This window comes from Schistocerca cancellata, chromosome 3 (assembly GCF_023864275.1).
Source record: "Schistocerca cancellata isolate TAMUIC-IGC-003103 chromosome 3, iqSchCanc2.1, whole genome shotgun sequence".
NCBI classification, from domain to species: domain Eukaryota; kingdom Metazoa; phylum Arthropoda; class Insecta; order Orthoptera; family Acrididae; genus Schistocerca; species Schistocerca cancellata.
The window spans coordinates 945,137,208-945,209,296 of record NC_064628.1 but is presented as its reverse complement, the minus strand read 5'-3'; positions in this window follow the sequence as shown (position 1 = coordinate 945,209,296).

Genomic DNA, 72,089 nt, shown 5'->3' with positions numbered 1-72,089 from the left:
CTGCTTGCATTTTTAGATACATAGTTTCAGGTTGGTCGGTCAGCAGTGTGGCGACGGATGATTGTCAGGTACATAGTGTGGACATGGTGCATGGTCAAGAAGCAGCAATTAAGGGACCCCTGCCATGTGTACCCCCGGGCAAGTCACAAGTTGGATGACAGAGGGTCAGCGATGTTACATGTTAACATAGTTACCATTATAAATAAGTGATGTGTGAAATTCAGTTGTTTATTGTTAAGTTTATCCTGTAGGTTTATTTCTAATTATGTTTTTGCCTAAAGTTAGTTTTTGTTTTATATTACGTTTGGTTTTTCGTAATAATTGTTGTTGTCTACGATTTATGTTAGGATCAAAAGCTCAACAGCATAATTGATCACTCGTGTGATGTGGTCCACCAATTACTGATGGTGTTCAAACACAGGCAGTTGGCTGAACAGCGCCCAGTTAAAACTACAACCTTAGATCTCAGTGGTGTCTCTTCAAGCAATCCTCCATCCAGTAAGTGAATCCAGAGTGGGAAGCAGTCACTGTAATGAGGGTCATCAGTTGCTTCTCACTGAGCTATAATGGTGGGAGAACAGAAAGACATGTCAATGCCTGGGGACAACCTAGTAGCAGCCGGCCGCTGAGGCCGAGCGGTTCTAGGCTCTTCAGTCCGGAATCACGCTGCTGCTACGGTCGCAGGTTCGAATCCTGCCTTGTGCATGGATGTGTGTGATGTCCTTAGGTTAGTTAGGTTTAAGTAATTCTAAGTCTAGAGGACTGATGACCTCAAATGTCAAGTCCCATAGTGCTTAGAGCCATTTGAACCTAGTAGCAGCCGAAAAATGAGTGGGGCTGATTGTGCTTACATGAGCTACTGAGACATCATTAGGTTCTCCAAGACTTATCCCTGGAACAATAATAATATAAGCCCTGTAATACATTATGGGCAATGAAATCATCCAGTGAGAAAAATGCTTAGGGGAATTGTTCAATAAGGCCTGCAAGAGCCTTGAATTCTGTTGTATCCTGCTAAGTATGTGGAGCAGATAGTGATGTTCTGACCCACATGCACTTTAGTTACTTGCTCCTTGTAGGTCATTAACCAAGAATAGAGCATAGGAGTGGTGTGTGTTATTGACAAATCCAGCAACACCTCCCTTGGCGCTTTCCCCAGTGAGGAGTCCCTTTCATTGCTGAGTACACCCCTAGCACATGGGATTCAATCGCTTTGAAATGTGTTTCCTGTAAACTCAAGCACAGGGTTGGGCCTGTCCCTGGAGTTTCAGTTTTTCAAAACTCAACCCATTTGAGTTTCACTGTAGCATGGGATCGATTTTTCACGAGGGCTGTACTTTCACCCTGTCCTTCCACTGAGGTAGAAAGTCAACAACTGTTTCAGGGTCAGTCTTGGGGCAAAATGGTTGCCCTGGGCTTACTTCGAATTTCATTGATCCTGAAGCAGAAGCAGCAGAACCGTCGTGTCAAATGACATAGACAAGGTCTGACGATCTAGCACCTGTTTTCACCTGTGGTGGTTGCTGTACATTTGGGTTTTTGGTCTGGAAGGACTATGTCTGAACTATCGCAACAGCACAGACAGTGCTGCCTCTGGAAGTAACGGGAGCCCCGGAGTGGTGGTAACTGTGACTTTATCTGATGTGCAGGGGGAGACCACGGGTTCTGAACCAACTGCAGCTCGACAAGCGCACTGACAAGCGCCGGTACTAATGCCGGCACTAGGAACTTCCGTCTGTGTAGAAGTATTGGCTGTCGAAATAGGCTTTCTAAGGGAGAAGCAATCTTTTTGCCCCCACCATCCAGAGTGCATTTCATTATCTTAATCTCCTGAGTCTTCTCTTCTTCAAGGAAGACACTGCAGTCCCTACTCTAGACAGGGTTAGCCCCAGAGCAGTTTACACACGTTGGAGGAGAGGAGCAATCAACGCCATCATGGATGATATTTTCACATTTGCCACAAGTCGTTTCACTCTAACATCCTAAGCTGGTGTGCCAGAAACACTAGCATTCAAAACACCACCTTTGGTTGAAGTCATAGGGCGAAAATTTTGAGAAATGTTCCTTGATATGCTCCTTTCGTGCTATTGAAGGTAAATATGAACTCAGATTTTACTAGCTCCCCATACACGCTTTTCAATATATTTTGCACATCGACGAACCCTTCTTGAGACCACTCATGTTTCATTTCCTCCTTGCGAAAATCTAGGATATCTGTACATGACACAATACCTTTACTGTGTTCAAGGTGTTGTTGTGATCCATTTCTATGGCTTGTTCTCGAAGGCATTCATCTTTCTAGAGGTTGGAGTAGTGTGTGGCTCGCTCTCATGCCATCTCTTATTTAACATCGTGCTTTTTTTTCGTGTTGCCACCTCGTTATCTTAGTTTCAATTTCTGTTGCCATTGAGTTGCTGCTTTGTCTGCCTGTCAGCGGCAGCAGCAGCGCCTATCGATGTAGCCCGCGCGTGTTGTCTTTGCTGCACAGCTATTACTGCCTGGTTGTCGTCTGTTGCGGAGTCAGTTGGAACGTGCCAGGAGGGCAGTTCGGGCCTGCCGGTCGTGGAGTTGGAACGCGGCACTAGTTCAGTTGGGTTGGAGCAGCAGTGAGGCCTGGATGTCCATGGCTCGCCCGACCATTGCTGCCACGCATCACTTGAGCTGGCGACGGTCTTTGTGCATTATCGGTCGATCGTCCTATTGGATGCCGTGAATTGGATCGCCGATCGTTTATGGATTGGCTGTGTGTGTGTACTGACTCCCGATTTCTCTTCGTGATTGCACAGCCACTGCTGAGTGTCGTTCATGTCTTCGTGTAAGTGTTTGTCAGACTGTGTGTGTAGTTGGTGTCATTTCCACTGACAACTCGTTTTAAATGTTGTCGGCGTACTAGCAGTGAGTTGGTCAGTTGGAGCGGTTCAGCGAGCAAATCTCCAAGTGGAGCAGTCGGCCGGGCCCGCTGGCGGTCTCTGTGCAGTGTCAGAGTGTGTGAGGGCTGTTCCAGGTGCTGCGAGGTTCGTGGCTCACCAAGCCATGACATGAAACTTAGTGGTGATTTAATTACCGAAGCCACGTCTGTTCACGTTTTGGTTGGTAGTTCGCTGTTGGTGGTACTCCTGGGCGCAACAGCGAGTTTTCGAGTTGGTGAAGATTTAGCCGCCATGTGATGGCATTAACTATGTTTGTCGATTTGAATTTCAAGCGCACCAGCGAAGTTTTCTGCCTTGTGGCCGTTAAAGTTCCAGTTACCTGCCCTGGTCGCTGACGTAAATTCAGGGAGTGTCCTTTCCTCACCTGTTGTCGCTGTCCAACACGGTGTGTAGTTTTTGACAGCTTAATGTATATTTAGCTGTGGAACATTTTTGCCTTTGGAATCCTCGTGGTGGTTAGCAAGTCGTCTTGTCGGTGAGTCCCTGACTGTCTCGTGGTTGTGTCGCCTGTGGATCGAGTATAGTTGGGCCGGCTTCTTGTCTCACCTAAGTGAACGTTAAGATTTGATGGGCAGACTGTGTCCCCTGGAACCTTTTGAGCGCCGTTGCCTATATTGCCTTTCTTATTGGCGTTTAATTGTGTGTTTTTAATGGCTCAGAGACGATTGTTTTGATTTGTATGCTTGTAACTGTGTTTTTAAAATCATATACTTTCTGCCTGTTGAAAATTAATCTTATTGTTTTCTTAAAAATCATCGGCCTTCAGCCTCTTTAAGGATCTTACTTATCAAGTATTACCTTTCGGAAGATAAAGCTGTGCGCTTTCTGCCTGTTGAAAATTTACTGTAGTATATTGTTTTTAAAAACTTTGGCCTTCAGTTTCTTTAAGTTTTAAGGATCTTACTTATCAAGTATTACATTCTTTCAAGATAAGCTGTGGGCCTTCTGCCTGTTGAAAGTTTGTTGTGTTGTTCTTAAAATGATGGGCCTTCACCCACTTAAAAATTTTGGATTCTTACCTATCAAGTCTTACATCAATATTTAAGGTTAAAAGCTTTGGGCCTTCTGACTTTTAAAATTAGTTGCAGTTTTTGTAAAACAAAGGTCTTCAGCCGTTTTGAAGTAAAGTTTCGTGTTGGTCATAAAGCTTGGGCCTTCTGCCCTGTTGAAAAGTTATTGTAGTTCTGTTGTTTTAAACTTATGGCCCTTCAGCTACTTTTAAAAATTTAATCTACCTGTCTAGTCAAGTCTCACAATGCTTGGAATGAAATCTGCATAAGGTTAAGGCCTAGAGACTTCCGTCTAAAAAAAAAAAAAAAAAAAAAAAAAAAAATACAGTAGTTGTAATTAATTCATAGGCATTCAGCCATTTTAGAATTAAAGACGTTTGCGCTGTAATGTTTGGACAACTAAATAAAGTGTTATGTTTGGAGTGTAACTGACAGCCGTTCATTCTGACCCCCTTCCACAATTCCCACTACTTGTCCTGTCCTGCAGTTTTAGCAGGACGTCTCACTGATTGCAGAGCGTGGCTACGCTTTTGTTTGCCGTTATAGTTGCTGTCAGTTTCACTTTTTTTCTGCTTATATTTGGTGGTACTGTATTGCTCTCAGTGTGACTTGTTTCAGGTGCGTGTTATAATGGCAGTCAGACAGTGTCCGGGGATCGGCCTGCTCAGGAAAGACCACCTTGGGTAGCAGTTGGCAATAAGGCGCCAACCAATCGACAGAAGTGTTCCACTGAGACAGAAGCGGCGATTAAATTTCTGTTTGAGGCTATTAAAAGGCCTTGAGGACACTATTTGTCTTCTAGAGGGAACCAAACCTACTGACACTCAATTAAATAGGCTGCAGGCACAGTTAGTCAGTTATCGGTAGGTGGTCAACCTTTTATGTCCTTCAAAATTCTCCTAACTCCTTTGGGTGATTCAGCTTCGAATTTTCTTTAGATTGGTCATCTTTAGAGGCTTATCTCGGTGCCTTCTTCAGTGTAGGGAAGTCGGGTTGCCTGGGGACATGTTTCCTCTGCATTTTTTAAGTCCGAGCGGGTATTTCGCCATTTTCGTTGCTGACTTAGCAATGGTTGTGAGTTGGTCGTCTTGGGGGACTTAGCTCAGGCTCTACCCGGGGCAGGAATGTCAATAGCCAGTGTGCGTGTTCCTTGTGTAGGGGTGCGTCCGAGCGTGTGTTCCGCTTGCCACTTTTCTCGGCCATTGGCTTTGCCATCAGAAGGAGCTGCTGGTTAATTTAATTTCTGTATGTGACACCCATGTTCATGTCTGAGGGGAGAGGGGGGGAGGTTGAGCTGTGCGTGGCTCGTGTTCGTGCCATCTCTTATTTTATTCCTGTTTTTTTTCGTGTTGCCACCTCGTTATATTATTTTCAATTTCTGTTGTGACTGAGTTGCTGCTTTGTCTGCCCATCATGTGTTATCTTTGCTGCACTGATGTTACTTCCCAGTTGTCATCTGTCGTGGAGTCAGTAGGAACGTGCCAGGAGGGCAGTTTGGGCCTGCCGGTCGTGGAGTTGGAACATGGAAATAGTTCAGTAGAGCTGGTTGCAGCAGCGAGGCCTGGATGTCCATGGCTCGCCCGACCATTGCTGCCCCACATCACTTGAGCTGGGGACGGTCTTCGTGGATCGTAGGTCAGTCGTCCTACTGGATGACATGAATTGGCTCACTGATCGTTTATGGGTTAGTTGGGTGTGCGTACCGACTCCCGATTTGTCTTCGTGATTCCACAGCCACTGCTCAGTGTCGTTCAAGCCTTTGTGCAAGTGTTTGTCAAACTGTGGGTGTGGTTGGTGTCATTTCCACTGAACGCGTGTTTTAAATGTTTTCGGCGTACTGGCGGTGAGTTGGTCAGTTGCAGTGGATCAGCAAGCAAGTCCCCAGTTGCGCAGTCGGCCAGGCCTGCTGGCGGTCTCTGCACAGTGCCGGAGAGTGTGAGGGCTGTTCTGGGTGCTGTGAGGTTCGTGGCTCACCAAGCCATGATTCTTACTTATCAAGCCTGACATCAACATTTAATGTTAAAAGCTTTGGGCCTTCTGCCTTGGAGAATTGGTTGCTGGTTTTTTTTTTTTTTTTAACCAAAGGCCTTTAGTCGTGTTGAAGTAAGGTTTCTTATTGATCATAAAGCTTGGGACTTCTACCAGTTGAAAAGTTATTGTAGTTATGTTGTTTGAAGTTTATGGCTTTCCAGCCGCTTTTAAAAACGTGATCTATCTGATTAGTCAAGTCTTACATCGCTTGGCCTTAAAAAACGAAAAAAAAGGTACTTGTATTAAATTTAAGGGCCTTCAGCCGATCTAGAAGCAGAGACGTTTTCTATCGATAGTCAAATTTAGAAGTTGCGCTGTAATGTTTGGACAAATAAATAAAGTGTTATGTTTGGAGTGTAACTGACAGTCGCTCATTCTGACCCCCTTCCACAATTCCTACTACTTGTCTTGTCCTGCGGGTTTAGCAGGACATCTCAAGGTTTGTCGCCTATTGGGAACTAACAGCGTTAACCAACAGTTTTTCGTTTCGCAATCGCTTGACAGATTTCAGAGTACACTCGACGTCCTCTAATCCTTTTCGTATAGGCGAAACTTTCTCAAAGTTATCCTCTTTTCGTTTCACAATCGAAAAAACATTCTGACCAACGTTCTGTTACTGAGGATGTCTGTTTAACCCCTGACTAAGGAAGACTGGCTACACGAGCCCACTTGTTAGACTGGGTGTTGGTACCTTTCAGTGTTTCACCCTTTCTGTTGGGAGGAGAAAAGGGAAATTTCAAAGGATACATCGTGGTCCCACGACCATTTAGGCTAATGACAGTCCACCTAGACAGAGCCCTGCATGCCTAGGTAAGCCTTGTACGACTGAGGAGTGGCAGGCTTTCCAGAGATTGGTCGTTAATATCTGTTCCACCTCAACAGCCGCACATGTCTTCAGTGCACAGCACACCTTGAGACCGAGGGGCGTTTTATAGAGGTTTTTACCGTTCTGGCGATCCAGGCGGTCAAGCCGAGATTCTCTTTCCCTGTGACACACAACGCTCTACCGTCGTCCCGCATGGTGGTCGCTGAAGTATGCCCAGAGCTTACACTGACGGAGGACTACTGGTGGCGCTCACCATTCCCCAGCTCATGCACTCTGGGGTCGGGAAGCCGGTACTCAGCAAATGAATGTTGTGACCCTGTGGGCAAATATGTGTAATGAGACATCAGGAGATGCAGTGCAGGCACCTATGAAATACAAAAGTTGGAGGAAAGACTAGACGTATATATGCAAAAGAGTGAGGAGGTATCGTAACAATGATGATATGATTTTCTACATAAGTTCTAGATAATATTACTCTTTTATACATATACAGAATAGCTGAGTATTTAAAACAGAGGAAACGAACTGGGACTATGGAAGTCCCTTTCAGCTGAAAGAAAAACACATATTAACATGTTGAAAACAAAACACAAAACATAGTAACCATGTAAACAGAGCACGTCTACAAGAAGACTGCACGAATTGCCTCCAGACACGTTCTGAAACCTGAGGCATACTGCTCGAAAAATTTATGGAATCCGGTGGTCAGCTGTCGATATTTGTTTTGCTATTTCAAAGTTCTCTTATCATTACCAAACAATAAAAAAGAATAGACCTGAAACAAAATTTTCCCTTGTTTCTTCATCTAGTGACAGTTAGAATAACTGCGAATACTTATTTTAATACAAAGTTCTATGGTGTTTCGACAAACCGATTCAAAGAGCAACCAAAGAGATTACTGGTTGTTTATTTTCCCCTGTGGACAATATGACCAGACCACAAGTTGTGATACCTGAGCCGACTGCTAACGCAATAATAAACTTGAGTAATCTCTCATTTCACCTGTCTGGCAAGCAGCACTGGTTGATAACACCTTTGGTATCGAACAGCTTTGAGAGAAAGTATTTCTTTTTCATTCAAAGTCCATTTGCTGTATGTTGCTGTGCTCTAGTGCTAAAAGATATACAGCGTAAATTAATTTTTAAATGCGTTTTATCTTCGGGTTGAAAATACACGTATACGGTAAGCACAAAAGCAATTCATTCCACTTAATGGCCCGTCAGTAACAGGAATTCTGCCCAAAAATATCTTTGGGACAGGGTTTTTAACAGGATGTTGACACACAGCCGCCGTATGTGTTTGGGTAGCATCGCAGCAAACAGATCCCGCGTAAAACACATCTTATCGCTTTCGCTTTGGCAGTATTTTCTCTATCAATATCAACATCTAAAATTTCTGCCTATACATGTTTTAACTTAGCATCGCTGACAACAGTAACCTCTACATTGCCTGTTTTTACTGTGGTGTATTTTCCTCTTGCCATTGTATCGTTTAAAATCACTTTGTTGTTTACGTAGACCCTACAGTTGAAGATCGGCTAACGTAAGAAGTGAAATAAAACACTAATGCGAGGAGAACGCGTGTAACTGCACGTAGCTGAACGTCCCGTCCCATTCAAATGACAGCGATGGAGAAATGGTTATCGTAATTAACGTCATCCGTTACTGACGATCCTCCAGTTTATAGTTGCTCTCTCCTTAACACCTGAACTGCGCACTGACTGTTGGTCACATCAGTTTACATGTCTGCTCTCATAACAGCTTTGACGTCAATGAACGTTATTATTCAATACTGTGATTTGCTATGTACAAAAAGGACAGACGTTTTGGACATGCGCTCGCTAAATACAATATCAATTAATGTACTGCCCGTTTAAACAACTTTGCTTTGTATCCTAGCCGTCTGTTAAGATATCAATCAATGTAACTAATCCAATCGTACATGTACTACGTGAGAATGAAACGAAAGTTTCTCGAGTTTGTCTAACTCGACCAAATCAGATAACTTACACGTTGTTTTAGTGACAAATATATGCATCGGGCATTACTCTGACACATAGTTAAAACATATCAAAAACAGAAGATGAAGTTATAAGAGATGAAAGTTGTATCCAGAGAAAAAAATAACAAAGAAGGTTGCTTATTTCCATCCTCGTGTCGATAGATGACAGTGCTTGTTCTTACACAAACACGCACAGAAACCACATTAGAGATTTACCCTTCAGATTGTTTCAAGAGAATAGAATGTTTGAAGCATGTGCACTGGATGCTCGGAAGGTCTCTGCATCAGCTCAAAATTGTTGCGGACAACGTGAAATTTTCTACAACGATGTTGAAACTGTTTATATGTTGTATGTGCAACAGTCACCTACTGAGGATTCAAGACTAAAGCAATGATAAAATTGATTTACGCAAGGAAAAGTTGTTCTATGGTATTACTCATTAACAAAATGAAACAAACGGAAGATATGGGGGAGGTTGCAAAAACTGAACATCAGATGATTTCCGATGCAAAGTAATTGACAGAATATTTATCTCATGTTTGACTCCTTTCGCAGGCAGTTTCTGCCTACACAGTAGAGATTGATAGTCTTTATACGAGATGGACGAAGTAAATGCTCGGATCCCGGATTTCCATGTGCCTCAAAATGTCCTCAAGTATTACACCAAGCAATCCGTAGTGATAGACAAGAAAAGCAGTATATTTCTTCCAGTGGTCTTTCATGAAGCAATGAAATAGTTACAAAATTTATCGTTTAGATCTTGAAATGCCTTGTTAGGTAAAGAGTTAGTAGTAACAGAACTTTGTTAACTGTCGATGGGAGTTTGTAGTTTGTGAAGAATCTTGTTTGTCTTTCCTTAAGGGGAGTTCTGTAGTGTTGGCCTCCTTTATTATAAGCTTTGCTTTGAAGACTCGAAGTTCCGCGACAATTTGCATTATCTTTCGCAAGTTACAAGACATCTTCATTAAAACGGGTGATGAAATGCATTACAGATTTGCAAGCAAAGAGCTGCTATTTCCTCTTGAAATATAAATTACCTTGCTCGAGGAGTTGGAGACAATAAATACCTTTATCCCGCGTAAGTCGTACGCATATTAGCGAACTCGTGTTCATAATCTTCATCTACAGCCACATATACAGGGTTATTACAAATGATTGAAGCGATTTCACAGCTCTACAATAACTTTATTATTTGAGATATTTTCGCAATGCTTTGCACACACATACAAAAACTCAAAAAGTTTTTTTAGGCATTCACAAATGTTCGATATGTGCCCCTTTAGTGATTCGGCAGACATCAAGCCGATAATCAAGTTCCTCCCACACTCGGCGCAGCATGTCCCCATCAATGAGTTCGAAAGCATCGTTGATGCGAGCTCGCAGTTCTGGCACGTTTCTTGGTAGAGGAGGTTTAAACACTGAAACTTTCACATAACCCCACAGAAAGAAATAGCATTGGGTTAAGTCGGGAGAGCGTGGAGGCCATGACATGAATTGCTGATCATGATCTCCACCACGACCGATCCATCGGATTTCCAATCTCCTGTTTAAGAAATGCCGAACATCATGATGGAAGTGCGGTGGAGCACCATCCTGTTGAAAGATGAAGTCGGCGCTGTCGATCTCCAGTTGTGGCATGAGCCAATTTTCCAGCATGTCCAGATACACGTGTCCTGTAACGTTTTTTTTTCGCAGAAGAAAAAGGGGCCGTAAACTTTAAATGCCAGCCGCGGTGGTCTAGCGGTTCTGGCGCTGCAGTCCGGAACCGCGGGACTGCTACGGTCGCAGGTTCGAATCCTGCCTCGGGCATGGGTGTGTGTGATGTCCTTAGGTTAGTTAGGTTTAAGTAGTTCTACGTTCTAGGGGACTTATGACCTAAGATGTTGAGTCCCATAGTGCTCAGAGCCATTTGAGCCAAACTTTAAACCGTGAGATTGCACAAAGCACGTTAACTTTTGGTGAATTGCGAATTCGCTGCACGAATGCGTGAGGATTCTCTACCGCCCAGATTCGCACATTGTGTCTGTTCACTTCACCATTAAGAAAAAATGTAGCTTCATCACTGAAAACAAGTTTCGCACTGGACGCATTCTCTTCCATGAGCTGTTGCAACCGCGCCGAAAATTCAAAGCGTTTGACTTTGTCATCGGGTGTCAGAGCTTGTGGCAATTGTAAACGGTAAGGCTGTGGTACGTTTAGCTCCCTCCTTGCTTTATTCGTCGACTTCCGCGGGCTACGCGTGAAACTTGCCCACACGCCTTCAAACGTTTCTTCGCTCACTGCAGGCCGACCCGTTGATTTCCCCTTACAGAGGCATCCAGAAGCTTTAAACTGCGCATACCATCGCCGAATGGAGTTAGCAGTTGGTGGATCTTTGTTGAACTTCGTCCTGAAGTGTCATTGCACTGTTATGACTGACTGATGTGAGTGCATTTCAAGCACGACATACGCTTTCTCGGCTCCTGTCGCCATTTTGTCTCACTGCGCTCTCGAGCGCCCTGGCGGCAGAAACCTGAAGTGAGGCTTCAGCCGAACAAAACTTTATGAGTTTTTCTACGTATTTGTAGTGTGTCGTGACCATATGTCAACGAATGGAGCTACAGTGAATTTATGAAATCGCTTCAATCATTTGTAATAGCCCTGTACATGGCTACTTTGCAAATCACACGTAAGTGCCTAGCAGATGGTTCAGAGAATCACCTTCACAATAATTCTTTATTATTCCTATCTGAGACACCGCGCGGGAGAAACAAAGACCTATTTCTTTCCGTGAGAGCTCTAATTTCCCGTATTTAATTATGACGATCATTTCTACCTATGTAGGTTGGCGTCAACAAAATATTTTCACATTCGGAGGAGACATACCCTGATCGAAATTTCATAATAAGATTCCCCCCAAAGAAAAACGCCTTTGTTTCAATTATGTCCACCCCAAATCCTGTATCATGTCAGTGACACTCTCTACCCTACTTCGCGATAGTACAAAACGTGCTGGCCGCTCTTGAACTTTCTCGATGTACTCCGTTAATCCTATTTGTTAATGGCCCCCACACCGTGCAGCAGTACTCCAAGAGAGGACGAGGCAGTTACTTTAGTAGATATGTTGCATCTTTTAAGCGTTCTTCCAATAGAATTCAGTCTTTGGTACGCCTTCCCCAGGAACTTTCTATGTGTTCTTTCCAATTTAAGTACTTCGTAAATGTAATTCCTAGGTATATAACGAGGATACACTGAGGTGACAAAAATCATGGGATAGCGAGATGTACATATGCAAATGACGGTAACAACGCGTAGACAGGCTACAATAGGACAGCAAAATGGCGGACCTGTCATTTGTACTCAAGTGGTTCATGTAAAAAGGTTACCGACGTGGTTATGGCCGTACGACGGCAATTAACATATTTTGAACTAGACGCATTGGGCATTCCATTTCGGAAATCGTTAGGACATTCATTATTCCGAGATCTGCAGCGTCAAGAGTGTGCCGAGAACACCAGATTACACGCCTCACTTCTCACCACGGACAACGCTGTGGAGGAGGCCTTCACTTAACGTCCGAGAGCAGCGGCATTGGCTAGAGTTGTCAGTGATAACAGACAAGCAACACAGTGTGAAATGAAAGCATAAATCAATGTGCGATGTACGGGGAACATATCGACTATGGCAGCGCCGCGAAACGTGGCTTTAATGGGCTGTGGCAGGAGATGACCGACGTAAGTGCCTTTGCTAACTGCACGCCATTGGCTGTAGCATTTCTCCTTAATTATATCCGCAGCCTGATCAGATGAGTCCCAATTTCATTTGGTGAGAGCTGACGGTAGGGTTAGAGAGTGTCGTAGAACCCACGAAGCCATGGACACAAATCGTCAGCAAGGCACTGTGCAAGATGGTGTCGGCTCCATAATTGAGTTAGTTGTGTTTGCATAGAATAGAGTGGGTCCTCGAGTCCTACTGAACCGATCATTGACTGCAAATGGTTATGTTCGGCTACCTAAACACCATTAGAAGTCATTCGTGGACTACATGTTCCTAAACAACGATCGAATTTTTGTGGATGACAATGCGCCATGTCCCAAGACCACAGTTCTTCGCAATTGGTTTCAAGAACATTCTGGACAGTTCGAGCCAATGATTTGGCCACCCAGATCGCTCGGCATGAATCCCATCGATTGTATATTTGACGTAATGGAGAGCTCACTTCGTACACAACGTCCTGAACCGGCAAGACTTACGCAGTTGCGTACGGCTATAAAGGCAGGATGGCTCAATATTCCTGTAGGGGTCTTCCAGCGACTTCTTGAGTCCGAGCACGTTGGTCGTTGCTGCACCATGCCGGGCAAAAGCAGTTGGGAGACACGATATTAGGAGGTATCCCATAACTCTGACATCTCATTTTCTGAAGGACATCATATTCGCCGCTAAAAAAGTGTAAAACACTGTCAGCCTCGACCATGAGAAGTTAACCTTATGTATCAATTTCAGATATGGGTGAACCTCTCGTAGACATTACACCTTTAGAGATTAGTTTTTTTTAAACTAGTGTCTAAAGGTATCACGAGGGCTCTAACACGCTGATTTTATTATATATTACTGATGGAGTAACAATGTAACTGGAATAAAGGAAACAGAATGAATAGACGGGGGGAACTGTGTCAAGGTCAATATTTGTATATGATATTACATTACGATCTTACGTCTCACAAACAAGTTCAGAAGATAAATTGAACAGTGGTTTATAATCAATGGTAATTTCCACAGCACAGTTACATGAAGCAACTAATTCTAAGTTCCTTCTTACCAAACGTACAAAAATGTTGGACACTATACAACTAGCTCTGCAGCTCTACACAGTACGATGTTGCTTACGTTACTTGGTAAATATCTCCAGCTTTCGCGACCGTAAGTATGAAGATCGACTTACATTTTAAATATGTCAGCTTATTATCACGTCTATGTGTAGAGGTCCATGGTGCTCATTTACGTTTTGAGCTTGTTTCTTTCTCATCTGTCCCAAGAGTAAACCTCCAAAAAAGATCTTCAATAGCCGGTGTGAAATCAGTGTCGCTTATTTCGGACAAACAGGTAGCCACCTCCAACTTAACCCATTGACAGTTATCTTTGCCCTGCCCATATTTCACACACGCTGCCCACTACCAGCTCAGGTGTCGCCTTTTACACGTCGCTCATGGCTGCACTATTCGAATGTCAAGCGAGCTGTTCGTTACAATAATAACCTAATTCTTAACTCAATTTTAGTTCATAGGTTAATTTCGTGAGAGGCCGTAACAAAGCAGACAGAAGAATGATGACTCAAGAGTAGTTGTCCATGTAGGCTGAAGGCCAGTTTACTGTATTCCGTCGGAGAATTTCAGTTCTATGTGCATGACAAATTGTGTTTTAAGGTACTAATAGAAAGAGCGTGACATGAACTTCATAGCCCAAGAGACATAGAAAAACAATATTTTTCATAAAATTACTCAAAATTAAATTGAATGGAATATTATCGCTATCCATATTAAAAAAAAGTTATCTGGACAAAAAGGATCAAGGAACTATATTTATGCCTAGGGAATGTACACGAAAAGTAATAAATATTTACATGTCTATGTCTTGACTTGTCCATTGGTCTTAGCTGCAAAGTAGGTGTCTGAAGAGGTATTTAATCTCCTACTTGGAATGTAATAGTTGGTTTTCTTCAATTAATATCCAGTAAAATGTATCTCCGTTCTCATACAACAGGTTTGGTAGAATATGCTCATGAATCTGTTTTCCAGAAGAACCAGTTAACGAATTGTAGTTATACCTGTCAATAAGTGCTACGAACGTTAGCATAATTTCTTTGAATGAAATCAAAAGAAAAGTTGTGATCATGTGATGACATTAGTAAAATGAATAGGAAGTAAAAATTGAAAATTTCTATCAGTTTTGTGTTGTAGCTGAAAGTAATTATTATCTTCTAACATAACCAACTTTTACTATATGAAAATCTAACCTAGAGAAATATTGAGCAAGAAGCAATGATTCACATATTTGATTAACCCAGATAGTGTTGAATTTTTTTTTTTCAAAATTGATTTATATCTTATCTACATTCATTCACAAGGTTGTAAGGAAGAAAGTAAAAACAATTTTGAGTATTTATTTTTATTTAGTATTTCCAGAAATGGGCGTCCTTCCAGAAAGACGTCAGGACAATAAGGGAACATGTTTTTAAAGTATATGACATTGCGCAATTAACTAGTTTCGGTTTTTATACTTTCAAATAAACATAAATAAATTTGAATTATAGGCTAAAACAGCTAACAAATACAAAAAACAAAGAAAATAACCTACACACATATTTTATGCACTAGTGTGATAAGGCAAAAAGCAACAAACATGAAGTGGTTCGTCACATTTTATGCACATAGTAGTAGTTTTTCTGTGGCAACTTCGACATCTCAGCTGCTTCTTCTCTTTTGTTACCTCATCCGTTGGTAATTCAGCAACATAATGTTCTCTTCCATCAAATCTAGAATGTAGTTTTGCCCTCTTACTAGGACGTCCTCTGCTGGTAGTGACTCTTTTGTGACTTTCAAGAATTGCAGTGACAATTCGACGACGAAATGTCAGATGATCTATGGGTTCTTCGTTGTGCTTGTAAAGATCCTAGGCATTTTGCTATGCAATGTCTATAAAATGTGCAATGATCGGGGAATACCACTTTTTCCCTCTTATAGAGCATCTATATAGGGATACATTTTGGTCAGCTCGATCTATGCCTCCCATATGAGTATTGTAGGAGTGTAATAAGTTAGGTTGAGGCACGCTAATCCTTTTCTTTTGTTCCCTGGAAAATCTTGCTACAGAGCGTAGTGGTTGCACTCTGTCAAAGTTGGTGGCTACAGTAACAACATTGTTATCATTCCAACGTACAATGGAAATCCCGGATACTGAGTCAGAAGAAACTTCATGTGATCCTCTATTTTCTTTTATCATTTTTTCTACAGGTGATAGAGTACAATTCTTAACTCTGTTTCCTCTTATTGTTCTTGTTGCTTCCACGCCCCTCTCTTTTAGGTCATGTAGTAGTTCAACGCTGGTAAAGAGGTTATCAAAGTATTTTCGATATGAAACATGTGGAAGTAACTGGTCAACATAAGTCATTACCACACCGTACCCTATACCTTTCATTTCATAATCCTTACTAGACGTGCCAGCTCCTTGGTAGGGTTCGAGCCAAATAATATATCCACCACTTGTGCCTCCACACCAAAATTTGAATCCGTATCGGATTGGTTTCCTTTTTATGAATTGTTTGCACCAGTGACTTCCGAAGTATGGGACCATCGATTCATCGACAGAATGATGCCGCAAGTGAGGCGCAAATTGTTTGAATCTATCATTCAGCATACACAGTAATGGGCGGATTTTCCCAAAACGGTGTGATTTATCTAAATTGTCATTGTTGCATACATGCAAATTGGAAAAGATGAAGTCAAATCGATCTCTGGACATGGCATTTGTTACGAGGTCGTTGTGACTGTCTTTATCTGATTGCCAGTACATCTTTCTGCATGACACTGTTACATATCCACTTAGCAGAAGTATTGCAATAAACACCAATATCTCATCTTCTTAACAATCACCTAATCTATTTCTCTTGGCTGCGTACTGATATGTGTATGTGACCATCATTAGAAGCACTTCGTTATCAAAAAACTGTTGTAAATATTCAAGCGGTGTTCGCCCTTTCTTCATTCCAACTGTGATCATTAGAGGCCATACAGGTGTTGGATTAACAATTTCACCACTTTTCCAGTTATATTTCTTGAGGTTTAGAACTTTATTCTTCGATAGCCTTGCTGGTTTGTTTGTGGTTGTTGTTGTTATTGTTGCTGTTTTTGTACTGCTGGAGGGTACTGGAACAACATCAGAGGTGAAGGATTGTTTCCTTGTTGCATTCACAGCATTACCATTGGTAAAAATGGCCAAATCACAAAGCGCAGTAGCTTTGAGCTGACTTGCTGGTAATTTATCTACACTTGGATTTTCTTCAGCACCCGAATCTTCATCTGTTACGTCATGAGTTGAATTTAGAGGAGGGTGTAATGCTACATTCAAGCCAGTAATAGGTATTTCCTCATCTTTTGATTCTAACATGTCCAAAAGTTCCATCAGTGTACATCGTTTTCTGTGAATACAAAATGACAACATATTACCCTGACGTCCTTCTGGAAGGACGGTTGAAAACATTATTGAATTACAACTGACGAAAACTTTCAATCGTAATATAAACCCATAAATAATATAGGTTAATTCTTTAAGATATTATATCACAAGTTTCAGAATTATTGACGCAATATGAAAGAAAATATACATACCCATCGATGACAAGGTCAGTCAGTTCATCCATGGTAAAATCGGCCCTATCTTCAAGACACAGTTTCTCACTCACTATGAACGACACCGTCAAACTGACTGTCGCAGCGCGCAACTGACTCTGCCTACTTCATATAACAATGCGTCGCAGTCCGTTGCAACAATGCGTTATTCGCAAAAATAAATAATTTCAACAGTGAGTGACGTCGTCCTTCCAGAAGGACGTCAGAAGGGTTAACTTCTCATGGTTGGGATCCACAGTCATATAATATTTCTTAAAAGACATCATAGTCGCCGGGGCTATAAGAAATATTTATTATTACGTTTACAATTTTGGCCTTAGGGTCATTTTCAAGTAACACTGCAAAAGTTACCTAAACACAAAAAATACAAAAATGAAGCACAGGGTGTATATACATAATTAAACAAATATTTCATTAAGATAGCTTACAAAAATTGATGAGAAATGTACATCACTTACATTCTGTCAGAATATAAGACTATCTCATATGAGTACATGTCGATGTCAAAATGTAGTCTATTGAATGCAAGAGCCCCACAAGATCCGATGAGTACGACACTTGATACATCGTAAAATGTTGTTAAATATGTGCTGAATTGTAAATGTTACCATCGTTCTAATAATCTATCGCAAGCAAAGCTCAGGTGCAGTGACAACATGTGGAGTAGCAAAAATAGTGAACAACATGGATACAACTTATAAGATTTATATAGTAAAATCTTTTCATCTGTCGACATCATACAGCTTTCTAAATAGTGCTATGATTGTCAGGGACAATAGGACAGGATGGTAATATTTATTTACAACATAACATATGATAATACATGTGCTATCTGTTAATAAGCTCTCACATTGACTTAAGCGCTCGTAAATGAGATGAAGAGAGAGCTCTGATATATAATACTTTGTGTGCGTATACAATTTACGAATATGAATAGTGTAAGACGCTCGCCAGCAATCCATTTCACTGTGCAGCACCAAAATTCGGGGTAAAACATCACAATGCCTCCGCACAAATACAGGATGCTCCCTTAAACCAAGCTCTATTATCGCAAACAAGGCTTCGTAAATACGAATACTATTCCATCGAAATTGTTCAAAAAGGTTTTCGATAAGTGTCCAAAATAACTGTACAGGTCTATGAAATGCTGTTGAGGTAGATTGATACTGTATGGCACATTCATCGGAAACGATAAATCGTCGAGGCTACATTTCATTTACAAAATACACAAAAATAAAATACATTGGAGTATGCTTTTCTTCCCTCGTTATAGTCCATACACATTTCTTTACAGTAAAATACACCGGAATTACTGATAACATTTGTTGCTTATGGTTTAAGACAAAACTGGTCAGATACATAACATAAAAATTGGCGATCCTAAAATACATAAAATAAGAGAATAGATTTATTGCAAGTGGTAGCCGATGTGACACTTCACAGTTATTAATACAATTTTGAAGTATCTAAGTATTTTATTATAAAACCTCTTTTACAAGGTTGTCTATACAAAATGTCAGGGTGGAAAACTCCCAAAAGATGTCAAAGGTATTGCGCCCGTAAGACATTTTACAATCTACTTTACGTAAAACGGACTAGAAATTATCTAAAAATCTTTTATTTTTTAAATCAGTTTGATCATTAAGTAGGTCACTAGGACGATTTTTAATACAGTTGTATATCTCTATTTCTTCTAGAATATTCATGATTCTACTTTTAGGCACAGTATGCAGTATTTCAACGGATGAATCTATGATGTTGAACACATGTTTTTTCCTAATCTGGTGTTTGCTAAAGGTAGAAGTATTGCTCTCTGTCAGCTCTTTAAACCTGTTGTTAAATTCCCGCTCAGTTTGTCCAATATAGCATTTTGTGCATGTGTCACATTCTATTCTGTAAACAGCCGATCTTGCAAACTGGTTTGCTCTACCTGTTCCATATTTGATTTTTTTACTTGAAGTATTGTCTGTGTGAAAGCTGATCCCTACGTTTGTTTTCTTAAACACCTGTGCAATTTTATCTAATACTACTCCTAAATATGGTAATTTGGTAAATTAGTTTTTTATAGTTAACATCTCTTTAAAGTGCGATTTTATAGGTTATACCTGCCCTGCCTCTTCTAGCATTCCGTTCAAATAGTTGTGTGACCATTTCCGCTCAAAAACCATTATTAATCTTTACTTCCTGGAACATATCTAGCTTATTGTTTATTTCGTAATCGTCTAGCGGAAGGCTACTTAACCTATGTATCAAATAGTTAAAGTAGGCTCGGTTATGGCACACTGGGTGGGAAGAATCATTACTTATTATGCAATATGTGGTTGTTGGCTTACGGAAAATCCCAAATTTATGTTGGCTGTTAATATTTGAAATTTGTAGGTCCAGGAAATTTATACTTTTGTTAAATTCTATTTCTTTCTTTAATAGCTTGCATCCAAATATAAATTTACGAAAATAATAAATATTTCATACAGTCAACGGCGACTATGATGTCTTTTAAGATTAACTATTATTCGAATCCTCCCCCTATGAACCACGGACATTGCCGTCGGTGTGGAGGCTTGCGTGCCTCAGCGATACAGACGGCAGTACCGTAGGTGCAACCACAACGGAGGGGTATCTGTTGAGAGGCCAGACAAACGTGTGGTTCCTGAGGAGGGGCAGCAGCCTTTTCAGTAGTTGCAGGGGCAACAGTCTGGATGACTGACTGATCTGGCCTTGTAACAATAACCAAAACGGCCTTGCTGTGCTGGTACTGCGAACAGCTGAAAGCTAGGGGAAGCTACAGCCATAATTTTTCCCAAGGGCATGCAGCTTTACTGTATGGTTAAATGATGATGGCGTCCTCTTGGGTAAAATATTCTGGAGGTAAGATAGTTCCAGATTCGTATCTCCGGGCGGGGACTACTCAGGAGGACGTCGTTATCAGGAGAAAGAAAACTGGCGTTCTACGGATCGGAGCGTGGAAGCTCAGATCCCTTAATCGGGCAGGTAGGTTAGAAAATTTAAAAAGGGAAATGGATAGGTTCAAGTTAGATATAGTGGGAATTAGTGAAGTCCGGTGGCAGGAGGAACAAGACTTTTGGTCAGGTGAATACAGGGTTATAAATACAAAATCAAATAGGGGTAATGTAGGAGTAGGTTTAATAATGAATAAAAAAAATAGGAGTGCGGGTAAGCTACTACAAACAGCATAGTGAACGCATTATTGTGGCCAAGATAGACACGAAGCCCACGCCTACTACAGTAGTACAAGCTTATATGCCAACTAGCTCTGCAGATGATGAAGAAATTGATGAAATGTATGATGAGATCAAAGAAATTATTCAGGTAGTGAAGGGAGACGAAAATGTAATAGTCATGAGTGACTGGAATTCAAGAGTAAGATAAGGGAGAGAAGGAAACATTGTCGGTGAATATGGATTGGGGCTAAGAAATGAAAGAGGAAGCCGCCTGGTAGAGTTTTGCAGTGGGCATAACTTAATCATAGCCAACACTGGTTCAAAAATCATGAAAGAAAGTTGTATACATGGAAGAACCCTGGAGATATTAAAAGGTATCAGATAGATTATATAATGGTAAGATTTAGGAACCAGGTTTTAAATTGTAAGACATTTCCAGGGGAAGTTGTGTACTCTGACTTCAATCTATTGGTTATGAACTGTAGATTAAAACTGAAGAAATTGCAAAAAGGTGGGAATTCAAGAGATGGGACCTGGATAAACTGACTATTCTGAAAGTTGTACAGAATTTCAGGGAGAGCATAAAGGAACAATTGAAAGGAATGGGGGAAAGAAATACAGTAGAAGAAGAATGGGTAGCTCTGAGGGATGAAGTAGTGAAGGCAGCAGAGGATCAAATAGTAAAAAGACGAGGGCTAGTAGAAATCCTTGGGTAACAGAAGAAATATTGAATTTAACTGATGAAAGGAGAAAATATAAAAATGCAGTAAATGAAGCAGGCAAAAATGAATACAAACGTCTCAAAAATGATATCGACAGGAAGTGCAAAATGGTTAAGCAGGGATGGCTAGAGGATAAACGTAAGGATGTAGGGGCTTATCTCACTAGGGGTAAGATAGATACTGCCTACAGGAAAATTAAAGAGACCTTTGTAAAAAGGAGAACCATTTGTATGAATATCAAGAGCTCAGATGGAAACCCAGTTCTAAGCAAAGAAGGGAAAGCAGAAAGGTGGAAGGAGTATATAGAGGGTCGGTACAAGGGCGATGTACTTGACAATATCATGGAAATGGAAGCGGATGTAGATGAAGATGAAATGGGAGATACGATACTGCGTGAAGAGTTTGACAGAGCACTGAAAGACCTCAGTCGAAACAAGGCCCCGGGAGTAGACAACATTCCATTAGAACTACTGACGGCCTTGGGAGAGCCAGTCCTGACAAAACTACCATTTGGTGAGCAAGATGTACGAGACAGGCGAAATACCCTCAGACTTCAAGAAGAATATAATAATTCAATTCCCAAAGAAACTATCAGTTTAATAAGTCACAGCTGCAAAATACTAACGCGAATTCTTTACAGACGAATGGAAAAACTGGTAGATGCCGATCTCGGGGAAGATCAGTTTGGATTCCGTAGAAATACTGTAACACGTGAGGCAACACTGACTTTACGACTTATCTTAAAAGAAAGATTAAGGAAAGGCAAACCTACGTTTATAGCATTTGTAAACTTAGAGAATGCTTTTGACAATGTTGACTGGAATGCTCTCTTTCAAATTCTAAAGGTGGCAGGGGTAAAATATAGGGAGCGAAAGGCTATTTACAATATGTACAGAAACCAGATGGCAGTTATAAGAGTCGAGGGGCATGAAAGGGAAGCAGTGGTTGGGAAGGGAGTGAGACAGGGTTGTAGCCTCTCCCCGATGTTATTCAATCTGTATATTGAGCAAGCAGTAAAGGAAACAAAAGAAAATTCGGAGTAGGTATTAAAATCCATGGAGAAGAAATAAAAACTTTGAGGTTCGCTGATGACAGTGTAATTCTCTCAGAGCAAAGGACTTGGAAGAGCAGTTGAACGGAATGGATGGTGTCTTGAAGGGAGGATATAAGATGAACATCAACAAAAGCAAAACGAGGATAATGGAATGTAGTCGAATTAAGTCGGGTGATGCTGAGGGAATTAGATTAGGAAATGAGACACTTAAAGTAGTGAAGGAGTTTTGCTATTTGGGGAGCAAAATAACTGATGATGATCGAAGTAGAGAGGATATAAAATCTAGACTGGGAATGGGAAGGAAAACGTTTCTGAAGAAGAGATATTTGTTAACATCGAGCATAGATTTAAGTGTCAGGACGTCGTTTCTGAAAGTATTTGTATGGGGTGTAGCCATGTATGGAAGTGAAACATGGGCGATAAATAGTTTAGATAAGAAGAGAACAGAAGCTTTCTAAATGTGGTGGTACAGAAGAATGCTGAACATTAGTAGCGTAGATCACATAACTAATGAGGAGGTATTGAATAGAATTGGCGAGATGAGGAGTTTGTGGCACAACTTGACTAGAAGAAGGGATCGGTTGGTAGGACATGTTCTGAGGCATCAAGAGATTACTAATTTAGTATTGGAGGGCAGCGTGGAGGGTAAAAATCGTAGAGGGAGACCAAGAGATGAATACACCAAGCAGATTCAGAAGGATGTAGGTTGCAGTAGGTACTGGGAGATGAAGAAACTTGCACAGGATAGGGTAGCATGGAGAGCTGCATCAAAGCAGTCTCAGGACTGAAGACCCCAACAACAACAACATTCGAGTACTGAGTGTTGAGTGTTGTATATTAGTAAGAACTATATCACACCAGCAATCTTAGATTCTAACATGATGGAGTACTAATAGACTTAAACTTTCATAGATAATAATTATGTAGCTATGTGGAGATTCATTGATTGAACACCAATTCTGTTGCATTCCATTCAAACATAGCAGTTACCGTGTGGTGTGTCTAAGGTACTGGTGTCAGGTGACAAAAAGATGTGAGCAATACAATTAGTACTTTCGTAGTCCGGTGGCGTAATACTTGACACCCAACTATTAACTCGAGGGCAGTGGGTTCGTGCCTCGCTGCAGGTTTTGAGGCGGTGAACAGAGGGAGTGATTCCTTTTAGTCACAAGAGCCGTAGTGAAAGGTCTGGGGGCAGAATTCAGAGCTCTTGTCCGGAATTCTGGGGTCACATTTTTGGACAACATGGTAGTGGGGATGAAGCAGCGATTAGTATGATTAATCAATTATTCAAAAACAGTCTTAATCACATTTATTATTATTATACCGCCTACCGGTTTCAATCCGACGCAGGGATCATCTTCTGGGCGTTTACAACCTTGGTCGACTGCTGGTGGTGTCACTCCTGTCTACATAACGGCAGGAAGCTATGCGTAGTCCCAGAAGAGGACCCCTACGTCGGATTGAAACCGGTAGCCGGTATAATAATAATAAATGCGATTAAGACTGTTTTTGAATAATTGATTCCGGGGTCAGTTTAGCAGGCATTAGTTACGTATACACCTATAGCACATAATATTTACTGAATAGGAAATCACACAGCACTGTAGAGGCATCCCTTTTCACCATCTATTCTCCCAGACGAATGCGTTGACTTGCATTTTTTCCAGCCACCATACTAGATAATGCGAGATTCATTATTTATAGCACGTAACATAAAGAAGTAGTCAGTACATATTTAGCACTCCTGAACATCTCGCGACTTCTGTTGATGTCCATAGCTGTATGACAGTATCCCATAACTATTGTAGCTGGTTACAGAATAGCCTGATGTCTGCACGTGCTCCACACTTCACCGACGTCCACACGCTAGAGCTCTCTACCGACTGTAACTCAGAGTGACTGTCCAAGATCATTCTACCGATGGTTAAAAACCCCAGTGATGGTAAACCATACTAAGAGCATTCTCCCTATTTTAATTTGGATCAGTCACTTTTATGCTACTTGGATGACATAGAATCTCCTTCCTTTAAGTGTGATGTCAACTTTGTAATTACTTGCTAAAATCTATCCATCTTGAAAGCAGTTCTATAATATCTATGGCTAGCGGCTACTTGGCTGTTTCCTCATCACATGCGCGTTACATGTTAGCACTGGGCTTCTTTTCAAAAGATGTTCGACCTACGCATCCACTGCAAACGAAAGTGACGTAATAAGCACCTCATCTTGCACATGGCAAAGCCTGCTCTCCCCTCCAGTTCTCAAACAGCGAATTATTTGTGCCAACAAAGAGTATAAATGCCATTGCTGGTCGTTTCATACTCGAAAATCACATATTCGGATGTATACAGCCGAATATTTGTGACAAGAACACCATGAACTTTATAGCTGGTCGTTGCACTCGCAGCGACTCAGCAGACGGGAGCTGCTGCTACGACAGGCAACAAACCACTAATCGTGGGCTCCAGCGTGCTTACAACGGCCTTCGGTAATACTCTTAATCTGTATCGCAGTGTAATGTCAAGGTGGTAGCTGTTTCTGATAACCACGAAAGAGAATATCAAAACTAACTCATTATTTGTTATGTTTATCCTTAGTTGAGAAAATAGTACCTTAGCAAAATGTTAAAAACAATTTATATTTGTTGCTGATCCTCCAGCCGGTGGTTTGAGTCCTCCCTCGGGCATAGATGTATTGTTCTTACTTAGTTTAAGTAGCTTGAAAGTCTAGGGACAGGTGACCTCCGCAGTTTGGTCCTTTAGGAATTGACACACATTTGAATATATATATACATATTTTTTTGTTATTAAAAAATTTTGTAACTTGAGATTCGCGCTATCAATATATTTGCCTATAACACAATATAATTACTTTAACATCGGACAAACACGTTTCAAGATAAACTGATCAGTCAGAACATTATGACCACCAGCCTGATATCGACATAAACGCGTCCTGGCGATAACAGCGTCACCTGGCGAGAAATGACTGGTAGTTGACACAATCACGGTGCATGTACTGTCAGTGAGTCCCTGTTTAGAATGGGAAAGGCGCGATCCAAAAAAATGGTTCAAATGGCTCTGAGCACTATGGGACTTAACAGCTATGGTCATCAGTCCCCTAGAACTTAGAACTACTTAAACCTAACTAACCTAAGGACAGCACACAACACCCAGCCATCACAAGGCAGAGAAAATCCCTGACCCCGCCGGGAATCGAACCCGGGAACCCGGGCGTGGGAAGCGAGAACGCTACCGCACGACCACGAGATGCGGGCGCGCGCGATCCATCTGATGATGAAGTTGCTTTGTGGACCTCTCAACATCGTGGTCATCAGCGCCCTGACAAGTACCAAATCTTTCCATTTCCGGTCTCGGCACTTCTCGAATGATGAGACAATGTGGAAAACACCAACACCAAGTCCCTGGGCGGAGAAAATAACCGACACGGCCGGGAATCGAACCACGGACCCCGTGACGCAGAGGCAGCAACGCTAGGCATTAGACCACTTTCTGCTGTAACACTCTCACCTTCACGCTGGTTCTCGACACATTAATTTCTTCGCCATTACAATGTATTATTCATTCGACGGACGCCTCAATATGACGTCACCGGCACCGTTATGTTATTACCTCTCCATGACACGTCTGCTGGCCTACTACAAGAGTCTCTCGACGACATTGTTGGAATATTTAGGAAAGTGCCGTTCTATGCTAACGTTTCTATTAATTAGGAAGGGTCTCCCCATGGATCCTCTTCTGGGTGTCCGGTAGCTTGTAACCGAGGTGCAGCAGGCCTATTACTGTATCTCACGTACCCTCAGACTGAAGCTGGGATTCAGAACTTGATTCGCTACTGATGTAGTCCTTCAGGAATGACCTCTCGATTACATAGATGCTGGAGCTACTGTAAGTCTCTGTCACACTGCTGGAGTCATTGTGAATGTGTATTTCTATTAAACTGCTGCTGGGTGTCTAGTATTAGTTCAGCGACAAAAAGCTAACGGTTTTCTGTAACATTCTGCCCATCGCGTTGTTTCTGGGACATAATATTACCTCTCCATTGCAATAAAATAGGCATTCTGCAGATGTACTTATGAAACGCATGCTGGGGCTCAGTTATGCCTCTCCATAACACGGCTACTGGCCTACTGTGCGAGTGTATCGTCGAAATTGTAGGAATATTCCTGTGTGTGCCTTTTTATGAGAATGCTGCTGTAACTTAGCGCTGCTCTCACCATGGCACGTCTTCTGGGTGGCCAATAATATGTCTCCGATTCACAGTTGCTAGTTTGCTATAGCTTACGTTTCATTTTATTGTTGCTTGGAGACTAAAATTGCTAAGCCTTTGCACTACTACAGGCGTTCAGCAGACGACCGACGATGAAACTATGGCGCTATAGCTGCCCCACAGGAGTTGAATCTCCATCTCATGTGTGCTTACCTGCAGCAGGTGTATTCTGCAAGTGCGTTTCTCCGAGACTCCTACAGGCATACTGCTAGGGTCTCTCCATGGAACACCTTCTGGGTGTACAGCAGTCTTACTGCGAGACTAAACCGAAGATTTGATGTAACTCTCCCCCCATCAGATTGGTTCTGGGACACAGTAGCTGCTTCGCCATTGCAATAGAATGTTCATTCTGTAGACACTTTCATATGACACTTCCGATACCGTTATATCGTCAGAAGGCTGCTGACCTACTACAAGAGTCTGCACGACACAGCTGGAGTAGATCTGAAAGTACTCTTCTACACTAATGCTGCTGGCAATTACGAGGGGCATCACTACGGAACTTGTTCTGCGTCGCCAGTAATCTGTCTCTGAGGCAAAGCATGTAGCTTACTGTAACACCCTCTCCAACACATTGCACAGGGACACAGAAATTGCTTCGCAATTGCACTACTACAGACATTCCGCAGACGCATCATCATGAGCCGCCTCACCATCTCATGTGTGCTGGCCTACAGCACTACAGCAAGCGTCTCCATGACACTAGTGAAGTCATTCTGCTAGTGTATATCTATGACACTGCCGCTGGAATTCGGCTACGGTCTCACCGTGGGACTTCATCTGGGTGTCCAGTATATAGCAACCAAGGCACAGCTGGCTGCGCTCGCAGCATCAGATTGCCTCGGGACACAGATATTCCTTCGCCATCGCACTGGAATTGTCTCTCCATCACACGGGTGCTTCGTTACAGGAAGATTCTCAATCACAATAATGGCGCCATTCTGCACATGTATTTCTATTATATTACCGACACCATTATTCTAGAGACACAAAATGGAATCTCTTCTGATTATCGAGTACTCCTTTTGCGAAACAAAGCCGATGGCTTTCTGTAATTCCCTTCCAAATCCCTTTCTCCTGGGACAAAGTTATCACTTCGCGAATGCAATACAACAGTCATTCTGCAGACGTCTTAATACGACACAGGTGCTGGCGCACAGTCGTGCCTCTCCATAACACGGCTGCTGGACTACTGCAAGTGTCTCGTCCGCACTGTTGGAGTATTTCTGTGAGTGCCTTTCTTTGAGAATGCTGCTGGAATTTATCACGGATTTTACCACGGAAAATCTTCTGGGTCTCCAATAATCTGTCTTCCACGAAAAGATGCTAGGTTAATGTAAGTACAATGCCATCTTATTATTTACAATAAAATAGCATCACGTTTGCACTACTGTAGGCATTCTGCAGAAGTATACGATTGCAGTCTTTCGCGGCGTATTCCACTGATGAATTCTTCTCGGGTTATCAGCCGAGTGGTGGCGTCGTCTTGTCGCAATGTTTCAATGAGTTTCGTAGCCGTCATCTTCCGGCGAAGTGTCGGTATGCTGCTGCTGCTGCTCTCATCTAATACTTTCCCCTCTTTGGGGAAGTCTGAGGGGGAGTCTCTAGCCTTTCGGTTTTTATTCGCCTGTGTACGTGTGTGTGTGGCTATTTCTGTCGTTTTTTGGTATCTGTGAAATGTGATGATTGTTCTGTTTGTGTCTGGTACTTGCCTGAGGCAGGCGAGATGTATTGGTGTTATATAGGAAGGAACAGGATTAAGGGATTCGGTACAGGGATTTTCTCGTCATGAGGCGCTTGTGCTTGTTGCGGGACATGTCATACAGACCTAGGGAGTGGATGAGGGCCTCCATAGAAGGCCCTTGCCAGATCTTGGAAACGCTCTCTCAGGAGTGGCGAGATGTATTGGTGTTATATAGGAAGGAACAGGATTAAGGGATTCGGTACAGGGATTTTCTCGTCATGAGGCGCTTGTGCTTGTCGCGGGACATGTCATACAGACCTAGGGAGTGGATGAGGGCCTCCATAGAAGGCCCTTGCCAGATCTTGGAAACGCTCTCTCAGGAGTGGGATTTCAGCTGCGGCATGCAGACCATCTATGGGGAATCCAAGGGGTAAATGCAGTGCCCTCCTGAGGGCGCGGTTCTGCATCCTCTGGAGTTTGTCCAGGTGCTGCTTTGCCGCGTATCCCCAGACAGGACACGCATATTCCATGACTGGCCGGATCAGGGCCTGGTACACGTTTACTGCTACTAGGCAGGGAAGGGAGCTGGTTGAGTTCAGGATTGGGTATAGGATGGACATTGTGGCGCAGACCTTCTTGTGGACCTCGTCTATGTGGGATTTCCACGTAAGACGAGAGTCCAAGGTTACGCCAAGGTACTTGGCGGTTCTGCGTCAGGAGAGTTGGGTTCCGTTTAGGTGAAGATGGCGGGGGGGGGGGGGGGGAGGGGGACGTTGAGGAGGTTCGCGCCTTCCGAAACTGCGGGTAATCAGCATAGCCTGTGTCTTGTCAGAGTTGATGGTGATACGCCAGCGACGGGCACAAGTTTCTGTGTCATCTAAAACCCTTTGTAGCCCACGGATGACCAGGTCCTTGTTCGCATTTCTCGTGTAGAAGGCTGTGTCGTCTGCGTACTGTGCAGTGTGCACCAGGGGGGCCGTTGGAGTGTCCTCAGTATACGGACTGTACAAAACAGGCCCCAGGACCGATCCCTGTGGTACCCCAGCACGAATACGCCTTTTGGTGGAGGTGGCAGTTTCTACTTTGACGGAGAAAGTTTTATTCGCGAGATAGCTTTTGACCAGCTGAACTATGCTCCCAGGGAACCCTTGCGTGTACAACTTGTAGAGTAGCCCTCTATGCCATACTGAATCAAAGGCTTTGGCTACATCTAGTAGCGCTATCCCGCAGTAGCCTCTGTGGTTGAAGCCCTCTGTGGCTGCTTCAACCACTCTCATGACCTGTTGTGGGGCAGAGTGGTTCTGCCGGAACCCAAATTGGAAATCCTCCAGAAGATGCTCTCTGGTAATATGTTCCTGTATGGGTCTTAGCAGGAGGCGCTCATAAATCTTGCTGAGAGTTGGAAAGAGGCTAATCGACCTGTAGTGCTGCGGGTATAGAGGGTCTTTCCCTGGTTTGTGTATCGCGACCACTTCCGCAAGTTTCCAGCAAGCTGGGAACTCGCGGGATCGAGTAATCTCCTTGAGGACGTTCGCGAGGTGTGTGATCGCTGCGGGTGGGAGATTTTTGACTAACTGATTAGTGACACTGTCTTGCCGTGGCGCCTTTTTTGTAGGGAGGGACCTAATTACTCTTGCCACGTCCTTGGGGGCAAAAAGTGTGGGTTCGTCTTCTGGGTCCTCCTCAGCATTGAGGAAGACAGCCAGTTGACGACTGACTACCCCTTCATGCTCTTCATCCTGGGGTTCTGCCGCTTGAAACTGCTTCTCGAAGGAGTCGGCGAGGGTGTTGGCATTCCCAGCATTGCTGTAGACCAGCCCCCGCTCGCTGTGCAGTGGCGACATCCTAGCGCGTCTTTTTGTGAACTGTTTGGTTGCTTGCCATAGTGTATGATCGTCTACTTTGAGATCTATGAGGCGGTTTTGCCGTTGCTGGTTTCTGTGCTCATTGAGCGCTATCTTCAGTTCTCTCTGTAGATGATTGAGCAGCCTCCTGGTGGCCTGATTTCTGGTGATCTTCCACTCTTTTGCCACTCTGTTCTTATGTCGAATTTGAGCTGGCAAGTGTTCCGGGAGCTGTATTTGCGGCGGTGGGCCATCTCTTTGTGGAGAAGTGGCCTCTTCCGCTGCATGCAAGATGATGCCTGTTAAGTCTTGTAGCGCTTGTTCTACTGTTTCGGCAGTAGGCAGTGGAGCGCGAGCAATGTCAGAAGCGACAGTTTCTCGGTATCGCTCCCAGTCTGTACGTTTGTAAGACGTCTGGTACCGTGGGAGTGCTACCCATTCTCCCACATCGACCTCTAGAATCACTGAGTTGTGGTCGGAGGACATTCTGTTGATCGCCCTTGCGGCCACAGACCCTGCGATCCTCCTAGTGAGAGCTATGTCTAACACGTTCGGCCTGCCCCCATTTTTTGGAAAATGTGTGGGCTCGACTGGACCCCCTGCCGCGCGGGATTAGCCTCGCGGTATCAGGCGCTGCAGTTATGGACTTGGCGGCTGGTCCCGGCGGAGGTTCGAGTCCTCCCTCGGGCATGGGTGTGTGTGTTTCTCCTTAGGATATTTTAGGTTGTGTGTAAGCTTAGGGACTGATAACCTTAGCAGTTAAGTCTCATAAGATGTCACACACATTTTTTTTTTTTTTTTTGACTGGAACCCATGTTTCGAAGTGGTGGATGCGCGATAGTTGTTGCAGTTTGGCGCCTGCTCTGGAGGTTACTCTAGAATTCCAATCAGGGTGTTTGGCATTGAAGTCTCCCCCTATTATGAGTTTGCCTTCAATTTACCCTAGTGCAGCTATGTCTCCCTCATCTACGTGGTCATGTGGGGGTCGGTAGACTGCAACTATTGTTAGGGGTCCAGTGGCAGTGGTTACTTCCACCGCCACTGCTTCGATTTTGTTGGTAGCTGGTAATTATACCTGGTGGTTGGGGATCCCTTTTTTTTATGTATATGGCCACTCCTCCGCCTTGGGTTGGCCTGTCTTTATGGTAGCTAACGTAGTTGGGAACTGTCGCTTTTATTCCCAGTTTTAGGTGGGTTTCCCCCATCCTGCATATGTCGATGGAGAACTCCTTCATGAGTTCTCTGAACTCGACCTCTTGATTAACAATGCCGTCTGTGTTAAAGACACACATTGTCAGACCTTGGACATTTGGTTGTCTATGCATGGTGGGGTTTAGAAACTACTGCGGAATTCGCAGAGGGGAGCGATTGCTGGACTGCTGCCTGAAGGGCAATGAGGATCTGAGTGTTCTGCTTCTGGGATTCCCTGAATTCCTTCATCATTTCCATGACGAGGTTCATGGTCTGCACCATTACGCCCAACAACTGATCCATGGGGGTCAAGTGTGTGTGGGGTTCCCTAGAGCTTTCTCTGTTATGGTGGACCTGGTCGTTGTTGCAGTGTGTTTCCTGGTGTTGTTCTTGATGGTGTCTGGTGTTGTGGTGATTGGGCTACGCTTTCATGCCTCCTCGGAGGAGAAACCACTTCCGCATAAGTTGCCCTTGGTGTGTCCAGCCTTGGTTTTACCCAGGCCTTGTCCGTGTGTGTTGTCGTGTTTTGTTTTTTTGTGTGGCTGGATGGGTTGGTGATGTTTTGTTTGCGTGTGTGGGGGGCGGCCTTTGCGCCCTTTGCCTGATGTGTGTGTCGTTTATGGACCTCACAACCTTGGCAGCCCTCAGTGTGGTTTTTGCCACACAGCGCGCACCTTATTTGTGGGTCCGTGTGTTGCAGTGTGCATTTCCTTGTGTCGTGGGCCTCGGCGCACTTTCTGCATGCTATGTTCTGCGTATCTATATAGCCGTCGTCCGCTACTATAGGCCGGCCAATCACGTTGCTCCGGAAGGGGGTACGTCGTCGGTAGTGCTGGGGGGAGCCGCGGCGTGGCCCGGCGTCGAGACCCGGTGGCTATCCAATCTGTCTGCAGACGCCGCCGCCTTCAGATCGGAGCCTTCCTGACGTATTTTGTCAGTTGTGGGACTCCATGCTGCACTGAGCTGAAAACCGATATCCCTGATTACTAAATTGTTGTGCGGGCGTATCTCCACTGCCTCTTTGAAGATCGAGTCCCAAAACCGTTGGCGCTGCAAAGCTTCTTCGTTTTCTCGAATTCGAAGGTGCGTCCCTCGATAATGCTATGTTCTGCTACCGCAGGCTTGTTTGTCTGTCCTAGTCGAACGTTCATGATGTGTTCAGTACAGCGCTGGGAGATACATCGTTGTGTCTGCCCGATATATTCCATCCCACATTCGCACTCAGTACTGTAAATGTTCGGCATCTGCAACCCCAGCTGATCTTTGGTAGAGACAAGTATATCTTTGACTTTTCTCGGTGCGCGAAAGATGGTCGTTATTTCGTCCTTCTTTACTGTTCTTGCGACCTCGGCTGTTGGCGGTCCAGCAAAAGGCACAAACGCCACACGTTTTGCTTCGTCTTCTTCTGGTTTCTCCTCCCATATCTTGTCTGCACGCAAGGCGTGTCTTATTTGTGTCTCGGTGTAGCCATTCTTACGGAAGTGAAACACACGCTAGACCCGCTATGCAGAACAGGTAATATGAATCTGGAAAGGGCCATGGGTTGAAGTCTGTTACGCTTCTAATTGTCATATATTGTAGTTTAGCAACTCTTTCACATCTGATGGCCTCCAACAAGAAATCTTAACAACATAAAAATCCATTTAATACAGCAAGAAAATAATTTAAAAAACCTCATATGCTAAGTGCAATACAAATGGCTGAGGGCCAGAATTAATTTCCAGAATCTTAGAATATATTACCATACACCTTTAAACGCAGAATGCCAACAAGAAATGTCAAAAAAATAAAAAATTCAATCGAGATAGCAATAAAATAATTAAAAACCCAAAAGGCAACATATGTAAGGTGCAACACAAATGGCTGAGGGCCACAATTAAATTTCAAAACTGCAGAATATATTATCATAGATCTTTAAAGGCAGAAGGCCAGCATGTTTAACAACAATAAATCTTAAAGAATCAACAAGATAAAAAATCCAATAAAAATAGCAATAAAATAATTTCAAGAAACAACATATGGAAGGTACAATATCAATGGCTGAGGGCCACAATCAAACTTCAAAAATTCAAAATACACTCCTGGAAATGGAAAAAAGAACACATTGACACCGGTGTGTCAGACCCACCATACTTGCTCCGGACACTGCGAGAGGGCTGTACAAGCAATGATCACACGCACGGCACAGCGGAAACACCAGGAACCGCGGTGTTGGCCGTCGAATGGCGCTAGCTGCGCAGCATTTGTGCACCGCCGCCGTCAGTGTCAGCCAGTTTGCCGTGACATACGGAGCTCCATCGCAGTCTTTAACACTGGTAGCATGTCGCGACAGCGTGGACGTGAACCGTATGTGCAGTTGACGGACTTTGAGCGAGGGCGTATAGTGGGCATGCGGGAGGCCGGGTGGACGTACCGCCGAATTGCTCAACACGTGGGGCGTGAGGTCTCCACAGTACATCGATGTTGTCGCCAGTGGTCGGCGAAAGGTGCACGTGCCCGTCGACCTGGGACCGGACCGCAGCGACGCACGGATGGACGCCAAGACCGTAGGATCCTATGCAGTGCCGTAGGGGACCGCACCTGCCACTTCCCAGCAAATTAGGGACACTGTTGCTCCTGGGGTATCGGCGAGGACCATTCGCAACCGTCTCCATGAAGCTGGGCTACGGTCCCGCACACCGTTAGGCCGTCTTCTGCTCACGCCCCAACATCGTGCAGCCCGCCTCCAGTGGTGTCGCGACAGGCGTGAATGGAGGGACGAATGGAGACGTGTCGTCTTCAGCGATGAGAGTCGCTTCTGCCTTGGTGCCAATGATGGTCGTATGCGTGTTTGGCGCCGTGCAGGTGAGCGCCACAATCAGGACTGCATACGACCGAGGCACACAGGGCCAACACCCGGCATCATGGTGTGGGGAGCGATCTCCTACACTGGCCGTACACCACTGGTGATCGTCGAGGGGACACTGAATAGTGCACAGTACATCCAAACCGTCATCGAACCCATCGTTCTACCATTCCTAGACCGGCAAGGGAACTTGCTGTTCCAACAGGACAATGCACGTCCGCATGTATCCCGTGCCACCCAACGTGCTCTAGAAGGTGTAAGTCAACTACCCTGGCCAGCAAGATCTCCGGATCTGTCCCCCATTGAGCATGTTTGGGACTGGATGAAGCGTCGTCTCACGCAGTCTGCACGTCCAGCACGAACGCTGGTCCAACTGAGGCGCCAGGTGGAAATGGCATGGCAAGCCGTTCCACAGGACTACATCCAGCATCTCTACGATCGTCTCCATGGGAGAATAGCAGCCTGCATTGCTGCGAAAGGTGGATATACACTGTACTAGTGCCGACATTGTGCATGCTCTGTTGCCTGTGTCTATGTGCCTGTGGTTCTGTCAGTGTGATCATGTGATGTACCTGACCCCAGGAATGTGTCAATAAAGTTTCCCCTTCCTGGGACAATGAATTCACGGTGTTCTTATTTCAATTTCCAGGAGTGTATATTACCATAATCTTTCAAGGCAGAAGGCCTCAGTGTTTCAGCTTGAAAGATAAATTTAAAAATTAATTTCGCAAAATTTTAAGAAACAAACAATAACCACAAGCCTAAAATTTAAAATATCTGACAACAGACAATAAAACACCGGTGGCACTCAGAAGCCTCCAGGGAGGTCGGTCTGCCCTCGTTCACCTAGGCGAGACAGGTGGTGAGCCCAACTATACTTGATCCGTCGGAACCTAACCCGGGGGCAGCCACCGACCGACCGTCAGTCAGTACATGAGAACCCCAACCGGCAATGTCACAAACGTGATAATCCACAATGGAGTACGTATTAGCAGTCAAAATTACACACCACGTTGGACAGCGACAACAGGTGAGGAAAGGAAGCTGTTTGAAATTACGTTAGTGCCTAGGACAGGTAGCCAGAACACTAACGGCCTCAAGACAGAAAATTCCACTGGTGCACATAAATCTTAGTCGACCAAAATAGTTAATTGCACCGCATGGCGGCTAAATCTCAGCAGTAGAACCACTCAGTGTTGCTCGCCGGAAAATCTCCCCAACAGCAAACCACCGAAGTGAACCAACACAACATGACGTAGCTTGGGTAGTTGAAACCACTACTCAACTTTGTCGTCCTGAGTCGGCGGACCACGAGGGTTGTAGCGATCAGACAGCTCCACTCACGCTCCGACATTACGCAGGGACTGCCAGCAGCCCCAGCCGACTGCACCGCACGGAGAACTTCCCTCGTCCGCAACAATAAGGTTTCCTGCAACATACCGTCCAGATTTTTCTTTATCAAAATATCCAAGAATGGAAGGCAGCCATTCTCTTCCACCTCCATGGTGAATTTGATGCTGTTATGTGTGCCATTGAGATGGCGTAGGATTTACGTTGGGACACTCGGTCTACAGGAAGAAGATGCACACGGACTTATATCCCAATGCTCAGAGCCACCACAATCCAGCACAATGTAACTCAGTACTGAACACCTTAGTACAAAGAGCCAGGTCGATCTGTGAGGGCGAGAGTTTGCCGCGTGAGTTAGCACATCTGCAGGAAACCGTTCGTAAGAATGGCTACATCGAGACACAAGACACGCCTTGCGTGCGGACAAGATGTGGGGGAGAAACCAGAAGTCTTTCTGCGAGACAAAACCGATGGCTTACTGTCTCCTTATTATTTTTTTTTTTCTGGGAGACAGTAATTGCTTCGCCATTGCACTTTAGTATTCATTCTTCAGACGACGCAATATGACACTCCCGCCACCGTTGTGTTATTGCCTCTCCATGACACGGCTACTGGCCTACTACAAGAGCCTCCGCGACACTGGTGGAATGTTTCTGAAAATGCCTTTCTGTGCTAATACTGCTGGCAGTTACGATGGGTTTCACCATGGAACGTCCCATGCAACCTACACACCAACGTTAATAGTCGTTTTGTTGCAATTTACCACAATGATTTTAGAAATTCTGATGAATGTTATCGATCCCTTCAGCCTTATTTGATTGTAAGCCCTCCAAAGCTCTCTAAAATTGTGACCTAATACTGGATCCACTACCTATTTCTTCTTCTGTCACTTCAGACAAATCTTCCCCCTTATAGAGGCCTTCCGTGTACTCTTTCCACCTATCATATCTCTCCTCTGCAGTTAACAGTGGAATTCTCATTGCACTCTTAATATTACGACCTCTTCTTTCAATTTCCCTTAAGTTTATTTGGGCTTTTCTGTATGGTGAGTCAGTCCTTCTGACAATTATTTCTTTTTCGATTTCTTCACATTTCCTGCAGCCATTTCGTCTTAGCTTCCCTGCACTTCCTGTGTACTTCAGTCTTCGGTGACTTGTATTTCTGTGTCCCTAATCCCCCTGAATATTTTTGTACTTTCTTCTTTCATCAGTTAACTGAAGTATTTCTTCTGTTACCCATGGTTTCATCGCAGTTACCTTCTTTGTAATTATGTTTTTCATTCCAAATTTTGTGATTGCCCTTTTAACCTTTTAAGAGATGACCATTCTTCTTCAACTGTACTGCATACTGAGCTATTCCAAATTGCTGTATCTATAGAAACAGAGAACGTTCAGGCCTATCTCGTCATGCCTTAGTACTTTCGTATTCCACTTCTTTGGGTGTTGATCCTTTCCGACTAATCTCTTAAACTTCATCCTGCTCTTCATCACAAATACATCGTGACCTGAGCCTGTATCTTCCCGTGTATACGCCTTAAAATCCAGTATCTGATTTCGGAATCTTTGTCTGACCATGATATAATATAACTGAAATCTTCCCATATTACAAGACCTTTTTCAAGTGTACCTCCTCCTCTTACGATTCCTGAACGGTGTGTTAGCTGTTACGAGCTGAAATTTATATTAGAACTCAATTAGTCTTTCTCCTCTCTCATTCCTTATCCAAATCCCTTATTCTCCCCTTTTCTTCTGCTCCTTCCCTTACAAATGCATTCCAGTCTCGCATGACTATTAGCTTTTCATCTCTCTTACGTACTGTATTACCCTTTCAATATTCTTTTAAATTTCTCTCTTCATCTTCAGCTTGTTACGTCGGCACACAGACCTGAACTATCGTCGTCGGTGTTGGTTTGTTGTCGATTCTGATGAGAACAATCCTATCACGGAACTGTTCACAGCATCACACTCTCTGTCCTACCTTCCTATTCATAACGAACCCTACTCCCGTTATACCATTTTCTGCGTTTGTTGATGTTACACTACACTCATCTGACCAGAAATCCTTGTCTTCTTTCCCTTTCACTTCACTAACCCTTACTATATCTAGACTGAACCTTTGCATTCCCCTTCTCTAGAATCCCCGCGACGTTCAAACTTTTGACATGCCACGCCCCCACTCGTAGAACGTTATCCTTTCGTTGGTTATTCAATCTTTTTCTCATGGTAATCTACACTGCGGCAGTCCTGTGCTGAAGATCCGAATGGGGTACTATTCCGGAATCTTTTGCCAGTGAGAGATCATCATGACACTTCCATTGCCTTCTGCCTCCTTAAGCCGTTGATAACTGCTGATTTATCCGCCTGCATGGGGTAGTTTCCCGCCTTAAGAACAAGAGAGGACTCTGAATCTCTTTCTGTTCCTCCGCCCTCTTTGACAGAATGAGGGTGACATCCTACGCCGTTTGTCTTCGGTCGCTAATGCTGATTATTAATCAAAAGTTAAAGGGTGGCGGGTTACAAACCTGGCACCGAAAACGTTTTGATTGTTGATCAAAGACCACGTCTCATTTGGCAGTTTGTTTATAAGTTCATTACATGGCATTTAGACATAAATATGGAAAAACAGCTAGCCAAGACGAACGGGCATTGCAGATGACTGTGGCGAGAAATAAGAGAGCGGCAGCTGCGAAAATCACTACAGAACTGAATGTCCAAGTTTATTCACGCATCCTGAGAGCAGTAAACCGCCATTAACTAGCCTAATTTTTGTTGTTGACACGCACGGGTAGGCGGTTTGCTCTGGCACTACTACCAGTGTTTCTGTCTTCCTTTACTCTCTATTTGGTGGGTTCCACATTCTTTCCTCGGTCTTTTCCATCACTGTCAGCATAAACAGGTTGCAACCAAAAGGAAGACTAAACTCTCAAAACTAGTTCCTCAGACATTCAGGAAAGAATTATTGAGCCGCGTGCGGATCGTGTTCTTGCCGTTCATGATTTGCCGTTTTGTAATAGCGGTAGTGGCGTCTCGCTTCCTTCTTGTGTTAATGGCGCCACTGAGTTTGCTGTTGTTTGTCCGTGAATGGCAACAGCAGCGGTTATCGATAGCCAGTACTGTGGTACTATCTTCGGCGACCGCTTGTATTTCCAGGTCGTTGTGTGTGTCGGGCAGTTCGGCTTCGGACGGAGCAGCGAGGAGGTCTGCAGCGCGCGGGGAGTCGCAGCCACTGTGGCATCGAGGGCCTGTAGCTGACGACCGAACCCTGGATGTTTGAAGTTGAGTAAACCTTATCCAGTGGTGAAACCTCTACTGTTTGAGATCTCGCAGTTATTTGCGTGCTGCTGCTCCCAGGGTCGGTGAGACCAACCGCAACAAGTGGAGTCTTTCAGGTAGGCGGAAGCTATCAGCCGCCTTCTACGGCTTGATATTAGTTTGAATTTGGTGTCATTATTGGCGAAGTGCAGCCACCGGTTTCCTACTGGCTAGTGGCCGCAAACGCCCCAGTTACCTGCCCTGGAGGTTAGCGTAGTTTGCGGCAGTGTACGTTTCCTCGTCTTGCCGATGCTGTCCGCCATGGCGAGTAATCTGACGGCTTCCTTGATTGGAGTATGGATAATTGTTTTCCTTGTATACCTTTTTGGCGTTTCAAACACCGGATTTTGGAGACAGAGTGCTATCTGTCACTTCACCCTCGGCTGAATTATTCCGGCATTGTACTGGTTATCTGGCTGGATTTGGTAAGAGGGTTGAACCGTCTCTAGATTGTGTCACCCTCCTCAGGTGAACATTACTCTTGGCTGCCAGTCTCACCGCCTTCAACTGTTGAGTATTCTGAAATTCCTTCTGGCCTTTAGCCGACGAATAATTTGCATTTTTTTTAAATTCAGGCTTTCAGCTGTTGATTGTGTGTATCATTGCTTGCGGCCTTCAGCCGACAAATAATTTTGAATTCTTTCTTAGTAGGGCCTCCAGCCGTCAGTACAGTAAATTCCTATAAAGTGATTGTTGAAAATTATTTCCGCAAATAAAGAGGGAGCTGAGTACGGCCTCATCCACAATCGTTGCCTTACCCTGCCTTTCCCTGACTACCAGGTCTCAATTATATTATATAACATGTCAGAAATTTCCCCATGTGTTCATATTAGTTTAATCATGAAAAAACGAGAAATCCTACAACAACGCGTAGCGTTGTTCACTCTTCCGGTGCGGAAGATTTATAACAGTAAACTTAAGGATAGTATAATGCACCACTCCTGTGATGTTCTCTGTCATACGAAATGAAACTATCAGATAATGTGCTGCTGTCCTTTGGATCGATTCTATCTCCTCTTTCACTTTTACGTGTTGTGTTTCCCAGACTCCGGACAGTACTGAAGAAGCACTGGATGAGAGTTCTGTAAGCTGTGGGTGTTTTACTTGTCTTTTGTACCTTTTCAGTTAATCGTAGCCTGGAATTTGGTTTTCATACAACGAGTCTTAAGTGATCCCGCCACTCAACAAGAGTCCAGACACCTTTTCCACGATGTTGTACTTTACTTGCTGGTTATGATAAAAAAGTCTTTCAATCTGTTTATGTGCAAATCTTTACATTTCTCATTTCTGTTTGCAAACTAATAGGAATCTATGTTCTGAATCACCCTACAGACAGAAGCATACATAGAATTTCCGTTTCCAATTGAATTACGAGATGCAGAAAGGGTACGCTTAAAATAATTTGAAATTTTCCTATTCTTTTGCGTCAAGCAATAGCTGTATGCACAGTACAGAAGTGTCACACGTGTACCCCTGGAACACGACTTCGCTGGCCGTTGATTATCTTGAAAGATGCAGCTTGGACATATCATCAGAGTTGTTCCCTTTCTGAAAATCAGAGAGTGTCAGGCACGCGGCATTGCATGTTTACCATAAAGCTATTACCTACTGGACTGCTCATGAAGTTTACAGATTTTTGTTGGATTACATTCAACAAAATGTTGAAGAGCAATATGTGAAGCGTATGATACTGTTCAGTGACGCATATCTTGTACAAAATAGAAATCATACACTGGTTCGTTTTCTGGTTAATATAGTTGTTAACGATACATTGAAAACTATAACGCATTTCATCCCTGTACGACGGCCTTCATTTCTGCCCTGTGATAGCGGCTTTGCGTCTGTTAAACGGTTCATCAGGAACATGGACAGAACATGCACAGAGGAAAACCACTGTGAGTTCATTAAAAAGGACAGTGTGACTGAACATTTCTCTATAAAAGTTGTACATTCACGTGATATTCTAGCTTTCAAGGAATAGGGGTCCAGGCACTATAAAAGTGTGTTTCGGTCTGATGTGACAGCTCTAACTGGTATTCCGAAGGAAAATAAAATCAGTTTTCGCTTGTCCAAGTTGAAGCGTGCTTAATATCAATCAGATATGAAAGGGAATATTGTTGCTTATTGGTGCAATATGGAGTAGACGTTCACACATATTCTCTTCATTGCTACAATGTCTCGCAAAGTTTACCCCACGAGAAATCATACATCACTGGTAGTGCTCCAGTAATGGTAAAAACTTAAATGATCTGCAGGACGTACTCCTGCCGGAGGGTTTTATGAGACACTGTTCAAATGACCAATAGTCATACACAGAAGAACAGGACATTGTATGGCAAGGAAAGTAGACTGTAATTATTCTATTCATATGTTTTTGTAACGATTCCTGAGAGTTCTGTTCACTTATTAATTGTCTTTCATGTGAAATAATAATAAAATTTTTATGGCAGTTTATTGCTTATTTCATCACAATTTATAATTTGCAAAAAGGACATAAATATAATGCATAATAATTGCCTGTTATGTCACATGCCGGAGCAGTTTTCCTTGCAGTATTGTCACAAAACGTGATTGCAAAGTTGCAAAAAAGTTTCATATGCAAACGTTGTTTCGAAACTATCTGTCAAGTTTTCTGGGTCAACTGAATATTTTCACCTTTGTTGTTCCCACGTCTCGTAGTTCAGTTGTTATGCTACCTCTGAGCACGATCAGGTATATAAGGTCGAATGATGAGAATGATTAAGTTAGTTAAAGGTAAGTGTTTTGCAGTAAAAAAGTTAGTTAAAATGTGGAGAATTGGGTGCCACAAGTCGTACGTGTGCTACACTTGGCTGTGCACTTCAGTGCTACGACACCGTGGGCAGGAGGAGGGCCGATTTCAGTAACGCAAAGGAGAACGCTGTGTCGACGGCCAGCTCGCCGCACGGCAGAAGACGTGACGAGAAGCCGCTCGGCGCATGCCAGAGAGTCGACATCGAGAGAGTAGTCGGGTCAGTTACGCCAGCCAAGCAACACCACAGTGTTCCACCGACCTACTGGGGAAGAAGAACGGCAGACATCAGTGGCAGAAAGCTGTATTTAAGGACCGGCAGTCAGCTCGTCAACATCGTCCGATGTGAGGCGTTAGAGTGATGCAGAGCCTGTGTCACTTAGCGCCACCACCCATTCGGAGTCATCACTCCCATCGCAATCATTGTAATAGTCACAACCGTAATGTAGGAGGCGCCTGGGTGACACCGCCGCCGTAACTACTGTCGTCGGACGCTGTCAACAAGCAGCCGCCTGTCTTGGTAGTAATCCCTACGGGTTCTCTGTGGTAACGAACTGTCGCCATCACCCTGGCACGTTGCCGCCACGAACGTCGTGACCGAGGCAGGAGTCGCTGACGCGCCCGACAGCCGCCTCCGGGGATGTCTGCTGGGACAGGGCACCCCCTGGCATGCCCCCCAGCCGCCATCATAACCGAGGCCGGTGGCACGTGGTCCCACCTGCTGCAGTAGGTGCCTGCAAGGCCGGAGCGCCGCTGTGGAGGCAGCAGATTCGAGCTACGCCGGAGGAGCTTCAGAAGCAGCAGCGGCCGCACGTGTGAACATCCGCCGGTCACCTACGTCGCCGCCAAAAATATTACGAGTGGAAAGCAAACCTCGCCCAGAGGGCCCACAACCAGCGTACTGTAGTTGATCAATAAATGTTGTTATCACTTGGACACACCCTCACCATTGTCTTCCTCACCCCCCAGCAGGGAACCCACATTCGAATCTGGCAACGAGCAGTGAAGTCCTGTGCCTGTTAGCAACCCTCCCCCCCCCCCCCCCCACTGGTATCTGCTCCGGCTGTTTACACAAGTATCTGTCCAAACATTTGTCACAGTACTCAGGCCGTTGTTTGAACTGAATCCCCGGTGTGTTTAGGCAAACACAGACTGTTGTGTGAATAGTACTTCTACTGAATCTTTAGCTGACATTCATCTCCTCATAGTGACTTATACCATCTGATTAACACTGTCCGGACACCTACTTAGTGGACATTAATATGGCGTGTGTCTACACTATGCAGCTATGACGCATTCAGCTGATGGAGACATTTACAGCGAGGGTCGGTAATTTTGAAGAGCAATTTTTCGTCAAGAGCCAAATCCAAACAAGGACACTGGGATCTGGAGGGAAGTCAATGTCCTAACTCATCCCAATACTGTTCTGTTGGGTTCAGATCAGGAAGCCAGTCCATTTCACGCACGTTATTTTCCACAAAACATTGCTTTGCAGATATTGCTGTATCACATAGTGCATTGCCACGCTGACACAGTCATCTCCTACAGAACGTTCTTATCGTGAAAGCAGCTTACAGTGCTGTAAAATGTCGTCAAACCCTTCTACACTTAGCGAGTTCTCAAGCGCAGTAAGGGAACCACACTCTGACATTGAGAAATGCCCCACACCGTGAAACCACTCCCTCCATACTACACTGCTGGCAGTACACACGGTAGCATTCGCCAAACACAGACCATTACGTCAGATTGCCGTAGGGTTTAGCGTCATTCTTCACTCCAAATCAATCGGCTCCACTCATCCAGCGAAATGCTGTAGCTCACTACACCGACTTAAGGGGCTCCGGAACGCCCTATACGTGCAATGTTAAAATAACGCTTATAAATTACATCTTTCCTCGCAAAGTATTTGAGGTAGAAAGTTGAACGTTTTACAGATTATTTATTGGAATATAGGCTACAACTTAACACAGGGATTTTACAAAATTTTAGTTCAGTTATTAAAGATGATTTTTTTTCAACTGTAATGAAAATTCACAACATTTTTTTGCAATTTTTTATTTATATATTCAAAAATATACAGTTTTTTGGAAAAAAGGCTGTGTTAAATTATGCAGAAGGTATTGTGTAACATTTACTGAAAGTTTGAAAGAAATATGTTTGGAAGATCCTTAGAGAACATGTAATTAGTATGAGAAAATAAAAGTTTTGGGAATCGGGCGACAAAGATTGGATTAACTTTTTAGTGCATTCCAGGTCCATAGGATGGATTATCTTCATCCTCTGCAAACTCCTCCTCCAGCTTCCTCTTGTTCCTCCTCCTGTTTACTCTTGCTTGTATTTCTAGACTCTTTACAGCCCTGACTGCAGCCCGAAGGCGTTCCTTGTCTAAAGCAAGCATCGCTCGTACCATGTTAGAATGTTATTATTTACAGTAATAACACATACCTTTGGCTTTCCAACATTTATCCTTTTCTTAAAAGCCTTCAGAGGATTTCTAATAACTTTACTTTTACTCATTATTATACTTCAACAAAACAGAGACTCAAGAAACAGAATTAATTGCGAATATTTTCGAGATAACGACAGAGTAAATAAACATGAAACATTCGACAATCACACCAGCGATATATATTGAACCATCACAGGTTAGCCATAACACATACTTTATCTCACATCACTAAAATGTACCTGATGAACACGGACGTTAATAATAACACCATTTGACAGCATTTTAACAGCGCCACAGTGGGTCACGCCCATGTAGAACACATTTCAAAAAAAAATTTAAAAATAGTTGTAGTCTTCGGAATTGAATAAATTATATATTTATTAAAAGGTAATAGTCTGCAGATTCAGAAAACGCAAAAAAGTAGAAATTCAACTTCTCATGATTTTGAGCCTTTCCGGAGCCCCTTAAGCGTCGTTTAGCACAAGAAAAGAAAAGTGTGCCTCACTAAGAGCTCCTGTACAACTGTCCCAACTGTTTTTAACTCCCTACGCACAGTCATAACGCTAGCCGGACTGCTGGTAGGGTTTCGGAACTCACGAACCATTGCATCCTCTAATTTCATGCGATTTTTTACAAGCACTCTCCGCAACTGAGTGGTCCACGTTCGAGAAGTCGCTGAGCTCTCCTGGCTGACCAGTTCTGCTGTCACTCTGCTCCTCCACCGACAGCGCAATACTTCTGATCTCCTTTTATGCTGGCCTTTCGTGACATAATGATACTCTGTGGTCAGTTACGCATTACACGGTCTTCTCCGTATTTTTGATTGGATACTGTATATTCTGCTAACATTTCTACTTGTTCACACTTGGAGAATAAGTGGTAGTAATACAAGTTTATATGTATGTATCTACAAACTGAAAGGTGGTCTGGGGTGCACTCATTTAAAAATAGTCAATAAATGTCATTTAATTATTATTTATTGGAGGCGGCTCACAATACTGTACTCCTGAACGTCAGTAACGTACAAATAGCTCCTACTTCTGAGTATTCTCATCGTAATGCAACTGTTTCATTTACAGGGCTATTACAAATGATTGAAGCGATTTCATAAATTCACTGTAGCTCCATTCATTGACATATGGTCACGACACACTACAGATACGTAGAAAAACTCATAAAGTTTTGTTCGGCTGAAGCCGCACTTCAGGTTTCTGCCGCCAGAGCGCTCGAGAGAGCAGTGAGACAAAATGGCGACAGCAGCTGAGAAAGCTGCTTGACATGCACTCACATCAGTCAGTCATAACAGTGCAACGACACTTCAGGACGAAGTTCAACAAAGATCCACCAACTGCTAACTCCATTCAGCGATGGTACGCGCAGTTTAAAGCTTCTGTATGCCTCTGTAAGGGGAAATCAACGGGTCGGCCTGCAGTGAGCGAAGAAACAGTTGAACGCGTGTGGGCAAGCTTCACGCGTAGCCTGCGGAAGTCGATGAATAAAGCAAGCAGGGAGCTAAACCCACCACAGCCGACGGTCAACAGGATGGTGCTCCACCACACTTCCATCATGATGTTCGGCATTTCTTAAACAGGAGATTGGAAAACCGATGGATCGTTCGTGGTGGAGATCATGATCAACAATCCATGTCATGGCCTCCACGCTCTCCCGACTTAACCCCATGCGATTTCTTTCTGTGGGGTTATGTGAAAGATTCAGTGTTTAAACCTCCTCTGCCAAGAAACGTGCCAGAACTGCGAGCTCGCATTAACCATGCTTTCGAACTCATTGATGGGGACATGTTGCGCCGAGTGTGGGAGGAACTTGATTATCGGCTTGATGTCTGCCGAATCACTAAAGGGGTACATATCGGACATTTTTGAATGCCTAAAAAAACTTTTTGAGTTTTTTTATGTGTGTGTAAAGCATTGTGAAAATATCTCAAATAATAAAGTTATTGTAGAGCTGTGAAATCGCTCCAATCATTTGTAATAACCCTGTAGATGACAAACATGATATATCATCAAAGGAAATTTGTCAGTAACAAGATATTAACGTTCACTGGGCTCTAATTAAATGTTAGTCAAATACAGAAGTTGGACAAAAATATGGAAACACCAAAAACTTTACACACTACCATGTTTAACACGGTGGACCAAGTTCGCTGGATTTCAAAACATCCCCTGGTCGTCCCGGGATGGATACATAACGGTTCTGTGTTGTTTTCAAGGATAGTCTGTACAGTTCTTCCCGCAGAATACTTGCAGATTCAGGTAACGACGGTGGAGTTGGTTAGCGATCGCACACTCTTCGCTCCAAAGTAAACAATAATGGCGCTATAATGCTGAGATCCGGTGACTGCAGTGGTCAGGAGGGATGCGAGAATTCTCCCTCGTGGTCACAAAAGAGATCACGGACGATGTGAGCTGAGTGAACAGGGGCCTGTCGTCTTGGACTACGGCATCCCCAGAGTCGAGGAAACATTGTACAATGTGATGCCATGATTAGCAAAAATTATCACATAAATCTTGGCAGTAAAGCGACCTTTCAGAGTAAACATAGAGCTTACGGAATGCAGCGAAATGCCTCCCCAAATAATCACCGACACCCAGCCATGTTTCAGTTTCCGAACGTAAACTCTGTCACGGAAACAGTATGTAACAATGTTCATCCAACCAAATTAATTTTTTTCACTGCTGCTTACTGCAGCTTTAGTGGCTTCAGCACAATGGTTACATCTTAAGGGCATTGACATCAGTAATGAATGGTTTCGGAATTCCAGTTCGCCCTCCAGTTACCTGCTATGGAGCTCCCTTCACGTTGTTTTGCTGGTGACAGGGTTTGCGAGTTTGCGAATGTCCCATTCAATTCTACACTGACTTTTGCAGCAGCTGTCGTCACCTTACTTTTGATAATAGTCCTCTACAGTAATGGTTCAAAATGGTTCAAATGGCTCAAATGGCAAAATAAAAATTACTGGTTCAAAACGGCTCTGAGCACTATGGGACTTAACATCTGAGGTCATCAGTCCCCTAGAACTTAGAACTACTTCAACCTAACTAACCTAAGGACATCACACACATCCATGCCCGAGGCAGGATTCGAACCTGCGACCGTAGCGGTCGCGCGGTTCCAGACTGAAGCGCCTAGAACCGCTCGGCCACTCCGACAGGCTACAGTAATGGTGTGCTACGATCATTCCACATACACATTCATCCGCATAATAGCTTGGTCGATGATGTTTTTTCGCTCTCCCTGTATGACGTAGATACACTAAAAAACAAAAAAAAAACAAAAAAAAAACATCAGTACACCTGCCTAATACCGTGTATGGCCCCCGCGACCACGCAGATGTGCCGAAACATGACGTGGCATGCACTCGACTAATGTGTGAGGTAGTGCTGGAAGGAATTAACATCATGAAGTCTCCAGGGCTGTCCATAAATCCGTAGGCGCACGAAAGCGTGGAGATCCCTTATGAAGAACACGTTCCAAGACATCCCGGATTTTGTCAATAATGTTAATGTCTGGGGTGTTTTATGGCCATAGGAAGTGTTTAAAATTAGAAGAGTGTTCCTGGAGCCACCCTGTAGCTACACTTGACATGTGGGGTGTCGAATTGTGCTGCTGGAATTGCCCAAGTTCGTCGGAATGCACAATGGACATGAATGGACGCACATGATCACACAGGATGCTTACGTACGTGTCACCCGTCAGAGTCGTATCTAGACGTATCAGGGGTCCCATATCACTCCAACTGCGCACGCCCCACACCATTACAGAGACTCCACCAGGTTGAGCCGTCCCCTGTTGACACGTAGGGTCCATGGATTGTCTCCATTCCCGTACACGTCCATCCACTCGGTAGAATTTGAAACGAGACCTGTCCGACCAAGCAATATATTTCCAGACATCAACAGTCCAATGTCTTTGTTGACGGGCCCTGACGAGATGTAAAGCTTTGATGATGATGATGATGATGTTTGGTTTGTGGGGCGCTCAACTGCGTGGTTATCAGCGCCCGTACAATTACCCAATCTTTGCTCAGTCCAATTTCGCCACTTTCCTGGATGATGATGAAATGATGAGGACAACACAAACACCCAGTCATCTCGAGGCAGGTGAAAATCCCTGACCCCGCCGGGAATCGAACCCGGGACCCCGTGCTCGAGTAAAGCTTTGTGTCGTGTAGTCATGGGCCTTCGACTCCGAAAGTTGATGTCGATGATGTTTCGTTGAATAGTTCGCACCACCACGGTAACGTAGAGGTGTCTCTGCTTATCGACCCAAGAGTGGATTCAACTCAGATTTTCTTTTCGCTTTCCTTACTCTTTCTCTGTAAGTAAATAGAAAATTTCTAGTTCCTTGTGGTTAGGCAAACACATTTATCTCATCAAGCTGACGAGTATTCAACATAAGTAAACGACTCAGGTAGAATAGGGGATGCATTTCCCCTAAGCCCTTTGTGTATGGTGTCCCGGAGGTGCAACATTATCTTCACATCTGATCAAATTTGACGCATTTCTTTATTTGTGTATCAGATCACCGGATTTCCGCGAAACACAGCAACAAGTTTTCATCGTAAAGGCAGATAAATCCTCCGTTATACACTGAAGAGCCAAGGAATCTGGTGTAGGCATGCGTATTCAAATACAGAGATATGTAAACAGGCAGAATACGGCGCTGCGTTCGGCAACGCCTATATAATCAAGAAGTATCTGGGGCAATTATTATATCGGTTACTGCTGCTACGATGGCAGGTTATTAAGATTTAAGAGAATTGCAACGTGATCCTGTAGTCGGTGCACGAGCGTCGGGACACAGCATCTCCAAAATAGCGATGAAGTGTACCTTGAATATCAGGAATCCTGTAAAATATCAAATCTTCGACATCGCCGAGGCTGGAAAAACATCCTACAAGAACGGGGCCAACGACGACTGAAGAGAATCGTTCAACGTGACATTAGTGCAACCCTTCCGAAAATTGCTGCAGATGTCAATGCTGGGCCATCAAAAACTGTCAGCGTTTGAATCATGCAACGAAACATCATCGATACGGGCTTTGGGAGTCAAAAGCGCACTCGTGTACCCTTGATGACTGCTCGACACAAAGCTTTACTCATCGCCTGGCCCCATAAACACCCACATTCCGGCATTGGCCTGGTCGGACGAGTCTCGTTCGGATGGACGTGTACGGGCATCGAGACCTCTTCATGAACCCATGGACCCTGCGTGTCAGCACGGGACTGCTAAAGGTGGTGGAGGCTCTTAATGGCGTGGGACGTGTGCAAATGGAATGATATGGGACCCCTGATACATCTAGATACGACTCTGACATGTGACATGTACGTAAGCATGCTCTCTGGTCATATGCATCCATTCATGTCCATTGTTCTTTCCGACGGACTTACGCAATTCCAGACGGACAATGCGACACCATACACGTCCAGAGTTGCTACCGAGTGGCTCCAGGAACACTATTGTCAGTTTAAACACTTCTGCTAGCCATCAGACTCCCCACAGATGAGTTATATCTGGGATGCCTTGCAACGCGCTGTTGAGAAATCTCACCCCCCCCCCCTCCCCACCATCGTACGACTTTAGTCCAGTTCATGCTACGTCGTGGCGCGGCACTGCGGCACTGCGTGCTCGCGGGGACCCTACACGATATTAGGCAGGGGTTCCATTTTCTTTGGCTCCTCAGTGTAAATACTGCGCTTGCCCTTAACGTATCTATCAGATTTTGAAGTGTGTTACATGAAATTCTTCACTTTCAGTGCTATGATACTACCAGCCGGCGAACCTCCTGCGCTGTCGTAGCAGGCGGAGAGACTACACTCCGACATGGCACGTTTCAAGCGGCAGATAGGAGGGTTTCCACAGGCTTTCTGGCTCTCACCGACCAAACACAAAACCCGGAGCTTTCTCTATACAAGCTTGATTATCTTTGAAAGTCAAACATGCTAGGAAATCTCTTAAGGAAAAATCCACCACCTGGCAACTGTCAAGGATGGCTGCAGTAGGATATGGGGGGCAGTCATCTGAAAGATAGATGAGTCGAAGCATCTGAAAGTACCCACGGCTTAGAGAGGATCAAAATTTTGACACGAGACAAGGAAGACATACTACATACCACCCACACAATATAAATTGCATCATACAATCAGGGAAACTCAAAATTTTGACAGAGGAAATGGATCACAAAGAGATTCTAATAATTAGACTGCAAGAACATCTACATCTGCATCTACATTTATACTCCGCAAGCCACCCAATGGTGTGTGGCGGAGGGCACTTTACGTGCCGCTGTCATTACCTCCCTTTTCTGTTCCAGTCGCGTATGGTTCGCGGGAAGAACGACTGTCTGAAAGCCTCCGTGCGCGCTCGAATCTCTCTAATTTTACATTCGTGATCTCCTCGGGAGGTATAAGTAGGGGGAAGCAATATATTCGATACCTCATCCAGAAACGCACCCTCTCGAAACCTGGCAGGCAAGCTACACCGCGATGCAGAGCGCCTCTCTTGCAGAGTCTTCCACTTGAGTTTGCTAAACATCTCCGTAACGCTATCACGGAAATAAGGAACATTGATGAAAAACCATTACAATCAATAGGATATTAGAATTTATAAGGAATACCAGTCAGAATACTACTACTACTACTACTACTACTACGTGATCAGGTACCATGGACCGCGCGCTTCTACAGATTTCCTCCTCCACTGTAGTCTGTCCATTGCTGCTATCTGCCATCCGTCCACATCCATTGACACTTGGCATAAATCTTCATGGAGGCCATCCGGCCAACGCTTCTTGGGTCCCCTGGGGGTCTCTCTCCTGTACGTGTGAAATCCAGGAGCTTCCGAGGCCATCTGTGATCCTCCATCCGGGCCTCGTGGCCGGCCCACTGCATTCGTTTGGCTTTGATATTTCCTGCAATTTTTGGCTGCTGGAATAGTTCCGCAGGCTCTTGGCATCTGATCCTCCAGTCCCCTGTATCTGCACCCAGAACCGGACAGAAGATCTTCAGAACCTTTTTTCTCTCAAAAACGAGGAGCTTATGGAAGTCCTGTTTCCGGATACTCCATGTCTCACAGGCTGGATCAGGGTTTTGTACAGTCGAATCTTGAACTGTCTGGAGAGATATCTGGACCGAAGCAGTTGTGCTAGGCTGTGGTAAGATCGGTTTCCTGCTTGTATTTTGGCATTGATCTCTGCTTCACATGACGAGTTCTCAGTGAAAAGTGCCCCTAGGTATTTGGATTCTTGCACTCTCTTGCAGGACTGGTCCTCAACCTGCAGTGATTGTACGAGTAGAGGACCAGCAGTCTGACAATGACCACGCGTCATAACGAGGTACTCTGTCTTGGCTTCGTTTATGTTTAGCCCAAATTTACTGGAAGCCTCCTTTAGTGCTTTGGTCATTTGCTCCAACTCCTCTTCCGACCTAGAGAGTAAACAGATGTCCTCTGCATAGGCTAAGGATGCCAGTCTCTTTCCTTCGATTTTAATCCCTTCGTTCTCTTGGAAGGTCTCGCGTACGATCTTCTCGAGGGCAAAGTTGAACAGGATAGGGGACAACCCATCTCCTTGCCTGAGTCCTGTCACAATTCCTCAGTTACGTGAATTCCCATCTTAACCTTTGCACGTATTTCGCTCAGACAGATCTTTATCAGATTGATGAGTTTCTCTGCCATGCCAAACTCCCTTAAACAGCTGAGCAGGCTCTTGCGATGTATGTAATCATAGACCTTCTTAAAATCAACGAATAATATATGCAAATCTTTACCATATTCACCCAGTTTCTCAGTGAGCTGCCAGAGGCTGAAGATATGATCTACTGTTGACCATCCTGGCCGGAAACTTCCCTGGTACTCCCCAAACACCGATTCTGTACTGGCTGAATTCTGTGTATGAGGCAATTGGACAGGATCTTACAGCAGACGTTAAGTAGTTCGATTCGCGATAGTTGTCACATTTCAGTTTGTCGCCCTTCTTATGTATTGGACAAGTCTGAGATCTTTTCCATTCTCCTGGTAGTTCTTCTTTGGCCCATATTGCCTATGTCAGTTGGTGTATTCTATCTGCAAGTTTCTCTCCTCCTGCTAAGATAATTTCTGCCCGTATTCCATCTTCACCTGGACTCTTATTCTGCTTAAGGTGTCTAATTCAGGTTTTTATCTCATCCAGGGTAGGTGGGGGATCATCTGCATCGGCTGTAACTGAGTACTGGAAATCAAACAGCAGTTCGGATTTATCACAATTTACCAGCTGTCGAAAGTACTCTTTCTCTCTCTCAGCTATGTCGCTATCGTTCGTCAGGATCTTATAATGGGAATCTTTGACAAATTTCTGCTTGGCTAGATGACCTTTGCAGAGGTACTTCAGAAACATTTCCCTAGTCTTTTGTCCTCTGAAGTCTGTTTCTGTTTCAGAGATGATATCCCGTATGTATTTCCTCTTTGCTCTTCTCAGAATTGCTTGTGTAGTCTTTCGGACCTCCTCAAATTGTGCTTTGCCCAGTGCCAGATTTGTCCCCTTCAGCCACTTGCTCCTGGCTTCCTTCCTCCTTTCCAGGGCATCTGCACATTCCTTTCCCAACCAGATCTTCTTGCCCACTGTGTTTCCCATGAGTCTTTCCTTTGCTGTATCCTTAACTTTTTTTTTGAGCTCTGGATTTTTCCCCACATTAGTTCAAGGTCCTGATTCGCGTCCATTTCACTGAGTGCTGCATAGCGGCTACTAAGTTGCACCTGGTATCGGGTCTTCGTTGGTTCATCTTTTAGTTTCTCCACATGGTACCTATCCACTCTTTTTAACTTAGGCCCTGTTCTTCCTTTACACTGTATCTTTAAAAGGCCTCTGACCTTCGGCACCCTGAGCTGTCTTAACGTCTGACACCCATCTCTTGGCTCTGAGATCAATGGCAACATGGTCTATTTGATTGATAGTTCTCCCATCTGGTGACACCCAGGTTCCTTTATCTATGTTTTTCCTCTGGAGGCTTGTGCTGGAGATGAACAACCCTAATGATGTAGCGAAGCTGATGAACCTAACCCATTGTCATTGCTTAAGTTGTGTAGCCTGTGCCTTCCTATTGTGTCTTGGAATATTTGTTCTTTCCCAACCTTGGCATTCATATCACCAAGGAGGATCTTCAGGTGTCCATTTGGCGTAGCGTCCATCACTGCCTCTAGCTGTGCATAGAACTCGTCTTTCACTCCACCTTCGTTCTCCTCCGTGGGAGCATGACAGTTCACAAAAGTAGCCTTAATATGCGTTACGTCCAGGCAGAAGAGTAGTGAAGAAATATCCACAATTCGGAACAAGATTTTTAGTGTGTCTCAAGAAAACTGAACCAGCAATCGACACTAACAAATGAAATATACACACTAAAAAAAGTCCATGACCTAGCTAATGATAAAAATGATACGAAAGAACACAGTGAAGACGTGAATGAATTTGGGGGCTTGTAGATGAGACCAGAGCCAACATAAACAAAGGTCACGAAAAATTTTGCCTGGAGATTTTCACGCCTATTTAGGAAAGGAGGAGAGATATAGAGGCGTAATACAAAAAGACAGGGACAAAATGGTTCAAATGGCTCTGAGCACTATGGGACTTAACATCTGAGGTCATCAGTGCCCTAGAACTTAGAACTATTTAAGCCTAACTAACCAAGGACATCACACACATCTATGCCCTGCGACCGTAGCAACAGCGCGATTTCGGACTGAAATTGTGAGATGATCTCAAACTCAACATACTTCAAGAGAGTGCCAAATAAGCTCAAAACATCGAAAAATCCAGACTAGTGAAAACGAGAATGTCAACTGGATCATGTCTGTATGATTAAAAATTACCACTGGGAAACCTACAATGTGAAAGTTCTCAGAGGAACAGATACTGGATCTGATCGGTAAACATAAAAATAAAAATTAAATTCAGCCCACTCTAAAAAAAAGAAAAAAGAAATCTCGTATACCAAAAGGAAGAAAACCTACGATCCTCATAAATTGGTAAGTATTAAGGAATGCCATGAACAGATTAGAATATAAAAAAGTAGCAAATATTCTAGAGGAAATATTTCTCCAGTTGAAACATACAGCTGAACAGGTAGCCCCAGTAAATCCAAGAAGAAAAACACCAATGGGGGAGCAATGAGTGTGATAAAACAGTGGAAGGTAAACACCAAGCCATGTTAATGTATCAGAATCTTAAAAGAGGAGAATCAGGCTTGGAATTCACAGAACAAAGAAAGATAACCCAAAAAATAATAAGAAGCGTTAAATGCCAATGCCAAATGATATACTCCTCATGATGGAAACAAATAGCGAGATAACTACCTCAAGAAATTGTTTAAAACATCTGGCAAACCATTTCAAAGATACAACCCTCCAACTTTAATGTTAAGGAATAAAAGTAAGAAGATGGCCCAGGACAGCAAAAGAAACAGAAATTTTTGCAGAAATTTTTAACAAGTTACTAAATTGTTAAGATCGTCAAGAAATACTAAAAATAAACACAGAAACCCCTACTAAAACACAAAAAAATATATAAAACCACCCACAATGAAGTCTACAAAGAGCCCGGTAACTATAAAGAAAGAGCAAGTCCAAAAGATCAGATATTTGCAGGACTTTGTAAATATACAACAGACCCAGTGAACATATCATTACGCCAATGCAGATTGAAAATATGGAACAAAGAAGAACTACCAGAACATTAGCTACAAGCCATCCATTACACAAACAAGGAGACAAATCAAATCCAGACAATTATAGAGGGATTTCCATTTTGGATATCGCTTACAAATTCATGCCAAGAATTATATATAATCGTTGTACAGATCAGCTTGAACTGGAACTAGGAGAATACCAAGGAGGATTGAGACCCTGGAGAACTTCCCAAGAACAGGTAACCACTGTGACAGTGGTAATGGTTTACTGGAAAGAAGATAAAAAGAACAAGTCATTAATTCTTGTAGACTTCAGAAAAGTTTATGATTGTATCCACAGATCTCCAATGATGATTCTACTAGTGAATGTTGGTCTCCACCCCAAATCAATTAAATTGAAAACTTAACACTAACAAACACCGAATCTAAAGTAAAGTTCAAAGGAGAAATATCTGAGCCATTTACAATTTAAAAGGGGGCTAAGACAAGGAGATGGTTTATCGCCGTTACTTTTCAACTGTGCACTCGAGTATGTGATGAGGGAATGGTAGATTATCAAGGAAAGTGTTAGAGAAACTTCGGAATATGAAGCAACAGGAGGATGGGTAAAGGAAATCAGAGAGGATATGAAAGAGCTACTATTAACTCTGGGCGGTTTGAAAACAAAACAGAAAATTTAAGGAAACTGAAAGACACAAAAATTAGATTTAAAACAAACTTAGACAAACGACAAATAGCATAAAGGGTATTTACATATGAGGAACGACAAGAAATTTCACAACGAATTGAAAGATACTGGGCAATTCGGAAAGAAAACGTATTGGAGAAGATGACCAGAAAATGATTGACAGAGATGGTTCAATTAGACCGTCAGTAGGGGTTACTACAGTTCAGTCTGGAAAAGCGAAAAACGTTGCCATAAAAAGAAAGTGCATGTCATTTAGTGGGTACTCTTCCACAGTTCGTCTGAATGAAAATAGAATTATGATATCGTTATAACTGATTCTCCGTCGCTTTGTAATTATGATCGGAGAGCAACATATTTTATGTATTCTACCGTATTTACTTATACTCCTAACCGTTTTCGGCTCATAAGGCCATCATGGGAATTTCATTACTGTCGTCAAAAAACAAAAATAAAAAAGGTGCAGTTTGCATAATCGAGAATGTGGTACACACATAGAGTAAATGTCATCTTACACAGCGCTGTGGTAATGTAATTAAAAATGTTGAAGATAAGCTGTGAATAAATTTAATGGGAACAAACCAGAAGGACATTAACTCTAAAGCCTACAAAACCAGGCCTATATAATTAAACTAACAACCTCAGTAAACGATTTGTTAATTTAATTTACTTTAATTAATATTGTTATATAGGAAGTGTTTTTACAACTTTAGTGTAATCGTTTTTCTGGTTTGTTCCCTTTAAATTTATTTACGCCACAAATTTAACGTTTTTAACTCCATTACCACTGCACTGACAAAGATATGCGTGAGAGAGAGAGAGAGAGAGAGAGACAGGAGAAAACCTATAAAATAACACTCATACACTCACTCCAACTTCACTCGCTTTGACAACGGGGAACGGGTAAGGTGTCATACCTGGGTTTAAAACACAAGGAAAACCACAGAAGAACTACAAGAAAGTCACATGGAAATATGACTGGCTGACCCTTATAAAAGACATGGGTGAGGCAGTCATCCTGTTAACATGTTAAAATTTTTTGTAAAAATTTAGGAAACAATCTGGACAAGTCACAAAACCTTAAAACTCTCGCCATATTAGTCTGAACGATATGTAATAGAGATGGCAGATCTGTCGACAAATCTGGCACTGCCGGCTGATCGGAAAATAAAACACAGTCCAATAATATGTAGCGCCAATGATTTGCATGCTGCAAGCATCACACATTCTAGGGTCCACATGACGCAGCAAGAAGCTGCATAGGACTGTGAATTATGCCAGGACGAGTAAAGAGAACCTCGTCCTGTATGCGTGGCTGGATGGAAGTACGCCACGGACGCGTTGTGGACTTTACTAGACGGAGCATGATGTCTGTCACTTCCAGCCTGTCACCTTCCCATCGACGCATGATTCTGTACCTCAACAGCGAGACGATAGCTTGCATGGGAATGGCACACCGAACTAACCAAGTAACACGACACGTCTCCTTGGCTTCTACATCCACCCTTTAATACCCTGCAATACCCATATACCCTGCCACCCAGCAGAAGAACACTTCCTTCCTCAGTCTTTCTAGCTCGTGGAGGGTGTTCTGGATCGACTTTATTACCTTGATACAAGCGTTCAGAGACTGAAGACTCAGGGAGTCGGAACAGAGGAGATATCTAGCACACGTGGCACATCTCTTCTGCTCCAACGCACTCAGATCGCGAAAAGATCGGCATCAAACGAACTCCAGAGGCAACTGAATCTTGAGGACACCACCCAGGAACAAAAAGAGTAACCAAAAGAGACTCCCTGTTCAGACGTTTCCGTGAATACGGCTACATAGCACTTTGTGCTGCTGCACTTATTTCGAAACCTGTCCCTCTCCCCAGAACTTAAGAAAAGGCTGGGTCTGAGGACGTTGCCAAACTCCCTGTTCCTCCAAAGATTCAGTCTCGTCTAATGACCTGTGCTGCCACTACAACGTTTGCAGTTGTAGGTCTGAAGCCTCCTCAGACTAAAAACTAAAAGTCAAAGGTGAAGAATCTGCCACTGATAGACACAGGAAATAGTCAGACGACATCTACGTCATCCTCTCTGACATCTCTCTCGATTCTTTTTAATAGGCGATGGACCTTAATATCCAAGATGCTACTCCAGGTGGGTGTAAAATGACTGTGCACAACGAAAAATAATAAACGCTAAATGAAGATTTGGCCATGTCTGACTACCCCTTGAAGCAGATTTTAGGATTTCTTAATGCTCTTTAACATATACATTCCAACCTCAACAGAAATGAATGATTAAAGGTGCTAATTATACACTACAGTAATAACCCAGTACAAAATCATATGACCATCAATTGTCTGTACAAGCAAACTAATAAGAATACGAGGGCAGAGGAACAATTGAATAATGATATATTTTTCTACAGTCATTCTGCATTTGTAATACCGCACCCGTCACTTAGCTGGTTTTGGCGTGTGTTCGCCCCAGCTAATTGACTAACAGATCACCAGAGAGTGCAAAACTGCCACAATATCAGATAATGCAAAAAAAGTAATAAGGCCCTGTGACTCCTCATTGAACTGCGGTGGCAGTGTTGACATTAATTGATTCAGAATGGATCACTTTTAATTAAAAAGGGGCGCACATTGATGTGATATTCAGCTATTGAACACCAGATGCAAATGTTGAAACTTAAAATTAATTAAGAAAGTGACTTGGGATTTCAACTACTTGACTGATGCAGTCGATTAGCAAAAACGTATTTTAACTCCCGACATTCAATCATCACATTACAAGACTCTCCTATCAGACTCTCACAAGTAATTCCTATCGTCTGACCCAGGCATAATGCGAAGTGCGAGAAGAATTCTACAATACACGGCCCATGAAACCCTTGTGGAAACTTTGCCGACGTGATCCAACAAATTAATCAGTGGCCTGAGTGGGAGCAATATCACCGAATACAGCGTGGCAGAGCGGCGTCGATGTGTGGACGTCGGCCGACCTCATGGTGCTGCAAGGCTGCGCTCCAACATAGAGATGGGGCCCCTCCACGCCCGCACCAACGTGGTGACCAAACCAAAAGTTCTACTGTCACCTCCGTAAACATGTTAGTTATCTAGTGGGTGGATCACAGGATGCTGGACTGTGATGTTGTCCGTGCGTCTGGGTAAGGCTACGCATTAACACGGTCCATCAGGTGATAGATAGTGGACGAAACGCGAGTGAGGGTAGCGATTTGAAGAGCAGAGGGAAAAAAGTGCCATGGCTCGTGCCGTGGGAAAAAAAACCTCTGCGACAGTGGGATGGGTAGTAAGAGCAGTAGTGGCTTACTAGCTGCGATAGTTCATGCAAGGTTGGATTTGTTAGTATAGGTATCATGCATCATTACCGTGACAGGCGATGGCGATGTGTCCCAGTTGCTGCGGCTGCTACTTTCCTGGAACAATCAATATCGTTATACAGTAGTGGGAGATCGGCCATAGATCATCTCACTGTGTGGGGGATGTGTGGAGCTTGTTTGCATGCAGTGTACGGTACGGCTTCCCTGTATGGTGCCAGTTATTCGGCAGTGTATTTCAGCTGGATATCCAGTAAGTGCGTCTGATTAACAGGGGCTCGCCTGTGCCGTTATGTTTGCGTAAGCTTGGCCATAGATGTTATGTCCTTGCAAGTATGTCTTTTGGTCTTTTATGTTTCCATCTATGGTTGTGGTCGTAGTTCCCCAGATTCAGAATAAACGGGTTCTGCGAATGTCTGGAGTTTCTGTATAGTCTTGTGGTGAGTTTGTGGATTACCTCCGTGAGAGTCTCAAGTCGGTATTCCCGGTGAAGGTCCGCGATGCGTGTGTATCGTGGAGCATTGCTTATGATTTTGAGTACCTTGTTTTGTATGAGCTGCAGACGGCACAGGCGTGTAGGCGCAGCGTATCCCCAGACGGGAGCTGCGTACGTCATCAGGGGTCGGATAAGTGTCATGTACATGGACCTCGACACCCTTCTGTTCAGTGTGCTACGCCTGTTGAGCATAGGATACAGCTGTTTGAGCCTCGCGCTAGCTCGGTTGGTCATGTGTTGTATGTGGTCCCCCCAGAGTAATTTCCGGTCCAGCCAGACACCGAGGTATTTGACTTTCTCGCGGAAACGTATTGGGCGTGCATGTAGAGTTATTGGTCTACAGTAGCGGTGTTTGCGCTGTTGCTTCGGTCTTCTCGTGAACAGAACGGCTTCGCACTTGTCGACGTTTACTCTAACACGCCATTTCTCCAACCAAGGCTCAGCCACTCTGAGTGCAGTCTGTAGGCGTGACGTAATGTTTGATGGTTTCCAATCTTGCGCAAGGATGGCTGTGTCATCCGCGTAGATTGCCATCATTGTGTTGTGTGTGGTTGGGAGATCGTTTATGTAGAGGTTAAACAGTAGGGGCCCTAGGATGCTTCCCTGGGGTACTCCCGCGTGTATATCGTGTCGTGTTGACTGTTTTCCCTGCACGTCAGTGTTGAAACTCCTGTCTGTGAGGTATGAGTGTATTAGACGCAGCAGCCCGTCGGGGAATCCCGCGTCGCTGAGTTTGCGGATGAGGCCGTTGTGCCATAGACGGTCGAAAGCCTTTTCGATGTCCAGGAACACTGCCCCTGTAGCTTTGTTTATGTTGAAGCCATGTGTTATGTGTTCAACGACCCATAGGAGTTGTTGTGTTGTGGAGTGGTGATTTCTGAAGCCGAATTGCTCCGGTCTCAGGATGTCATTTGTTATGCAGTGCCTAGTGATGCGTTTGAGAATCACCTTCTCAACAATCTTACTGAGCGAGCTCAGAAGGCTGATGGGTCGGTAATTTTGTGGGAGGCTGTGGTCTTTCCCCGGCTTCCTGAACATCAGGACCTTGGCCGTCTTCCAAAAGGCGGGGAAGTGTTGGTGTTTTAGTATGGCATTCGTTATGTGTGTTAGGTACTCAGTTGCTTTATCCGTGAACTCCTGGAGGACACGGTTTTGAATGCCATCATGACCAGGGGCTTTCCTAGCAGCGGAATGCATTATGGCCCAGGAGACTTCGGCTGTGCTAGCATGTCGAATGCCGTCGCGCGATGGTTGGGCTAGAATGCGTGTAACCTCTTGGTCAGTAGCAAGTGTGAACGCTGGATCTGATGGTACCAGGTTCGGTGTGAATGACGCTGCGAGTGTTCGGGCCATTAGTTCTGCTTTCTCTTCCGCTGAGTATGCAGGTCCGTCGGGCCCTTGAAGTGTTGGCGTGTATATTTTCTCCCTGGTGAAGAAAATATACATGCCAACACTTCAAGGGCCCGACGGACCTGCATACTCAGCGGAAGAGAAAGCAGAACTAATGGCCCGAACACTCACAGCGTCATTCACACCGAACCTGGTACCATCAGATCCAGCGTTCACACTTGCTACTGACCAAGAGGTCTATTCACTCATCTTAAGGCAGCTGGAGGCTGCGCCCCGTTACCACTTTCTCAGAGCTTGAGCCGGCCTAAGCTGCCTATTGTCGCTTCCCTTCGCTGCTCCCCCACCGGCCGGCCACGGTCACTCTGTATACTTCCCGGGAATAAACCAGCCTCCAGTAAATCAAAGCGTTTCCACAAAGTTTTCATGTTGTGCGAATTACTTTAAAACCATCAACCGACATTAATTATTCCAACATGTCCATACTATACCCTCTACAAGATGCATTGTGCCTTGTCAGTCATTTTTGTTCAGCTCTACTGTTCGCTCAACGCGATTTAGGTGATCTTTAATGACTTCATGTAAAGGGATTAGTTCTTGCCATCTTACATAGCACCTCTCTTCAAATCAATTTTGTGGTACAGGTGATGACTCCTATGGTGTTACCACCTGTGGTACAAAATTAATATCCCCATAACTGGTATTTTTAATCCATTTGCGGGATTAGTTATGGGCGATTGATTACCACTGCCTCCTCTCTGATGCAAACTCCCACTCATTGCTAGAGTACCTGTCTTCAATGACTGGATTTATTGTTAAAGACGTGGTCATTATTTAGTCTAATTTTTCTTTAATCTGTGCCGATTCCTGAGACAATTATTTGTCAGGATACTCAAAATAAAACTACAATTATATTACCAGGACACACATCGCAAAGGGCAAATACATATGTTTAAGCATCTCTGTGCTTGTCATTTGAATGGCAAGACCCACAATTATAAGTTAAGGGCCATTCACTCTCAGAACAATATTCGTGTAACATTTTGTAAAGTTGATAGTTGTTGCTGTCATTCAGTTATATGCGAACGCCCGTTTGACGTTTTATAAATAAAGGTTTTTTTGTGTCTCACTGTCGTTGGACGTTTATATTGTGCATGGTTTAAGTGTAATCTTTACACAATTCAACAAGTTCTGGCCCAGTCCAGTGTCTGTACTGTGTACACACATGTACCTTATATATATATATATATATATATATATATATATATATATATATATATATATATATATATATATATACACACAACCAAAATGACAAGAATCATTGCGTATTGAGCAACCACTGTCGTGTATTTGTAACAAGGTATAAGTATGAAATCTTATTCTAACACAAAGAGACGTGGCATGACAAATATATAACGTTTTAACAAATGGCACATTTATAAAATCATAACCTTCTTGTAACATAATTCATAAACAGAACAAATGAGTACTTTACGTTCGTTGAGGCGCATGTTATTCATTTGAATCCACACTGACACACTCACACACACAGCACAAGTTTCTTGCAGGAATGGAAGTGACATTAGTTTTGACTAGCAAAATGAGGGATGGCTAACGGCTGAGAAGAGAGCTACGTCGATTATGGGGATGGCACCACAGGCGCCCGCATCTTCTTGAGGCACGATGGCTTTGACCTAAGAGCTCGTTGTTGACATCTTGTCCGACAGCCACAAGACCCCATCGGTGGATCTGTGATCGGTGACCTCTCGCGGCTCAGCCACAGGTCATTGCTCCTTCTATAGACGTTTTAGGGCAAGGGAGGGACTGTGATCAGACAAGAGCCTATTTTTGCTGAGGCCTTCAATGTTGGTGTCATTAGGCACAAAAGGTCAGCTGGGCTGTGGCTCCACCTGACGCGGCGAGCAACAAATATAGAAACCTTTTTGGACCTCTTCATTGCTGCCCCTGATCCGTACCGTGTACAGAGACCAGGATCGACCTCTTTGTCGTACACAGAGGTACTGGATGTCACCTCTCCTTGCTTGCTGAGTTGGCCACCGTCCCCGTCGATTCAGGACGTGGTCTGCATGCCATCACCATCGTCAGCTGTGTGCTCCCCTCACTGCTGTCGTCCTCGTTCCTTGTCAGCTCGTGTGGGGTGTGCCAGGTGTCGTAGGTTCAACTCCCTCTTGCTCAGTTACGCCACCTTAACACACTAAGACAACTAATTTTAGTACATGGAAAGTGCTCATGTTTAAGCATCAGTACCACACATTTTTGTAAGACAATGAACTTGTTTCATTACAAAAGGAATAATTTTACTTGTTTGTAAATCAACTTCAGAAATGTAAGAGAACTGTTTTTTATACATAAACATAAAAATGTACAAGACAACTTGCTTCACAGTCGTTCACACACACACACAATCAAGGGATAGGGAATCAAGATTATGTGAACAGGATCCCATCACCATTTCTTACTACTAATTCCTACGTCTAACACGGTGTTGGCCAACCCGTCTACATATCTACTGTTTACTACTTGTTATCTCTAATCTTGTTTTTTCTTCTGAATTCCCTATGTTGCAGACGTCCCTCTTATTGTGTCTGCGAACTTGTACAAAACACAACAAACTTAGACATGTGTCAGTATTACCAAGATTTTTGTTGGAACTTTGGATAGCGTCCTTTATCGTGTTCTATTGCGACACTTCTTCTCTCCTCTATTTTCTTCCCGTTTTCTCCTTTTGTCACCAATGCTTTTATAAGGCCTGTGACCATGTTTCGGATTAGCAATGTCACAATGGCACAACACAAATATAGCTCACTGTTCACACTCTCAGTTGTTACACTATCTTGGTATCAACAAGTATTTCTGGCGTATTAATGCTGCTGTTTGCTCTGTAGATGATTACATCCGGTTCTTTATAGCATGCACGGGGTGCGCTAATTCACGCAACTGCGCATAGCTGTCCACCTCTTATGTATTCAGTGGCATACGAGATGCGTCGGTGCGTCCTCGTAACGACCTACGGGAATGGCCACCTTAAATATGTTCTCCAATGACGGAGATACAATTACGGGGAACTTTGCTGTAATTTACAGAGTTCCTAATCTATCTCTTTCTAGGGCTACGCCCAGAAATACTTGTTTTCCATTCTTTAATCATGTGTCTTTACAAAATACTCTAGTGCACTTCATTTTCTCAACATCTAGAGCCGATATATCATTATTAACAATAAAAACGCTAAATATAGGCACATATAAACGAGACATTCTACCACTAAGATCAGTACATACACAAAGAAGCAAGACACTTTAACAAAATCCTTATTCTAAGCCTATATTTACTACGTCCGCGCTCTGGTCTAGTCATTCGTAATCCTGCCCGTTAAGGTGGGATGGACCAGGCTTCGGAGGACGGACTTCGACCTCTTCCTGGTTGTTATTTTGGTAACCATTATTCCTGATCCTGATTACCGCCCCAAGTCCTTTGTAATTTATTGTGTTGCACCGTAGAGTGTCGATCATCTTCCCTGTACCTTCTTTTCGAGTTTCCATTACTCTTATCTTGATTGTGGCCGTTGTAATTCGGTACTGGCCTACTATCCCATTGAGGTCCATTATAGGGACGGTTGTTATTTTGTTCTCGATGTCGGCGTTTCTCCCGCGCGTGTTCCTCTTGAAATGCCCTTAAATACCTCAGTATCGCTACCACAACGACCAGCAACTGATTGTTGATACGAAATGGGAAGTTTCATGTAGCATAATCTAATGATTTGCGCACCGCTACATGGGTTGTCTAGGTACTGGTTCCTTTCTGTCATATTTTCGAAAAATTTGACCGGACTCTAGTACCCTGCCCCTTCCATATCTCTGGACATCATAATTTCTTGTTTGATCCATTCTTGGGTTTCTTTAGACCAATACTTGTCCAAGAAGGCATTTTGGAATTCTTCGAACGAGACGCTCGTCTTCGCTACATTTCTCATGTATTCAGCGGTCGCGCCCTCCATATGGGAGCACACAAAATCCAGCTGGTACATCAATGGCCAGTGTGGGTGCAAACATAACTCGAATTGTCCCATAAAAGTTTTTGGATGCAAGCTATTACCTTCGTCCTTGTAGTGATTGAACTTTCGGACAGATACAAAATGCTTGTAGTCAACCCGGTCATCATTCCTGTTATCATTTCGCCCGTTCTTGCGATTCGTATGAACTTCGGGACGTGGACTAATTCGTTCCGACACGCTATCATCATCTCTCCCCCTCTGTATGTTCGACAGTTGTTCGGTACATCTAATCAGCTGACAGCAATTGTGCTCACTGGACTGCTGCGCGCTGTCCGTCTTTACCTCGGTCGTTGCCTCAGAGCTGTGAATGAAGGCGTGTCTTCCGTTGCTTATGGTGTCAACTTTGTCACACCGTGAAGCGGTTATCTATGTTCCGGCAAGTGACGGTTCAGTCGACGCAGTAATTACACCCTTCTCTGATGTCTCTGTAATGAGACGTTTTACCTCGTCCTCTAAATTTCTTTTTAATATCGCCACCTCCTCTTTCAACATCCCGTTAGGCCCTATGTCCGGTTGCTCTTGTTGCTTTTCTTCAATACGTTTTATCCGGCTTTGTCGCCTTGATAGCATGACCTTTCCTACCTTTGCCGTGCTTTGCGTGGAGTCCCGAGCTTCTCTCTTTATTTTCCTTGCACCTTTCGCAATGAATTTGGCTTCAATTGCCGTTCGTTTGATGATGGCAAACTCTTTTTCTATTCTGACCTCGAGATTCTTTACCTCCTCTTTTACTTCCCTATTAACTTCTGTGAGCCTATAGTTCAGCTCCGAATTCACCTTTTTAATTTCGGTATTAAGATTCTCTTTCAGCTACGAATTCGCCTTTTTAATTTCGGCATTAAGATTGGCGCTCTGCTCTAAGTTCACCGTTTGCATCTGTAGCAACAGGTGCGTAATGTTTTTGAGAGTAGCCGCATTTTGATCCTCGTTCTTTTGTGGTTGAAAATGCGACTCTTGTCCTCTGTTCTCAGGAACCCTTGCATATCTAGACAGGTACCGTCTCCGCGCCTCCGTGGGATCACTTGTGAATGAATGGTCGGACAACGTTATGTTCCAACACACTCTGGCTTCTTAGGCGGGATCTTCCATACTTATGTATTAATCCTGTACTCCCTGCGTCCCCCGAGCCCTCAGTATCACTGCCTGAATCACTGTCCTTGCTATTTAGCAGACTAAACTAGTCGTGAGACGCTGTTTCAGGAAGTTGCAACTCGCGTTCGTCACGCTCATCAGTAGAGCTTTCCCTACTATCACCCATGTTCTCCCGAGTAACAGTCTGATTATATTCTGCCGTTGTCTTGGCTTCTCCCCTCGTTATCATTTGCACTTTTATGTTACACGAAAATTCAAACCCCAGATACCCCTTACACTCAATAATTAGATAACGCAAAACATATATCAGGACACAAATTGATACACTGGGTATGAGCAGTGATCCGACAAACAGTTCATGAAGCATTCCAAAAAAGGCAAAAAGGCTAGTACCAATGACCGTGTCCTGTGTGCTCAGCATCGGCTGATTACTGCACTGCACATCATAAGTACTCCAACAAATCACAAATACAATGAACAGGCATCTACAAATGTCATTTTAAAAGGACAGCATATGAAGAAGACAATGTAACTTATTGTAACTAGTGCTACCCGTTTTTCAATTAAAAATGGCTAAGCAATGGATCACGTGGAAAAATTTCCTTTTTCAAGTCTACTTCCTAGCAAATCCCGAAGTATCGTATCCTGGCATGGGTCAGCCATATGTAACATCCCATCCGTCACTTATCTGGTTTTGGCGTGTGTTCGCCCCAGCTAATTGACTGACAGATCAACGGAGAGTGCAAAACTGCCGCAATATCGGGTAATGCAAAAAAAAGTAATAAGGCCCTGTGACTCCTCATTGAACTGCGGTGGCAGTGTTGACATTAATTGATTCAGAATTGATCCCTTTTAATTAAAAAGGGGTGCACATTGATGTGATATTCAGCTATTGAACACCAGATGCAAATGCCAACATAAAATTAGTTAAGAAAGTGACTTGCGATTTGAACTACTTGATTGAAAACAGATGCAGTCGATTAGCACAGATTTATTTTAACCCACGATCTTCAATCATCACATTACACGACTCTCCTAACAGGCAGTGGTAATAAAGCGCGATAAATCAAAAGTAATTCCTATCGACTGACCCAGGCGTAATGCGAAGTGTGAGAAGAATTCTGCAATAGACGGCCCATGAAACCCTCGTGGAAACTTTGCCGACGTGATCCAACAAATTAATCTGTGGCCGGAGCGGGCGCAATGTCACCGAATACAGCGTGGCGGAGCAGCGTCATTGTGTGGACGTCGGCCAACCTCGTGGTGCTGCAAGGCTGCGCTCGTCTGTTCACTCCTAGCTCGTCTGTCACTAGGACATAGGTTGAGGCAAAAAATATTAAAGTACAGTATCCTAATCTTTTCAAAGTGGTCGTCCAATAAATTATGTGTACTTAATTTTGCCATTAATATGTAAGACAAGCAGTCAATTATTCTAGAGGTTATCTATTGTTCATTACAAAAATATATAAAATTTTTTGAGACATTCTGTGTAATTTTTCCTTGGTCATATTTATGCTGTTGGACTACATCACAAAAAAACATAATTTCACCAATTGATTGACCAACATACACTCCTGGAAATGGAAAAAAGAACACATTGAAACCAGTGTGTCAGACCCACCATACTTGCTCCAGACACTGCGAGAGGGCTGTACAAGCAATGATCACACGCACGGCACAGCGGACACACCAGGAACCGCGGTGTTGGCCGTCGAATGGCGCTAGCTGCGCAGCATTTGTGCACCGCCGCCGTCAGTGTCAGCCAGTTTGCCGTGGCATACGGAGCTCCATCGCAGTCTTTAACACTGGTAGCATGCCGCGACAGCGTGGACGTGAACCGTATGTGCAGTTGACGGACTTTGAGCGAGGGCGTATAGTGGGCATGCGGGAGGCCGGGTGGACGTACCGCCGAATTGCTCAACACGTGGGGCGTGAGGTCTCCACAGTACATCGATGTTGTCGCCAGTGGTCGGCGGAAGGTGCACGTGCCCGTCGACCTGGGACCGGACCGCAGCGACGCACGGATGCACGCCAAGACCGTAGGATCCTACGCAGTGCCGTAGGGAACCGCACCGCCACTTCCCAGCAAATTAGGGACACTGTTGCTCCTGGGGTATCGGCGAGGACCATTCCCAACCGTCTCCATGAAGCTGGGCTACGGTCCCGCACACCGTTAGGCCGTCTTCCGCTCACGCCCCAACATCGTGCAGCCCGCCTCCAGTGGTGTCGCGACAGGCGTGAATGGAGGGACGAATGGAGACGTGTCGTCTTCAGCGATGAGAGTCGCTTCTGCCTTGGTGCCAATGATGGTTGTATGCGTGTTTGGCGCCGTGCAGGTGAGCGCCACAATCAGGACTGCATACGACCGAGGCACACAGGGCCAAACCCGGCATCATGGTGTGGGGAGCGATCTCCTACACTGGCCGTACACCACTGGTGATCGTCGAGAGGACACTGAATAGTGCACGGTACATCCAAACCGTCATCGAACCCATCGTTCTACCATTCCGAGACCGGCAAGGGAACTTGCTGTTCCAACAGGACAATGCACGTCCGCATGTATCCCGTGCCACCCAACGTGCTCTAGAAGGTGTAAGTCAACTACCCTGGCCAGCAAGATCTCCGGATCTGTCCCCCATTGAGCATGTTTGGGACTGGATGAAGCGTCGTCTCACGCGGTCCGCACGTCCAGCACGAACGCTGGTCCAACTGCGGCGCCAGGTGGAAATGGCATGGCAAGCCGTTCCATAGGACTACAACCAGCATCTCTACGATCGTCTCCATGGGAGAATAGCAGCCTGCATTGCTGCGAAAGGTGGATATACACTGTACTAGTGCCGACATTGTGCATGCTCTGTTGCCTGTGTCTATGTGCCTGTGGTTCTGTCAGTGTGATCATGTGATGTATCTGACCCCAGGAATGTGTCAATAAAGTTTCCCCTTCCTGGGACAATGAATTCACGGTGTTCTTATTTCAATTTCCAGGAGTTTATATACTCTTTAAACATTTCCATGATCTGATGTTTGAAAGCGTTCTTTGATGACTGCATTTACGTTTACTCTGACAATTAATATTTGTAATAAGAGTTCGGATCGGCAAACAAGAAGTGACAAACAATAATTTCAAATAAATACATACACAAATAAAATTCTGGAAATACACAAATATATAAAAACAGTGAAGTACATTGCATCATTATCAAAGAGAATGTCAAACAATGTTTTACATGAACACATACACAATTATTTTCTCAAGACTACCCTGAGAAATAAGTACAAAATGAAACTTCCTGGCAAATTAAAAATGTGTGCCCGCCCGAGACTCGAACTCGGGACCTTTGCCTTTCGCGGGCAAGCGCTCTACCATCTGAGCTACCGAAGCACGACCCACGGCCGGCCCTCACAGCTTTACTTCTGCCAGTGTCTCGTCTCCTACCTTCCCAACTTGCCCGCGAAAGGCAAAGGTCCCGAGTTCGTGTCTCGGTCGGGCACACAGTTTTAATCTGCCAGGAAGTTTCATATCAGCGCACACTCCGCTGCAGAGTGAAAATCTCATTCTGGAAGTACAAAATGTTTACACAAATGGTAGATATCGGAAACTGTTAGTGTATGGGCGTAATGGTTCAGTGTTTACTACATTATGCACCTCTCTTTATCAAGAGTCACACACTGATTCGGATTTCACAACATACATTTGTCTTCATTTGTGTACGGGGATGAAGGCTACAGTTTTTTTGTGAAACTTAGGACGTGAAGATTGTTCGAGATCGGACATGTTGCCTTTACAAATCAGTCTTCGGACCCTCAGCCGATTGTTAATCTCGACAGGTTAGCAGTCTCTCGCAGAAGTCACGACGTGGAAGGATCCTCAGAGTAGACAGTCATGTAAGTGGTTGTATGATTTGAAACAGCCTAGTTTACGTCGACTTTTCACACAGTATGAGCAACGAACAGTCAGGTAAGATCGTTATAGGTCACCTAGAATTCTTTTGCGTTGGCTAACAGAAGTGTAATTGTGCCTTGACTTCATTTATTCGTGTTTCTTCTTTTAATATGTTTGTGTTCCTACTCTTTTGTTCTTCTTGTCGCTTCTTTTTCTTGAAATAATTATTGTATTTTGGATAAGGATATCGGTAATTGTGGACAGGTAGGTGCCGCGCGGGATTAGCCGAGCGGTCTCAGGCGCTGCAGTCATGGACTGTGCGGCTGATCCCGGGGGAGGTTCGAATCCTCCCTCGGGCAAGGGTGTGTGTGTTTGTTCTTAGGATAATTTCGGTTAAGTAGTGTGTAAGCTTAGCAATTTTTTTGTGAAACTTAGGACGTGAAGATTGTTCGAGATCGGACATGTTGCCTTTCAAGTCAGTCTTCGGACCCTCAGCTGATTGTTGATCTCGACAGGTTAGCAGGTAAGTCCCATAAGATTTCACACACATTTGAACATTTGACAGGTAGGTTATCTGTTTGGTGACCCTATACATGGAACTTGAGTCATTGTTTGTAACTCAGATACCTCAGAAGTCAGTACTAGGTGACTGCAGAAGACGGCGAAGGACGCAGAAGAAAGCAAATATAGCTGACAGTCCCGTACAGCTATTAGCAGCTGCTGTAGGCTTACTTGACAGTATTATGTGTACAATTGATTTATCTCGTTCAAATGGTTCAAATGGCTCTGAGCACTATTGGACTTAACATCTGTGGTCATCAGTCCCCTAGAACTTAGAACTACTTAAATCTAACTAACCTAAGGACATCACACACATCCATGCCCCAGGCAGGATTCGAACCTGCAACCGTAGCAATCGCGCGATTCCGGACTGAGCGCCTAGAACCGCATGAACACAGCGGCCGGCGATTTATCTCGTCTCCATCGTTTAGTACAACAGTGGAGACAAGTCATCGGTGGCCGTTTAAATACCCACGTTACCCCGAACGAGCAGGTCTGTTGCGGCTGCCACCTGTTACCTGCGCCGTCGTTGTCTGCCGCCCGAGATCTTCAGGTCGCCGATGAATAGCCCAGCTGTTTGCCCACGTCCGCGACCCGGATTTGGTTTACAGATGGCGTCCGTTAGCCTCGCGTTCCATCCGCACGTGTGTCTCGCAAGTTTTTTGCGCATCCTGTGCTCACTAATCCGCACAATTAGTTTCCGATTTACAACAAATGCTACACACTTTATTGACATTTATAAAACATCAACTCTTCAGATGCATTCACTAGTGAGGTCATTTACCTTTACATTTATTATTGTTCTATTTGTATTATTAGCCAAGACACTCACGTATTTACTATTATTTTTTTTCATGCACAAAGTTAATGTTATTAATAAAAGAACACACCTCAACCTATGTGCTGTAATTATTAAATATCTGTCGGCACTTGTATAACTATAAAAAATGTTCATTAGTTGTTCATACAACCGTAGCATTATACTCATCACCAGACTCAATGTTAATAATTACAAACTACTGGTTAGCTATTTGTTACACTACTGTCAACTACTGGCCAGTAGTATGTTTATATAAGTCTAATTACCCCACTATTCAAAGAAAACTACTCTGTCGTTGTGTTTCACAAGGTCGTCCGTTACATGGCTCTTGGTTTCGTCGTGGATGTCGTCGTGAGTGTCTGTGAACAATAAAGTGCACATCTGCACACACAAACAAACGCAAATGAATGATTACGTGGGCCACTTCTTCATTTCATGCTTCGCCTTCTTTGCTGTGGAGAATTATAAACTACATAGAAAGATTAGTATAAATTACTGCAAGCTTCTTCAGTCATATTTTTACGTACCTTACTCCTCACTCAGTACTACCTTCTCCGTCGTTGTCATCCTTTTTTGGATTTGCTGCTGTTACCTTTCTCTGGTGGTCTCTTCTTATCACCGTAATAAACTTACATTTTATTTTACTACTGGTACCTGGAAATATGAAGATTTTAGTACATTATATAAAATCACTGCTCATCAATACGACTGCCATGCCCTTATGTATTACCCTCTACATTGAACGTACAGCGTCATATTTTCCTTTATTACATTTTACATGCCTATCCCCTTATTACGCTTCCATTTCATGTCACTCTAACACTCAAATAATATTTCGGTGCGCTCATACGCAATTCCGCAGAACTGGCTACCATATACACAATTATTCCGTCTCTTTGGACAGCATAAATACAACTTTCCCATACAAATAACGATGCGCTCTCGCGTACACACGTGGAGCTGGCCACCTATTGAACTCCCGTTTCTCTGAATTGAGACAAATCATACTTGGAGGACACACCTGCATGTCACCAGAAACACTATTAGCAAGTCACTCATTTATGATCCCAACGCAAAACCTCTAAAATAGACACTCATTTATAAAATTGTAACTACTGACGTTCTCTCCTAATACGTTCCCTATCAACTGGTTAACAATTATTGTTTTTTTTTCAATCTCTACAACATTTTTGCAGTACCACACGTTTCTCAGTTTCACTTTATTCCATCATGGACAGACAGCACATCTTA